This window comes from Pelecanus crispus, chromosome 15 (genome assembly GCF_030463565.1).
Source record: "Pelecanus crispus isolate bPelCri1 chromosome 15, bPelCri1.pri, whole genome shotgun sequence".
Classification (NCBI taxonomy): Eukaryota; Metazoa; Chordata; class Aves; order Pelecaniformes; family Pelecanidae; genus Pelecanus; species Pelecanus crispus.
This window is the reverse complement of record NC_134657.1, coordinates 7,560,532-7,631,496: the sequence shown is the minus strand read 5'-3', so window position 1 is coordinate 7,631,496 and position 70,965 is coordinate 7,560,532. Positions and strand designations below refer to the sequence as shown.

At 47.3% G+C, this 70,965-nt stretch overlaps 2 protein-coding genes across 3 annotated transcripts; both read right to left on the bottom strand.

The window, feature by feature from the left end:
• Positions 1-10,669: 10,669 nt before the first annotated feature.
• ATAD3A (ATPase family AAA domain containing 3A) lies at positions 10,670-40,564 on the bottom strand. The gene is made up of 16 exons (XM_075721498.1): positions 40,515-40,564; positions 39,845-39,921; positions 39,113-39,214; positions 37,492-37,551; positions 37,054-37,123; positions 35,397-35,562; positions 34,598-34,667; positions 30,529-30,684; positions 30,242-30,298; positions 29,206-29,331; positions 26,446-26,570; positions 24,221-24,272; positions 23,239-23,309; positions 19,552-19,719; positions 18,848-18,956; positions 10,670-10,969 (listed from the first exon to the last, which is right to left on the bottom strand). The coding sequence occupies exons 2-16, from the start codon at positions 39,887-39,889 to the stop codon at positions 10,790-10,792; spliced, it is 1,557 nt and encodes a 518-aa protein (XP_075577613.1). The 5' UTR covers positions 39,890-39,921; positions 40,515-40,564; the 3' UTR covers positions 10,670-10,789.
• Positions 40,565-45,248: 4,684 nt separating this feature from the next.
• On the bottom strand, positions 45,249-63,667 carry VWA1 (von Willebrand factor A domain containing 1). 2 transcript variants are annotated; one of them, XM_075721688.1, is made up of 7 exons: positions 63,548-63,667; positions 63,355-63,475; positions 54,506-55,069; positions 48,330-48,608; positions 47,010-47,282; positions 45,960-46,229; positions 45,249-45,289 (listed from the first exon to the last, which is right to left on the bottom strand). In XM_075721688.1, the coding sequence occupies exons 1-7, from the start codon at positions 63,665-63,667 to the stop codon at positions 45,249-45,251; spliced, it is 1,668 nt and encodes a 555-aa protein (XP_075577803.1). The 2 variants fall into 2 exon arrangements, with proteins under 2 accessions (XP_075577803.1, XP_009477856.1); XM_009479581.2 differs by having other exon boundaries at positions 63,565-63,582.
• Between the last annotated feature and the right edge of the window lie 7,298 nt (positions 63,668-70,965).

The window sequence follows — 70,965 nt, the reverse complement described above, 5'->3', positions numbered from 1 at the left end:
GTGGGGGGTGTTTTCTCCTTGTTTAATTGTCTGAGATGTACTAGTGTTGACTTGTTGTTCTCTTGCCTCTGATCCAGTCTTCACACACACAAAAAAAAAAGCAAACAAAAAAAAACCCCACAGATCAAAACAACAACAACAACAAACCCCAAACCTAGCAACAACCACAAGCAAAAAAAGGGTTCAGTTGGGAGAAAGCGACTTTGGCACCAGGGAGCTGACACAACAAGGTCAGGGCTAGGCAAGATGCTGGTCAGAACCTGTGGAAGAGAAGACATGGGGCTGGGGAGCTTGCAGCTGGCAGCTGTAACGGCAGCTCTGTAGGGACAAAGGAGTGGGAAGTGTGCACCATGCCTTAGCACTCATCCGCCAGATGCTTCGAGGGAGGCTTCTGCAGAATTAGATAGTGGGGGGGGATTTTGTGCCGCCTCAGGAGGGGCTATTTTTAGAGCAGAGACCGAGCTTAAAAGTGTGTGAGCCAATTCTCCAGAGCTGGGATTGGTACTGGAAACATTCTCCCACATTTTTGGTGTGAGGAGCCTAGGCCTGGCTGCCTGCACACCGAATGGGTGTGTGCTGGTGGTTGGGATCTCTTGCAAAGGAGAGGTGTGGAAGGACAGGTGGAGAAAAGCAGAGGCTTGTGAAATCCATTCTATCAACAAGTAGCTCCTTCTCAAATTCAGCAGCCACTTACCAGCGCTGCTGAATAAACCCCTTGCCCCTAAGCGAGACCCCCGAAGGTAGCATAAAGCTAAACCCGTTCTCTGCCAGCCTTTCTGTTCTTACCACCGTCTTTCTTCTCAAGAGAGCTACACAGTACAGAGCAGGCCTGTCAAGCTCGTTGTCTCCTCCACTTTGCTTCCCATCTGGCATCTGTCGTTCCGCCACATTCAGCGGCTCACAATAGGATGGGCGTGGGGAAGGAAGACGTGACAGGAGGCCAAATTCACCGTAGGTGTAAGAAGTGCTGTAGCAGGGCTGGCAGAGCTGCACATTGCTTCAGGAATGAGAGGAAAGGAAGAGCCCGAAGCCACCACACATGGGATGTCAGGTGTAGCCCAGAGTAGACCCAGGCACTGCGCATGCCTTCTTTGGCCTGCTGCTCTGACACAATGAGAAGGATCCTTCTCCTTTGAGGAATGCTTTGGGAAGGTGTCTCCTGTGATACCAGCCATCCACCCACCGTGCCCTCTTACTGCTCAGCTAGCCCTTGAGCCAGCCAGGGACACATCAACTTGCCCACCCTGGCTGAAGTACCTGTCAGCCCTATCAATAAACAGTAAAAGACCAGAAGAGAGCCCAGAATGCACATCCCAGGCATTCACGGCATGGTGGGGTGGTTTTAGTTACTCTCACTGCTACTCTCTACCTCATTTTCCAGTTGCACTCAGCTGGCAGAAGAGAATCCCTGATAAAAATGGATACTAAAAAGAGCCACTAAGATGACGAAGGGACTGGAGCATCTCTCCTGTGAGGAAAGGCTGAGAGAGCTGGGACTATTCAGCCTAGAGAAGAGAAAGCTCAGGGGGATCAATGTATATAAATACCTGAAGGGAGGGTGCAAAGAAGACAGAGCCAGGCTCTTTGCACTGGTGCCCAGTGACAGGACCAGAGGCAATGGGCACAAACTGAAACACAGGAGGTTCTGCTTGGCCATCAGGAAGCACTTTTTTTACTGTGAGGGTGACCAAGCACTGGGACAGGTTGCCAGAGAAGCTGTGGAGTCTCCATGTTCTTGGGCAGCCTGCTCTAGGTGGCCAGGCTTGAACAAGGAGGTTGGGCCGGATGAACTCCAGAGCCTCCTTCCAACATCAACCATTCTGTGGAGAAAAAAAAAAAAAAAAAAAAAAAGGCTATGCAAATGGTGTCAGGTGAGCTGAAGTCCACTGGCTTCGCAAGAGACCAAGAGCTGACACTTCAAGACCACAGCAGGCAGTGCAAACACAAACATCAGTAGCCTCTGCTTACCTTGGATAAGGTCTAGGCAAGGAGAAAGCCCTGGGGGAGCCAGGGAGGGAAGGCCTAATCCAAGGTCATTACCCAGCTCAGGAGAAAGCACGTTGTGAAGGAAACATTTCACGTCTACTGGCTCCCCTAGAAAAGGGAGGGCAGTGTTCACCCTTCACCTTCCCTTGTACGAAGGCTAGGGGCTTGCAGGCAATAAATGACACAGGGAGCCTGTCTCCTCTCAAACTCCACTTCGAGACAGCTTCACAGCAGCAGTTTAATGTTCAGCGTGGCATTGACGAAGCGTGTGTGGGTGAACATGGAGGTAATGAAGGCCTCTTCCGCATTCAGGGGGCTCTGAAGTTAGAAATAGCCAACAGAAACTCCCAGAGCACCTCTGGATGTAAAAGAATAGAAGTACATCTATTACCGGAGCATACAGCACAAAGAGAAGGACGTTCGGATCAAATGCTTTGCAACCTGCATACGCTGGCGAAACAGGTGTATGTTTTGGTGCCAGGCAATGGGATGTGGAGCAGGAGGCAGGCAGGGACGCAGGACTGCTGGTTCCGCCTTAGGATGGAGCGAAGATGAGATGTCCTCTTAGGCCAGCCCGGCTCACCGTGGTGCCTGGGAGAGCACGAAGAAGCAAGTGAGCTTACTGAAGCGGGGGGAAAAGTCCCAGGCCTGCAGCCTCCATGCATGTGGGCTGTTGGGGCAGAAGAGAAGGAAGCAGAGGAGTAGGCAGATGGTACAAGGAGGAGCTCTACAGCGAGTCTGGAAACCAGTTTGCTGCATCCTGGCTAGGCTCTCAGGACACCGGTCCAGTTTTGTGCGTGTGCGCGCGCCAGCGCGCATCTGTGTGTTTATACCTGTGCGCGTGTCATCATGTGTTCACTGCATGAAGCCTATTCCTCTTCTTCAGTACCTCCCGTTCATTTGCGCTCATTTCTTTTCCAACGGGGTTGCTCGTTTTAGTCCCCTCTTCAAGCCGAGCCCTCGGATCTCCACAGGAGGAGGGCTCGATCCCGCGAAGCACCCTCAGCTCACGATGACCCAGGCAGTGGAAACCCTTGCAGGACAGAAGATACAGTTTAGGAAGATTTTTGTTCAGTAGTGCTCTGCAGTGAGAATACAAGAACAAAACTCGGAGTGCTGTTTTCCCTGATCGTTAATCCCGCTTTTCTTTTTTTCTGCACTCAAACCAATTTTTTGCATGCATCAGACAGGAAGAGGTACGACACACATTGATACTAACAGAGAGAGAGATTATACTCCGCTCTGAGTCTAATCATAGAATAATCTCTACTGTGGTTGAAAAGCAATAATGGCTAATTTTTTTATTAAATACACTTGCACGGGCAAATGTCACCTACAGTTTGTGTTCTCCAGCGGCTGTGCTGGGAGCGGTGACAGTGCTGTGCTAATGGGAGCAGCTGAAGGCCGCAGAGAGCTTGGGGGTGGGGGAGGCAATAGAAAAAGCACACTGTGATTTTATTTGGGTCAACGAACGAGTGTATTTCAGCCATTCCTTCCCTTTCAATAATATGTTTGTATAATAGATAACCAGTTCAGCTCCTGAAACTAAGCCCATCCTTTGCTGTTTGTCAGTAAAATAGTTTTTTGCATGTTTTGCATCTGAGTGTTTTTTCCAAGCCTTTGAAGCGGATGATAGTCCCGGGGCCAGAGGCTGGAGGCCTGCTGGGGCACTGCAGACTAGCAGGTCGCCAGCTTACGGGCAGGGGCTCGAGAGAGAAGGAGGTACAAGCACGGCTTGAAGGGTGCGAGAAGCAGCTGTGCCAGCCTTGATCTACGAAGAAGGGCTGTGCGGTTTCCCCCAGGTTATGTGGTATCACAGGACACCGTCCCAGATTTTAGCCTGCTTGTCTCCCGCTCCCTGGGAACACAGGGAAGCTCTAAGGTCCAAAACCGATTTAAAAAGATTAAATATTTTACTGTTAAAACCAAATTTGGGGTGCAAGCTACCTCCAGAGAGGAGCGTGGGCCTCTCTTGCGTATTGCCTGCAAGGGCAAGCAAGGACGGCAGGGCACAGGAAACCTAGGGCTTTGGCATGGACAAGGAGAGGTGTGCTTATTTCCCGTTCTAGCAGTACCGAAATCTGCCACCATGAACCAGGCCTTTAACGTTCTTCATTCTGCTCTTTTCTCCCCTGGAGCAGGGCCACACGTAGACAAACAGAGCAAGTCTGACACTGAGAGGGACTTCAGTCCTTAAGCGCAAAGATGCTGATGCTCGAGTTGTTCTACAGGGCCGAGCAAATCTGGGTACTTAACTCAGGCTTGGTGGAGACACTATGTGAGCGCACAGCAATAAAAAAAACCCAACACCAAAGGAAGAAAAAAAAAAAACACCACAACAAGAATAAAAGCCACAGCAGCAGGAGAGAGAGGACAAAACCAGGCAGGCAACAGGGCAGGAAGCTGTTATCATGGAACTGACTGATATTTGCAGGTGCTGGCATCTCAAACTGTGTCTGGGGGTAACAAATGGCCAGCAACAGGGACAGATGATCTGACTTCTGTTGAGGTGAGGACAATGAGAGATAGGGCAAGAGCTGGAGGACTGCCTGGGGACTTCTCTGAGCTACCCATGCGCTGCTCCCCTTTGCACATCTTATAAAAATAATAAATACTGTCATGTAGCCTGGTAATGCTGCTAGAGCTCCAGTCCAGGAGACGCCATATACCAGAAGGTATCACCAAGATTTGGTAATGCTGTGCTACCCCAAGGAATCAGGGGAAAGAGAAGGAAAACCAGCCAGCAAGGATACACTGTCCCAGGTCAGTCAAAGCAAAATCTGCCCCATACCTGTCCTTCTCCAGGCACCCAATCTCTGCTGTCGGCACTTGGTAGGAAGAGATGATGAGTAAAGCAGCCTGGTGGCACTGAGTCTCCAGCTGACTGAGGTCCTTTAGTTCCTCTTCTGCTGCAGCCCAGATGGGCAAACTTTGCCTTATCCCAGTGCCTGAGCAGTGGACGTCTGTGGGAGAGATGCTGGCTGAATCACAAGGGCCAGCAGCGTACCAGGAGTCTGTGCAAGCACTCACTTAGGGATGCACATCATGAATGGCCTGGAGGTTGCAACAGAAGCAGGGCGGAGAGGGAACCATCGGAGAAAGGCTTTTCTATCGTCATTTTTGGCTTGTGAAATTCTTGTGGGACAGTTGGCCTACAATTAGCCCTCAAACTGGATCCTAGCTCCTTGCTCCCAAGTGATGCAGTTACACAGTTGTGCTGCTTCTCAAGATACCCCGGGACCGTATCTGCATTACCTGCCAAAAGCTGGCACACAGCAGCTGGACTGCCCACACCCACCCATTTGCTGCTACACCACCTCCTTTGGTCGTGCAGGGGTGACTAGTAATCCCTACTCTTGTTGCAGCCACGCTATCTTCCAGCTCTTCACCTGCAGACAGGTTTGCTATGTACCATCTCCTGTGTTTGCTTTGCTTTCTTTTGTGGTGCTTTTGTGTGTCTAGGCCTTAGAGCTGCACTGGCACCAAAGGGCTGTGCATGACTGTAAGAGAGAAGAACCCCTGGCAGGGGAAGTGCAGCTCTGGCAGGTTGCACAGCAGGTGAACACAGAGACAAGCACCCACAGGAAATAACACCGCTGGCGTGTTTTTGTCAGGATCCCTCCGATATATCCCCATTACTTATGTCCATGTGCCGAGAGCACTCGGTCACTGGCTGCAGAAGATGGGCTGCCTTCCATAGGCAAAGGACCTCCTGGAGCAGCAAGGCTTCCCAGGGCAGGCCAGTGACTTGCATTACAGGCTGGACAAATTAATCAGATTTGCCACTTTAAAAAAAAACAAACAAAAACCCACCAACATATAGGGAGAATAATAATGTTGCAATAAAATGGAAACAGCCGCCGACAATGGATTAAAAAAGAATCTGAGTGTTTCTTCTCCATTCAAAACACATACACAGGTTGGCAGGGAAATATAATAGAATACAATAGAATAGAAAATACTTCCTGGGGAGGCTCCTGTCTTCCGTAAGTCCCACAGCACGGGACATGCACTGGTGAGAAAGTGTGCGGCACTTGCATCCTCGTGCTTGCACAATGGAACTTTCCTCCAAGCGTATCACATTCAAAAGGAAATACTTTTAATGGATGGCAACTGAGAACAGATAGATGACCACATCATAAATCTGTCTCCCAGCTGCAATGTTGAAGCACAGGGAAGGCGTTTCAGCTGGCAGTGGCAAAGTTGGGGAGTGATGGATTGCTTGCTAATCCATCTGCTCTTGGATTTGCTCTCCAATACAAAATACTATTTTAATAAAGTGCTATTAGCTCATAACTCACTTGGCATCATGGAGAGGAGATAACCTCAGCCTGGGGTTGCCATCCTATATACCTGCATGGGCCATTAACAAATAGCTCACTGGGTGCCACCTCCACGGGGACATCATTCATCCTGTGAGCTGACAGCAAACCAAACGTACTGATGAGGCTGGCAGAGGTGACAGAGGCCCTGCATTTAAATCTTTGATGAGGCAGGAGTTGAACAGTGACAGGCGGCCTCTCTTCTCCTTTCCTGTTGCATTCCACCTAAGCAGCAGCAGTGACAGCAAATAGCACAGCTATTCGGCGGGCAGCAGGGCATGAAATCACCTAGCTGGTGGCTAGGAGCAACGTGCATAGCAAGAGGGGCAAGGAATCTCTTTTCAAAGACAGGATTTAGAGAGCTGCTAGCAATAGAACCTGGGATGCACTGAGAGAGCTGGCTTCATCACTCCAACAGCCCGCGGCACATGATGTGAAAGAAGGAATAGCAGTGTGCAAGCATGAGAGAATGGATGGAGAACTTTATTTCCTGTGGAAATAAAAAAATGAAGCGTCAACATTGAGAAAAGCAGCACTTTCAAGCCTGGCAGCTACAGTTTTTTCAGGCTGCACTAAGACTGACCAGGTGCAGAACCACAGAACCAGGTGCAGAGTGCATCAGCTACCCATGTTCCCAGCGTCTCCCACACCACTAACCGCAACACAAGGACGTTGAGCTCACACAGTGGGATTGTTTGGCTGGAACCTACCCCACCAGCTCCCAAAACCCTGTCAGGGAGGAACAAGTGGCATCGGTTTGTACGAGTGGAAGCCCACACCACTCTTTCAATGCAGTGGGAAGAGATGAAGACAAGTGGGTTGGAAGATCGGACCCAAGCAAAACATGTTGTCAGCACCACCTCTGCCACTCCTTACCTGACAGATGTAGCACCCCGAGCCTCCTCAACCCTATCTCAAATCAGGCTCATCTCTGGCTTTTCTGCTCCACCTCCTCAGTTTTTCCCAGCCTAGGTGCCACCTCCCTGTCCTTCACAGGTGGTGAGAAAGACACCCATCATTCAGCAAGAGGTTGATAAATGATGTGTCCACACTACTGGGCTGGGTGCAAACACTCCTCCTGCTGCCAAGGGCAGAGGTAGTTGTGGACTATCAGGTGTTGCATTAATAGGGATCCCTCGGAAGGGGACCGGGGGATGTGCCTGCTCTGCCCAGAGCCACAGGGTTCTCTAGAAAGGAGGATGAGAACTCACAGTGGATTTCAGACACAGATGCTGTCACAACCTACCAGGTAGGCGCTCCAGGGGGAAATTGTGAACAAAGAGAAGAAAACAAGTGAGCCCAGAAGCACTCCACTCCTGGGATTTCAACTAGCACCAGGGTTGCACAAGAGCCTGCAACACATTGCTAACAAAGCATGAAGAGCGCAGATGTGCAAAGCTCTGACCAGCTGATTGAGGATTTTTGAGGAAGGTGAAGGGAGGTTGAGACACACAGGACAAGATTAAAAAGCCCTGTTCTAGGAGTAAGTTCCTAGTATAAGTATAGAAATGTCTCCACTTACCTCTCCCCCACCTTTTAAAGGAAAATAAACTAAAGAAAACAGACTTCATTTAGTAGAGAGAGCATCTTCCAGGCTGCCGAAGAAGGGGAAAGAACTTTGCCCCGCGGGATACAAGCAGGACCAGCTAGTGAGTCACACCAGAGCAACGTCTCAACGCGCACCAGGAACGCTAAGGCATCCACACGTTCTCAAAAGCACCCACGTGTCTGTCTTCAAGACGGACGGTCCTTTCCATCAGATGGAGCCCATGCAGCAAAGCTCAGGGAACGACTAGTGGCATCCATCTTTAAGAGTGGTCATTAAAAGCTCACTGAAAAGCACTTCTGTACTCAGGCAAACCTGAGAACCCTTAGGTCAGCCTGTGCTGCCTGCTGTCTTCCCTGCCACAGCAAGAGGCTACTTCTAGCTAATTGTTCTCCCGAACCTGCAATTAATCACTGCTGCACAGCACAGGAGCATGGATCATAGCTGCATTACAAACACTGCGCTCCCTCTGCTTCCGTGTAGGGAACCTGATGCAATCTGCAGGAGGAATCGCATGAAACAGCTGAGCCAGCAACTGCTGTGCCTTTCACACAGCTTTACAGCAGGATTCTCTTCCCAGCTATCGGTATCAGCTAAAGCGCAGTCAGACAGCATAAGGACAAGACAGAGTACCTTTCCCCTCCCCCCAGCTCCTTTTGTGCTTCATGGAGATGATTATGGGAGAGAGGGGAGAAGTATTGAAGGTGTATGTCACAATTAGAGATTTTAATCACACAATATCAGACTGGTCCCTCACATAATTCATTAGGAAGGGTGTTTTTTTTAACAGAGTGGCTCTGCTTAGCTCCCTTCCATTTCTTGGGGCTGACAGAAATATAATTCTAGTAAAATCTAAACAGGAAGGGGACAGCCTAGAACAGCTGATCCTCTAGTAAATCAGTGGACTAAAGGACAGCTACACCTAGGCTGAAGGGGAGGAAAAAAAAATGGCATTCAAGTTTATTTTAGTCATTCAGAACATAAAGTGTGCGGTTTCAGTTTACACAGCGATTCCTCCCTTTCCTCTACAGCATGCTTCCCACAGCAATGGACCTTGCAACAAGTGTTAGTGGGGCATGCAAGTCTGGGCACACACTCCTGCTGTGGGACACCTACCCTTAACAAAGGAGCAGCTGCTAAAATGCATCTTCAAATTCTCCCTCAGCATCCAGGGGAAAATATAAGAGAGCCATTTTGAGAGAAGATGGCAGCCCAAGACAGCGAAGGTTGGCAGCCTCAAGAGCTATTTCTTTCCCAGTGTCCCGCAAGGCTGCCTGCTCCGAGGACCCTGGTGACCAGCCCTGTTCCGCTCCTGTGCTCACAAGCTCTTGTCAGCGCACATCTCTCAAAGCTCCGTAACAACCACCAGCGAAATGGGCAAAGTGGAGACTGCTGTCAGTTCCTGTCGGAGGAGAACGTCTCAGCAAAGTACTCAAGGGCACAGATTTAGGTCAGGCAAATGTGCTCCCCTAGTGTAGTTACAGAACAGGACTCGGAGCAGAGCACGGAGTTCAAATCCAGTTCAAGCTCAGAAAAAACCCAAGACATTTTCTGACCTGTCTCTTATATGCATACAGACAGAACAAGCGTCATCTGATCAAGACAGGCTCACGTTCATCACTTGACAATGGCACATTTCTCAATTGTTCCAGAAATGCAGCAGCAGACTCTTGTAGCAAGAGCAGCTTGATGGCAGCAGCCAGTAGCAAACAAGCCCCGCTCATCTCTCTCTCTTCAGACCATGCTGGACACCTGTGTGCCAGACAGACTTACTGAGCCTTGCCTCCTCTCCTCCTTAGAGAGAGATGATTCACTTGGGGGGAAAAAAAAAAAACCACCTTGGGCTGCTTTCGGACTAGCTGTAGCAGCAAGTACCTGGCTGGAGAAAGCAAACAAAGCATTGTGGGCTGTATAGTCAGAACAGGCACATCAGAACCTGGGAAGCAGCAGTTCCTGCTGCAGCTCAGCAGTGTCTGAAGGGCTACCTAGCATCCTGAGCAGTGCTTTCAAGACGGTGCTGCAGGAAGTGCCAGCTGCTCCCCTGCAGTTCAAATAACCTTTTGTGATCCAGGAAGTGTGTACAGTTATTCTACCATGCTACACTGGAGGGGCATAAAAGCTCTCGGGCTTGGAACACTTGGTGCTTCAGCACTGAGGAGTCACACTCCAGAGCTTTTAGTCCCTTGCAGTGTACCACAGCAGGCTGGCTCTACAGCCGTCCTCCAGGAGACTCAAGCCCAGATAAGACAAAAGGCAGCAGCCAGGCACCAGCAGGTGTAGCCACATCACAAAGTCCCAGTGCTCATCAGCCAACCCACTGCACAGTGTTTCTCCTAAGCATTGACTCCAAGTCAACCAGGTGCAGCTGTGAACCACACCAAATACACCTCTGTAACACAAAGTCTACCCTGAGTCTGTGAAGGGGTGACAACACGAGAGCAAGCGGTGATGCCATACAGAGATGCGAGCACGGCACTATGTCATGGGCAAGATCTGTGGAAAAAGAGATGAGAAATACCTCTGCCGGAGCATAAACCCTACAAAGTTAAATGTATGGAAGTAGCACACTTGGACAGGCCCTGGCTTCCCACAGGCCCATGTCACTGCGACACTCCAGAACAGTGTCAAATGGCTGAAAAGGATTTGGAGTTTGGGCCTCTCTAGCAGGACAGGCCATACAGACCAACACAGTCAATGGTATTTCAGCAAGGGGGTCCTTTAATACAGTTGCTTCTGCCTTATTTAAACCATTTTGTTTTCCGGTGCACTTTAAAAACATGAAATCAAAGGCAGACTGAGGCAGTACCCCCTCCTTTGCACCAATGAACACATTTCTCTCAACACATGATTCCACCAAACATTTGCCAAAAAGATTCTCCCAGCTTTCTCCCATGCCCGCTTCCCCACACATGCTGGTCTGAAGCCTGCAGACTTCTCACACCGGTGTTCCTTTGGGGAAAGGCAGGAGTGGGTTTCTGCCAGTCCCTTTGCTTGCTTCAGTACCCTCCGTTTTCAGCCACTCCATCTTCTGTTTGTGTTGCTGCACAGCATCAGCTACCCGGGCATCGATCATGGCCTCTGTAAGAACACCGTCCTCTGATGCATAAGCTGCAGCCTGGAGATGCAAATGCAGAAGAGACATAAGTTAGTCATCGCAATTCCTGGGATCAGTGAAGATCTGACACTGGTCCCTCTCTATTGTTTTCTTCTCCGTGCATGTTTTCCCCCACACTACCTAGCACAACATCCAGTCTTGTTCCAAGTCAGTGGTGGTACCCAGAGCAGTCTGGCATACCGCCATCAAAAAGGTTTTCCTGAAATACATCAACTGCCCAAGCACAGAGAAACATTCACAGCTACACTAGAGACTTTGTCTCTGAACTACTACCAAGCACCTGTGCCTACTTGCCTCTGGATTTCCTGGGAGGCAAGGTCTTTGCATTCGGAAGAGACAAGGCCACAGGTTCATAATGCTGAACACAGCCAGCATGGTTAGGCTGCAGTCACACTTGGCTTGTTTAAATTTCCTCTCCTGCTTTAAAAGCACTGCATGTATGAAGCCAGTAAGGTAAAAGAGTAATACGTGTATATGGTGATTGAATGACTGTGTCCAAGACAACAGAAAGTGTTTTAAACACTTACACAGGAGAACTAACATCAGCGCTAGGGTGAACAGGGGCAATGTGGCACCTGTAAAATGACGTGTAGTGTGCACTGATCTTGCTTTCCTCATCTGCTCTGCTAGGGATCTCCCCTGCATCACTTCTGTGCTGTGTCAGCTCCCGCCCCATACGCATCTGCCCATGGGACCTTCCCTTTTCTCCCACCTCCATTCATACCCCATCTCCTGTCTCTCCAATTCTACTTGGTGAATTAACACTTGGTCCTGTTGCTACTTCGATAGGCAGAACAAATTTGAGCATGGTTCCTTGCAGAAAGGGCTGAAAACTACTGACATCCTTGCCAAACAGCCCACAATATTTCCAGTGGCAGCTTAGGGGAAACAGGACTGCATCTATTTCTCTTCAGCTGCAGCAAAAGGGTTGTCACTTTTGTCCAAACACGCAGGACAGCCAGGACTCCACCGATGGACATTTTGCAGATGACAGCACAAGCAGCCATACCCTCCAAGGAAGGGAAGGAAGCTGTGCCCACCTCCAAGGTAACAAAGCAACTCCAGGCTACAGATTTAGAAATCTGGTTACTCCCTATGCAAGCGCTCGTGCAAGCGGCTCAGTACTGTGGTTCCTTGTACAGCTACGCCAGCAAGGGAGCTTGACACGAATCAGGGTGGGACCCGCTCCAGCTTCTCACATCCATGCTGCCTGCCCCAAATAGCCCCAAACTTCTGTCCACACCTCTCCTTCCACAGAGCTATCATACCATGGATTGTCACATGCCAACCCTTCTGTCTGCAGGGCATTCCCCAAGATGCCAGTTAGGAATGTAAACTTTGGCTTTCATGACAGGCTGAAGTGTGCTTCTAAGGTATTACACACAGGCTCCATAAATCATTAACAGTGCAAAACATCGATTATACCAAGCAATGATGCTTACGGCAAAAGCACCACAGAAAGAAATTACAGTGTGAACATTTTATGCACCCGCTGTCCAATGATGTAGAGGGAAGAGAAGAGAAACCCCAGAGGAAGCCGGTGCACCGGTCAGTACCATCACAGTACTGACCAGCCCAGCACAGGAAATCATGCCTGCCTATTACTGCTACCTCAGTGCAGGAGGAATAATTCTTTCAAGAAATGAGCAAGAGCTTACCCAAGTTGGTTTTGAGCCTCCTCTAGCCTACTTCCCAGCCCTTACTTGGTAGCCTTTTTGAGGAACTGGTTAGATCACAAGAGGCCTCGCTGCACAAACCACACGTAACCACAGAGCTGGCAGGCGCTGGTTTTCACTGCAAGAAGCATCAAAACAGATCCCTCCCTGTGCAAAACCTTTGTAATCCTTCCTTAAGGCAGAAGTGACAAGTTAGGCTAATGCTCATACTTCAAGTTAGGAGTAAACACTGGCCGCAGGCAAGGAGTGCGGAGAAATAGAAGGTCTGCAAATAGAGAATTCACTTTGCATCAAGGCACTTGTCCTCTGTATTCAACAACAGAGCAGAAGGCATCCTGAACGCAATGACACAGCTACTTCCCAAAAACACCAGAAGAGCACTGTTTCCATAACCTGCCTAAATAACAAATATTTATACAACATGTACTGCAACATGACCCGTCTTCTCTCGCCACCGTAAAAGGAGCACAGTGGAAAGGTTCTGTTCAGTTGAAGTATCCTCTCTGACTCACCCCCATAATCCCCCCGCTTTTTTATTTTTGCAGGACATGACTGGGGACTTAAAGCTAAAAGGAGCCAGCGCCCTTTCGTCAGCGCAGCCCTCCAGCCAGGAGGATGTGGTGTTCTAAAATGGAGGGAGTGCTTTCCTGGGATGTGCGTTATGTGCCTACAGAACAGAGAGGATGTCTTCCCTTCCTCCCTGCCACTGCATAGACCATAAATTCAACTGTGGAAACTCCTGCAAAGCTGTGCAGTTCACGCTCTGTTGATTTTCTCAATGACTTTCTATTTATAGAAAGCCTCAGGCCCTAGCTGTCAAGAAAGCAAATGGGAGAAGCAGCTGTCCCTTCTGGGAGTAGCTTGCACACACACAAAAATGGTACCGAGCTTCATTTATATTCATACCTATGCCTTCTGCATGGACAAATTTTAACCCATTTTCTCCAGTGCAACTATTCATGTTTTATAACTCAAATCCAATTATGAAATAATCTGAAAACAAAGTCTTTGTGGGGGGGAAGTAGAGGGATGGAGCACAGATGACAAGTCCAGCCTAGATGACCTAATGCTTCATTTCAGCCAAGAACCACGGTTTGTTTTAAGTTTGCCAAACTAATCTGCATCCTTTGAATCACATTTATAAAGAAAACAGCCTGCTCAAAAAAAAAAAAACCCAACACACGAGCACCCCCCACACCCCCGCTTATTTATAATGTCCTTCAGCTCAGACCCTATAGAAACATTAAATTCTTCCCGTAACTTGGTCAGGCAGATGACTTTTTAACTTTTTTTTTTAAATATAAAAAGGGTTCAGGGAGCAAAAAGGCATTTATGTCAGTGGCACAAAAGGCAAGGAAATGACAGGAAGCTCACCTCTGTCGTTAACACTGGGACATAAAACTCCTGGGAATTCTCTTGAAGTGTTGCCAAAACAATTTTCCAGAGGTTACGGCTTGGAATAGCGAAAGGTTGCTTTTTTGACATTTTCTCTAAAACGTATCGATGGGTTTAAGTACAGGGTGCAGAACTAGAAAGGTTGCACATTACTATAAACAGATCTGAAAGGAATTTTTAAGTGTGTAAATGCATCTAATTCATAAAGGATTAGATATGGGGAATGGAAAAGCACAAGGACAAAAGGGAATGCTCAGTCTTCTGCAGAAGAGATTAAAATGGATTTCTAGCATGCAGACTATTAGCTGTGCCAGACAGCAATATTTTTCCCAGTGCTAGAGGTTACACCCTCTGCTTTTCTGCGTCTTATTTTTTCTGTTTGTTAAATTCAGGACAAACCAAGCCAGACTGAAACAACAGTGAACTAGAACTTCATGTAAATGACAGCCAATCAATTCCAAGCCCAGCTAATAGTGGAATTAAGCCTATGGAAGCTGCAGCTATTGCTCAGGCTTCTAGTTTAACTGAGATGTTTTTGTTAAAAGCAATATTGGCAGAACACTCCAAAAACATCTTCATGGGAAATGACTGTGAGGCCACACGACAGCAGAGTGGCCATATGCTGCTGTTCTAGGTTACTCTCGGCAAGAGCCGACAGCTATGATGGCTTCTCCTCCAACTGCTTCAGAACTTCACTTTTTCCCAAACCATCTCTGAGGTTCAGTTCTGGCTATGAGAGAAGACCCCAGGCAGGCTAAGTAGAGCCGATGAGGATCCTAGCATGTCAAAACTCCATCAAGTCCATGATAAATGCCTTCTTGCGCTCCCTGTCCATTTCCTCCAGCACTTCTGCAGATTCAGGAATGGAAGCAGGAGTAGGATGCAGATTGCTTACTGTCTTTCCTAGGGCTACCTGTGCTTCATGGGTGATTTGATTAGGTTTCATCACATAAAGGTTCGGACTAGAATTGCAAGCAACAAGGCTTCAGTCAGCTTGAGGCAGTAGGGCAGACCCCGTGGAACAGAGCAACGCTTCACCATAGATGAAGCCTGACATTCTGCTCCCTCTGCATTTGCGTCTGTTGTCCAGGTGCCGACTGAAGTTTTGTTCCAAGACATGTCAACAGAGGTACAATGCATACAGACAGCAACACTCAAATGACTGCTGGAGGAATAAACTAATTAAGAAAATATATATACAAAGCTGAGGTGAATTAAGTGACAGGCATGTTGCAATTAAGCCTACACTTTGAGGATTAGCTCCAAGTCACATCAGGGCACTATGCAAAATAGCTGAAAACAAAAGGCAAACAAAATGCTCCCATCCAGCTGTGCTCCAGCATTCACAACCAGCAGTTTTCACTAGGGCTTTGTGCTGTTATCTTCCCCAGACTGGGTCAATTGAATTTATTTATTAAACAGAGACCTTAGGCATATTGCATGGCAGCAGCTGTTGTGATAGGCCTATCTAGAAAAGTGTTGGAAGCTTAAATGTCTTGAGGCATGGTTGCTTCAAGTCTGCTTTGAGGACTTCAGAAAAGAGGACTTTAGAAAGAGCACTAGCCTCACAACATCTGCTGCTAACCGGCTCTGTAAGGTGTTACTAAGATCAGGAACAGAACTGTTAAAGAGAGATACCTTGTTTCTCCTTTTTCTTGGCTCTTCCTGCCCTTCATCTTCTCAATTTGTACCTCATCTCAAACTCTTCCTGCCTGTGTTGTTAACTTGACATAATGCTTTGGGTGGAGAGTGGGGGGAAAAGAGCAACTGCAAGTAGGGAACCTTAGGAAGTCCAGACATTCACCTTGACTAGAGTCACAGAAGAGGCTCCCTAAATCCTCAGGTTAAGCCCTTTTGTAGCTTTCTTATAGCTCCGCACATCCAAGGCAGACAAAATTGTAGCTTGCAAACCGATTAAACGTGCGTTCATAAAGGTGCTGCTTACATCAGATTATTTCCCACATCAGCCATCTTTGGCATACATCTTGAATCAAAAGTTCAGTCATACAGGAGTTTAAAAGACCAACAGCTCAAGAGTTAACACTCCTACCTGTAGCATATAACCACCTTATAGCTGTTGCATCCAGCTGAAGAAAGTCTGATAAGCATTTTCTTGAGCCAGTTATGCTGGTTCATACAGCCCCTACCTACCCTGATCCACCCCCTCAGATGCGCCTGGACAACAGCGTAGCTATGCAGTTAACTTGCCTTGCCAAGCTATTTTTAATTCTGATCAGCTCCCTGACCCAGTTCATAGCACAGCCATACAAAGAGGTGTACCAGCACAATGGAAAGAACAGCAGAAAGGCAGGAATATGAGGCAGGACTAACACTGCCAGAAATGCTTGTCAAACCGCAGCCTTAATCCTTCCCTGATAGGGGAGAGCATTGTATCAGCTACAAAGCTGCCTGTAACAAGCCATCTGTTAGTGCTGACCCAGGCCCCAAAATACCGATACCGTTCAAGAGATCAACTTGGGTTAAGAGTACTTAAAACACCCGCTTACAGAGAGGCTTTTAGCCACAGCTACTCAAGTGCCATACCCTTAATATTTCACACAGGCAAAAACAAAGGCAGGTGTTAAATCTTGCCACAGTCAAAAGTCAGCGGGTCAAACCTGGCATAAATGCAGCCTTCTCTAAAGCTCTAGTCAAGCTCCAGCCAGTTACAGCTCCAAATTCCTTGACTCAATGACTCAAGAGCAACCCTACGGTAGCACTTAGGATCAACAGCTCTGGCAGGCAGCTCCCAGGGCAGCGTTCAATACAGAAATCTTACCCCCGTGTGAGGATGCCCTCACAAACCTGCTAGGGGACTGTACCCACCCAGTCACCTCCTGAGGAAAGAAGTCCGTGTGTCTAGCTGCTAGCTGCAAAACGCCCGTGCTATTTTAGCACTAACCCAGGACACATCACACTTCCTTTCCTGATCAAGAAGGGAGATGAAGTCCCTTGTTGCCGAACACCAACAACTTTTGATCAAGACACAGATGGAAGTTTCTTGCAGCTTCTACATCAAAACAATTCATATCTTCTTGCCCACCCTCTCCTGCATTTTTTTTTTTTTAAAGCCCCTCTTTAACTGTTTTATGACAGCAGAGGGGAACATAACCTCCTGCTGCAATTTTACATAGAACCTTGTTAATAGTTCTGGCACTATAAGGTACATTTTAAAAAGTGGTCAGGGCAAAAACACTAAGGAATTGGTCACCCCCACCTTTCCCTTCCTTCAAGATCAATTAAAGGATAAATGATAAAAGCTGAGGCCATTCCCAGGGAGTAATGACAAGCTTGGAGATAAGGGGTGATAAAAAGCAAAGCTGATGAAAAGCAAAAGATCATTTATCACAACTTTATTACAGGAAATGCCTGGCAGCAAAGACTTTCACATACATGGGTAAGGGGTTTCTCTTCTAAATAAAGAAATTCTACAACAATTAGTGGTCTGCTTTCTCTCCCACATCACTGTCACTCAGTTTAAGACAAACACCCCAGGTCTTTACCCTGGGTTTCAAAATCAGAAGCTCACAAAAAGCATAGCTGTACTTGGAAAAAGTGAAGCCATGATTTACTGGCTCTGTGAAAGGCACAACGGCCCAAGATTCTGCTCTTCCCTTCAACCTGTCAGCTCTCCAGAACGGTGTCTGAACACGTGCTAATTGGACACCACGGCAGTCCACCTAACACCCACCAATATGCACTACCTCTCTGAATCTCAAATACTTGTCAAGCATCTTGCTAAGCTTCTTGACTGAACTGGTAGCAATACCAATCTGGTATTTTTTCAGGCAGTTAGAGAACAGAAATAAATTAAAAATAAAGCTTTATATACATTTTCAGATGACAGCACACATTTTGAAATATGTTTCAATAATACAAAATTCACAAGGTAAAATTAAGCCGCTGCGTGCTAACGTACAAAGAATAAAATAACCTCAGCTCATGACTACTGCAGCTAAATGGATTACAAAGGACAAATGCTTTCTGTACCTTAAAAGGTAGAAAAACAGTAGTAGGAAGAATGAAATGCACAAACTTTGTAAAAATATTTGTAAACTGCTAAACTAAATTAAAAAAATCCAAACAACTTTGTTTTTACAATACCTGAAAGGCAGCTGACATTAGAAAGTGACATGACATACAATTTCAAGTATGTTCCTTAAATTGGTATTACTAGGTTAGTTTATAAAAATACACAATCCAGTAAGAAACTGGCAGCTGCAACAAAACAAGGTGAAAGCCTGATTAAAAAAAGTGCTTAAGGCTGTTGAGCACGTGAACAATTGCACTCAAAGTGATTACGTTTCTTATTTCTTCTATAGGTACCACGCATGTAGAAGTACCTAGTCTTTTCAGCTCCATTTTCCAGTTAGTTCCATTCCTTCAATTACTCAAGTTACACTAAAAATGCGTTTAGAACAAAGGAGGGCAGAAGGATGTTTTAGTATCCTAATGCTGTCACACCTACGGGCAACAACATTAGGCATCTCAGCCATTCTTCCGAGCTTCTTGAGCTGGAACATGAATAATGGCCAACATGATTTGCCCAAACCCATTCCTAACTCACTTTACTTAAATTCAGTAAGGGGTTTCCCATTAGTGATTATAAAAACCATTCCTATTTATGAGATGAGGAATGATGCTGATGCTCTGACACCCTCCCCAGAGCTAGCAGCATTCTAGTACTACTGTACAGGCATAATGAGACTTCCAAAGTAAGGCAAGATCTGAGACTCCAATATCAAACACTGAAACCTTCCAGAAAGGGAAAAGTACCAAGGAGCCCAGTGATAAAAGCCCTACTTACCTGCCATGCCACAGCAAGCTGAGAGATCTCTCGGCCAGACATGCCCTCTGTCAACTTGGCAATCTCCGAGCACTTTTTCCCATAGTCAAACTGGGCCAGCTTCAAACGTCTAAAAAGCAGAAGAACAAGGATTAGTTTACATGTAGCCACATGACAGGACAGGAGGGTGAGGGAGTCAGAGGTAGGCTTTGTAAAGAGCAACACTTACAATGAAATCAAAGATCAGATCGGATCAATCTCTGTAGAAAGATCCAGCCTGAGTACAGAAGTTGTTCTCCTGGGCCCAGAAAGCCCGATTTTGTGACACAAAGAAACGTGCGTACCTGGATTAAGACCAAAAAAGTGCAAGACTGCACAGCACACAAATAAACGAGTCACTTGGTCTGATTTGTGTCTGTTAAGCCAAGCAAGGACAAGTGCTTGGACATGAGGAGTTCCAACAGTGTTCCTACTTGCATTATTGCCTCCAGTGCAGTAACTGGTCTCCTAAATTTTAAGGGCACAACAAACCATGGCATGAACTTCTAGGATGGCATCTCATCCCATAACAGGATAGCAAGAGGCATCTCTCCAACTCTCATCTGTACTACTTGTTTAAAGTGGGTTTATAGATAGCAGGACAGAATACACAGAAAAGGAGATGAAGAAAAACAATAAAAGAAAGAGAATCCTGTAGGGTGGAAAAGTTCTGCATGGATACTCACTGTTTACCCTCTGTGGCTGGCTTCAAGACATGCCTATCAAAATACATTCTCACAAGCCGCTCCCGTTCTTCTAGCTGGGGCAGATCAAAGTTCACTATTTCATCTATTCGGTCATTGATAGCCCAATCAAATTGCTCAGGCTGGTTGCTTGCTAAAACAAGCATAAACCTGGAAGTATGAAACAAGAGAGGAAAGACTAAAAACCCATAAAAATAAAAAATCAGTGAACCAGTCTGAACATTGAGAACTGCCGTGGCCAGTATCAAAGACATTTCATCACCCAAAATGTCTGAAGATTCCTTCAAAACAGTTTTGTAACAGCATCTCAAGTTGTTACACTAAAATGCAGTCACTACTAAAATACAGTGCAGTTTAAGCTATTTAGAACTGAAATGCATTTAACTCAGTACCTAGCCTTCCGATATCAGACTTTCCCAGTCTGTCCTTGCCATAGAAGCCTAATTTATCACTTTACCCACAATCTGCCTCAATTTAGGACTATCACATTTAGCAAGAGCACAACCTCCCAGAGAGCTCCCAAGTCTGAAACCTTGGAACAAGGCTGGACAACGTAGAGAGGTGTTCTCTGGCACGTACATAGCTCCAGTTTAAATCCCAGTTTGGGAAACTGACTTCAAGCTGCTAACTGCATGGCTCCCCAGAATCACGAGGGGCTGTCTCAGTCCTGCTCTGTAGGTATGAATGGCTGCCAAACCGAGAGCCAACAGCAGTACTGAGACCTGAGCCAGCTCAACAAGCTGCAGAGCACTGAATGGACTCATCCTGGCCCAAGAATAAGGGGAGTGTACCACTGCTGGCTCCGTGTATGGGAAGGTCATTCTTCGGCAGCTGGTAAAAGTTGACTTGTTTCCTTCATGCAAGTCTGACAACACATTCCTGCCACCAAGTCGAGAAAGAGAGGCATTCACAATGGGTACCATAAACCAAAGGTGGTTTGTTTTACCAAGCTTTGCTCCATGGTACAGATGTGCCAGCTTCCAGATCCTGCTCTCTCCTGCTGCATTTTGAAGCCAGAAGCCCTTTCTTTTGCTTTTTAATGATGCTTCTTCCCCATGCCAATTCTACTTTAACACTTTAATTGATGTTACCAGCTTAATAGCACGTTATAATTTGAAATGGGCTTTTAACCACAGCTATTGGAATACTGACGTTCTTGCAGTCTATTTAAATCCTAGTCTACAGGGGGCTGTGTTCTTCGCTGTCATTTCTGAAGATAACTTCGCCAACCCAAGAGCCGCACAGGCAGGAAACTCTTCCTTTTCTACCAACAAGGACTTCCCCAAACCCCTGCAGAAACACAGCTTGGATAAAGGATTGATATGCAACCTGATATTCAGGCCTTGCTCATTTCTGTTGTGAAAATGATACAAACGAGCAAGAGCAAAAGATGCAGGCACAGTCAGCCATGCAGCAAGAAGATGCTGAAAGTTCTTTGGGAAGCTTAAGCCAGCAATTCACAATACTTAGTTACGTTGGTGACAATTCACTGGTAAATTAACAGCACTCCTCAGGGTCTCCCCAAAACAGCTGGATTTACATGCACTATTAAAGTGAACTCCCATTCACAGATACAGGACTCCTTATTGCCCAAAGCAGCAATAAGGCTGTTCAGAAGTAAAAAGCAGTGCATGAATCACAAGGACATGTTCAGTCTCCTAGAATGGCTCACGGTTTAAATTAGGGTTGAATTCAACGTCTGACAAAATGACAGCCCAACTGTTTTGAGTGGAGGCATAGCACCCACCAGCACCAAACAAGCATGCCCAGAGCTCTGCTAAGGCAATTTAACATCAGGAGAAAGAACCATCCCCTTACCACTCCCTGCCAGTCACTGGCTTGCAGCACAGTTATAAATCTGCTCAAGAAGATAATTTTGCTGGATCCACAGCAATTAGACATTACAAGTCTGAAAAGGACTATTTCCTAGAAAAAGGGGGAACTATCTCAAGCTAAAACACACATGCTATTATTCTTAAAAGTTCTGCAGTTCCATCTAAATATCATCTTTGCAGGTACAGGGCAAAAGACATTTCTAGAGATCACGTAGGAGATCAAGGGTATCTACAGTTTTCACCTTGGGAAACTGTATTTCTATCTTAAGCACCATCTGCTCTGGGCCCTGCAGAACATATATATTTTGCCAAATATATATATATAAATATACTATATTTATTCTTGCAAACAGCAAGCACAACATCTTTTAATAATAATTATACTCAACTCAGCACTTACAGAGCAATTCTATATATCCTTTCAGAAGAGACTCACTATCCTCCCAAAGAGAAAACCAAGGATCTTGCAAGTTACTTACAGGCTCAGCACCTTGCTTTCTAGCAATCTACTCATTTTGGAAAGGCTCACCTTCCAAGGCACCTCACCGTGACAGAGAAGGGTACAGAGAAGCTACATACAAACAACTATCAGTTAGAGCTGCATTGGTTTTAACAAGTTCAAGAGGGACCTCAAGGACAGAAAATGCCCTGCTGTTGTCCTGAAACAATGGCCTTCTGGAATATTCATTTCTACGTCATGAGGTTACTATAACAGGTGTTTCACTACAACCTCACTAAGAGAGCAGTTCATCACTGAGAAACTCACCTTCCCACATAGAGAGACAACTTTTCTTGTTGGATCTCGTTAAATTTTGTTAAAGAAGTTTAACAACCAAGTAAAGTTCACACACACACACACAAAATTTCAAATATTATTTGAAAAAGGTCATCTCTCTCTATTTTGATAGCCAGGAAATGGCTCTTGTTAAACTAAGCACTGCTCTGCAGGAAGTTCACATTAATGTGACAAAATGAGCATGGATGGATTGGCAATGAAGTTCACACACATGCCTACACCTGTCAAGTCAGCCCTGCAATCAGCTGTGTTTAGCAAATATACCAGCAGCCATGAAGGAAACAGCTCTGGGTGCAATGCTGCACACAGACATACCGAGCAGACAGCTCTTGCAAAAGAACTGGGGTCAGATTTAAACTCATTTGCCTCAGTTTCAAACCCACCCTCGCCACACACACATGCACAGCATGGAAAAAGGCCACCAAAGCACTGGAGAGGAATAGCAGCTCAAACAAGCACAAGCTGAAGCATTTTTTAGGAGATGATGAAACATCCAGCCAGTATCAACCCTGCATTCTCTTTTGTGATATTGATATTCACGGGCCCAATACTGTCCTTGTTTAAATAACAGTAACTGATTAAGAAAGAGAATGCACTCATGAAGATAACCAAGATGTTCAAATACCACCCCTGTTTCAGGAAAGAATTTCCCTACAGTGCTGGGAGCCACACGCAGTACGGATGCCATATGAAAGGGCACTGCTCACCACTACGTACCATAGGCAGGGGAAGTGTTGTCCTGAAAGGCAGCTGAAGATCCCTTTTGCACATCTGCTAACATGGGCCAAACAAACCCCCTTTTTACAAGCACTGATCTCTACCCTGTGTACAGCCCTTCCGAGTTCTAATTTCCAGGTCCCAGGAAAAGATAAAGGAGGTGCAAGCTATGCTCAGTATATAAGCTGATAAGGGGATATTCTCTGCAGATAGCACAGATCATACTTTTCCAACTTTCATTTGCACACCACAGACTCTTTACAGACTTTCCTCAATTCAGGGAAATATCAGCTGATGTAAGGGCTGAAACTGGATACTTACTTGTTGCTGTGCTGCCCTGTTCTGTGCAGGAATGCATTTAAAGTTGCCCTGAGGTCTTCGCTGATTTTCTCCTGCAAAGATGAAATCCAAAGAGAGATATACTGCTTGGGGACCTAAGACAGGTCACAGCTTCAAGCAGAATTATTGACAAAGTGAGTTCTGTTATTGTCAAGCATTTGCATTACAGTAGAATCCAAAGCACTGTAATACCCTGCAAAAAAGGATCAATTTATATACCTAGGAAGGTTAGGAATGAAAGCTTCCAGCAGAGAGATTAAATATTTACTCACAGTCATTCAGCGATTCTCTTGATTTCAAACCCAAGGCTCTGACCTGGGTTTGGTCAGAGGTGGCTTTCCCTGCTGAACACTACTTTAACTGGGACGTCCAGTAAGATACTTAGAGGAAAATAAGCCACAGCAAAGAATTCACTTATACAAAGTAATCTTCTAGGGACAGCTCTTAAATAGACTACTGGGGTTCAAGTAGCAGGTCCAGATTCAGTGTACAATATTGTGACTTACTTTGAAAACATAAATCATTTGTACAGGGGAAGATGCTAGTGTAGCTTTGTTAATGTAGTGAAAAGCAGTTCTGTTATGAAGATCTCCCAAGAAAAATATGTTAGGACAAAACCCGAACCCTGCAGGGTACCAGCTCTGCAGCACAAACAATCTTCTCCTGTTTTCAAGATATGCCTCTTTCTTTCCTACTGCCCAATCATCTGCAAAACCTCCCCCAAAAAATGGTGTCACCCACATTTTGCAGGGAGGAATTCTCAAGTCAGTCTTGAGATGCTCATTCCATTCAGCTGCAAGACACTAATTTCTTGCCTCTGCCTCACTTAATTAAGTGAGTAGTAAGGCACCTGCCAGTTTTAATCTTTTGCCTGTTGAAGCTAGCTAATCAGGTTAAACAAGGCAGCTGTTGGCTGACTAACTCTGCAGCATACACAGATAACAGACATAGAGAAAGTACTTACTATTGCCCTCTTCCGCAGGAACGCATCCGCTTCATCCACAAATAGCAAGAGGCTGTAAAAGCAAAGCACTACACAGTAATAGGAGACAGGTAAGTGAGGCTCAAATGGCTCAAGGATTCTCCTGTCCCACTACCAGGCCCCCATAACTATGACCAGCTGTAAGCCCGAAGATGACACACACAAATTCATTTCTTAGGGTAACATTTCTCAGCTAAGCTACAGCAACATTTCCATTGCATACACTTGGCCCATCCCAACAGTTAAGAAAGAGGCATTAGCTTAAGACACCTTAGGCCATAAATCTGACTCCAGGCCTCTGGAGTTTTGTTTCCTGCTGTTCAGAAGCAGACTGAAAAGCAGCAATTTGAGGGCACATGACCTTAACCTCCTCCAGATTTTTTAAATAGAGATGGGAGTTTTAATGGGCATGGTTTGGCAATGAGCTTGTATCTAGCCGTGCTGGTATGTTACTGCCAAGCTGGAGTGATCTTTGAAATTTAGACCTGGCTCCCCAAGTATTTGTGAGAGTGCTTATTTTAGCATTCCCTCCTATTTAGAGAAACGTGCGCAAGGGTACAAGCCAGGTACACAACCATACAAGAAATCTTGGTGACAATGGCATCTTCCTCCTTTTTCTTCCTTATACCATGCTGAAACCCTGAAACCAGAGTCCTCCCCTGCAACTTGCTTTGTTTTTTTGTTGGGTTTTCCTTTCCAAACCACACTAGCCACAGTATAATGGTTTTACCACCTGTGGAGAAGTGAATTAATAAAGTCAATGAATAATTCACAAAAATAAATTCACTTATAACCCAGGGATAGTGCTCTTCCCAAGAGACAAAGCTTATAAAGATGTTTATCAATAGCAGAACCAAGCTGCTCATAAAGCTGTCACAGCTTGTATTACCTTCTTGCCTAGCTTCAAAACCAGCTTTCTTTCAAGGGATTTGAAGGGCCTGCTAACATCTTTTACTCAACTCCAGTTTTTCTGAAAATATTCTCAGCTACAGTCTCCGCAGAGAAGTGTCTTCCGTTACAACAGCTTTCAGCTAATGAAGACAACACAGTACTAACAGCTAACATTGTTGGATATCCAGAATAAAACCTGCTGTGGTGGGTTGGCCCTGGCTGGATGCCAGGTACCCACCAAAGCTGCTCTATCACTCGCCCTCCTCAGCTGGACAGGGGAGAGAAAATGTAACGAAAAGCTTCTATAGTTCCTCAGGGTAGGAGAAGCTTAAAGAGTTTAAATCCTTAGGACATTCACTCTGCAAGTTTTGGGTTTTTTTTAAAGGGGAAATAGAAACATTTAGATGATGAATGCAGCAAGGATTAAAACAGACACTGCAAGATAACATCCATCTAAAGCAATCAGAGAACACACAAATCACCAGTTAGCCACATTTACGGAAGACCTGCAACCAAAACAGCACCAAAAACCCCCAAACTGACACCCACTGCAAGTTCCCTATTAAATTTTAATATCCTGGCTGGACAAGCAACTTCTTAGCTACCTCTGGACTGCAAAAATCCATTTACACTAGTATGAACAAATTAACTACATACTCTTACAAAAGCAGGGAGTCAAGATTTAGCCTCAACATGACTGCTTTTCTGCAGATAAAAGTTTGCTTTTAAAGGTGATTGAAAAAGCACAGTAGCTTGTGACTTTTACACCTATCTAACATCAGCGCCTTTAGCATCTGTCTCCCCCTTATCCTCTTTTATTTCTTACTTCTGCTGAGACTCAAACGTAAACAAGAAGCTGGATTCAAACACTGTAAGAGACTAAGATCTGAGCAATTGCAACAGGGAACATAATATCCAGATAGCATAAACACCTGGTTACACCTCCATTTGTGCTAAGCCTTCTAACTACTGTCAGAAAACTAATCACTCTGAAAGACTTCAAGTGGGCAGTATCTCTCCACCTGCTGGTGAGATCAGCAGAGAGCCAAGCTATGACTGATCTGGAAAATCTGAAGTAAACAAGAAGGGTTTGAGGGAGCAGAAGAACAAAAGCTTTCAGCCTTTTAAATATTACCAAGCAGCAAGAATTCACCCATTCTAGGAAAACTTTAGATGTTATGCCTGGTCAGTGTTACCTCATCTGTGCAAGAGTATCGTTCAATAACAAACAGATGTTGGGGGTCTGAACTACATCATTGCAGTGAGTTTCTTTGAGCAAGAAACCAAATTCAGGATTCGGAGGAACCTCTACTTACCCTCTCCTACTGGTGTTTGCCCAGTCGAAGAGTTTATGCATGGCAGTAACTCCTTCCCGCCCCATGGGGGCAACATCGCCACCGGTCATGATGGCATAATCCATGCCCGAGTGCACAGCTAATTTCTGCAAGGAAACAAAAACAGCGAGTTAAGCACTCTCTTCCACCGCAAGTCCACAGAAGGTGAGGAGGGAAATAAAAGTAGTTTAGTCCTATCAGCATGCTTATTTGCAGAGGGTAAGTATGCTCTTAGAGAAGAGAATACTACTTTAGTCACTCGGGCAAGCTTTTAGCATTGCTCTGAATAGGATTGAAAGATGGAAGATTGGTCTTATAGCAATGCACGCAATTTTAATGCTAGAAGGCACTGCTGAGAGTGCTTAGACCTTCATCTTCAACTTATGTATTGTTTATTTCTTCCACTGCTTTCTTCATAGTCTAGTTTATAACTTCCTCTGTGCAGCAGAGCAGGATTCGATTCTCTACTAGATGCTTAACTAATACAACTCAAATACAATTTTATCTGTTCAAAAAATGTTAAGGTCTGGAATTAAATGGTCAGTGAACCCAATGAGTATTCAGACAAAACAACAGAATTTTCCCTTTGTGTTTTAAAGCCTGCCACAACTTGTTGGTCTGGTGGCTACGAAGCGAAGGGTTTTGCTGAAGCTCCTGGGGCATACTTGAAATATCTCCCTTAAGCCTGCAGGTAAAAAAAAAAAATCCTCTGATTTTTTACTAGAACAGAAAATGCAAGTCTATCCATAAAGAAAGTTTGACAGGATGTAGCCAGCTTTAACCAAGCACATCAAAAGAGCCTATGGCTTGCACTGACCAAAGTTTGCTTAAGGCTGTCATGTCACTGCAGGGCAGAACTATAGCCTTGGCAAAGCCTCCGTCTACTTCAGTCCAAACAGGCCTACCAAGAGCTATGTAACACTGTAATTAAGCTCCTGGCTTAAGCCTGCTCTCCATCTCACTGCAACATCTCAGGGGTGAATTAGCCCACAAATGCCTGTATCTGCAAGAACAGACTTTGCTAGGATTTGAAGCCAGTAAATGGGAAGATCGATTGCTCGCTCTCCTCCATTTCAGAAAGCAGTTCACAAAGCAGCCACCAATGGAGCCCTGCCACGATGCCAGACAGCAGGCTGAGTTAACGTACCGTTAGCTGACCCAGACCTGGCTATCCAGTTCTGCTGAGTAAAGTCATCTGAAGGTTAAAATGAACAAGTGAACCCGTTGTGTTCAAAAAACGGGTAGATGCGGCACTTTGGGACATGGTTTAGTGGGCATGGTGGTGGTGGGTTGATGATTGGACTGATGATCTTAGAGATCCTTTCCAACCTTAACGATTCCTAGTTTTTACTTTCATTAAAAAATAATCCAGCCACCAAGCCAGGAAACATGAAATTACTCCTCTACCCTTAATTGTTTTAGTGGTGGAGTTGGTAGTGTAGGTTAATGGTTGGACTGGATGATCTTAAAGGTCTTTTCCAACCTAAACGATTCTATGATTCTAAGTAGATCAGCAACACCTCCAGCAAAACAGGCTTAGCTGAACCAATTACCCGCTGTGCAGCAGGAGGCTGGAAAAAAAATCTTTGCTCTGCCCATTAAAACCACCCAGTTCCTGCTACTAATATTGAGTGGTTTGTATCAGTCCAAAGCTGGAAGCTTTGGCAGTTGCATCCAAGTGTGTTTATATCTGCCTCAAGAATTGTGTCCTACAGCATTACTACTTACCACCACAGACCCATGTATGTCTTTGTGCTGCAGGAGTCAGATGGCCACCACGCTATGACACATTGCCTTTTTGGAACAGCAATAATAGCAATCTGTATCGTCACTGATGTTAACCGAAGTGCAAAAGGCACAGCTCAGAAAACGGTCAGCTTCCCAGCGTAGTATTCTCTTCTCTCTAGAGCATGCAGGTCTGGTGTGCTCAGCCCTTTCCTCACCCTTACATCCATCTTCCTTCTGATGTGCTCCAATCTTTTACAGCTACTGCCACATCAAGTGTTAAGAAGTAACTTCTGGAGTGTTTAATAAACTCCTTCCTCCACTGCCAACCACTTCTCTCAGCTCTTAGACTTCTCCCTTTTTCTCCTTATGCTGCTGTTGCCATTTCCTAGACCTGTCCCTCTCTAATGGCTTTAGAAATCCAAACTATGTGCCATACTGTGAGAGCAGGCAGCAAAAAACTATTGGGATAGGAGTTTAATGTATTGATAGAGGAAAAAAATTCAACTTGCATCAGCACATCGAGTCTTCCACTGTTAAACAAGTATATGAAACCTCAGATCTAGCGGACAAGCAGTGAAGTAAAAAATCAAACCTGACCCAAATCCATGCAAAACCCATCCTGGCAGCGCATATGCACAGTGAAGCCATACCTATCTCTTCTCTGGGATTAGTAGGCGACAGCAGGAAAGACCCTATTTAGACAAGCGCATAAAATTAACAGGAGTGGAAATGAGATACCAGGCTGGTGTTGCGATTTCACAAGTCAGAGTTGCCAAGTGCCTTTTCCAGATGGAAGGGCTCTTCTGCCTATGCTTAGCACTAGCATCCAAGTGACTGTACTAATATAGAGTTGAAGCAGGCTGGATGCCCTTTCCTCCCTTCCCAGAGACACAAGAAGACAATGTTTATGCAATACTACAGCAACAGATTTCAGACTAGGGAGGGTGCTTAGACCCTGAAGTTTTCAGAGCACCCTGCAACATGCAGGCTGTCAGAATCTTGGCAGGGTTTTACCTTGGCAAAGAGCGTCTTTCCAGTGCCAGGGGGACCGTACATGAGAATGTTCCTATATAGGCTTTTGTTCTTTTTTGTATTTCTTGTTGCTATGGCGATGTCTCTCACACGTGCCTCTAACTCCGGCTGCAAGAAAAGGGTTAAACTTAAGGAACAGAAAGTACCAAGAGACCTGCATCTATCAGCTCACAGATCAGTACCAGCAAGAAGTAGGCAGCACTTCTACAGTCTCAAATTTTTAAGCCTTAACTTCAGCTGCTTATTACTTCAGACCAGGGTCATTTTCCCCTTCTATGTCAGGATTTACTCAATTTAAAGCTCTGTCCACTTGGCTACACTTCTTTTATAAGAAAAAGCAGCAGTGGAGGAAGCAGTGCAGTAACTACCATAAGAACTGCTAACACCCAAATACTCACTTCCTATTGGATGCCCTGGGAGGGATATGTCAAAACATAAGCAAGTCTTTGCAGTACTAATTCTTTCATGTAAGTCACAAACATTCATGTTCATACTTATTACTGCATTTGTAGAGATACTGGGAGAAAGCTATTCCTGCAGGAGCATTTTCTCTCAGCAGCTTGAAGCAGCACTTAAATTTGCCTGATATCCAGGAATCAAATTCAGAAGCAAATATACAGAAGCAGCCCTAATAGCAAGTTAAGACCCATTTGCAAGATGGGCAAATGCATACACTTCTTTGGCTTTTTGGCCTACAAGCAGACATAGGTTCAGTAATCCTTAACAGATTAGATGAGACAAGCGGAACTCTGTATGTTAACAAGCTGACTACAGAGAAAAACTGCAGCAGGGCAAGGGCTGAACTAAGACTTCCAACTGCTTTGCACAGAGGAAAAAAAGGTTAACAGAGTGCTTAACGCATGTCGCACTGAACACAGGAAGTTATTTACGGTCTCAGTGCCTCAAGGGTGCTATGTCTCCAGAATTACTGGAATTACAGCTTTTGAAGTGAGTGTAAGGAAACAGCTGTTCTTATTTAGATCCTTCACAGACCAAGACAGCAAAACAGAGTACTCACACTGAGAACAACTCCTTCAAGAGCATCCTCAGCCTTGCTGGTCAGGCGCTTACCAACCTAGAGAGGGCAAATTCGATTACTGACACGTAGAAATCAGCCACAGTTTTGACAACTCACCTGGACAAAAAGGTCGTAAGAAACAACAATGAACTGAGCCCACCGTGCTCTCTCTAACAGTATGTTTATTCAGAGACCTGTCAACAGCTCCCTGCCTGACACAAAGAGCTGCAAAAGGAGTTTTGCATCCTCATGGCAGAGTGCAACACAAAAACAAAGCTGAACTTTACCTCGATGGGATGCTTCAGTGCCTCCAGCACAGTAATGCGTGACGTTTCTCTGACCAGAGAAGGTTTGCCCAAACGTGCTTCTATGTATCGCCCTGCTACTGCCGTGGCATTCTTGGCAGAGTAAACACCCACTGCCAGCAGGGTTAGGCCTGCCACCTGCAAGGAAAAGGGGGAAGGATTAGGAAAAACACTTGGCAAGGCAACGCTATTGTGTATAGCATGCCCTGTGGCGGGGAATTAAGATTCAGGACAAATGCTGACCAACAGGGGTTTATTTTTGGTAAGATGTTTTATCCCTGTTCAGACAGCCAAAGCGTCACATTCCCTATTCACAGGGCATTTAGTGCTCTTGCATCTTGCAATGTGAAAGGCAGAGGATGCACAAGTAACGCGCATAGTCATGTATCCAGAAGCATGCACTCCCTGCTCAAAACGTGCGTGGCTTTTCAGATTTTAAAATAAGTAGAGCATGTATTAAGACAAATAGCCATCAGGCTTTGCTACAAACCAGAGGTATAAGCCTCCTATGAGAAAACAGTGTTTCCCATAATGCTGAAGCTTTAGCTTCCAGTGTTACGAACAAAAGCACATTACGAAACTGGTGTGGCTTGGGTTGGGTTTTTTTTTTTTTTTCTCGGATGTTCTGTGCAGGCAGTTAAGAATAAGCCCACATCAACCAGGTGCTGTCTCTGCCAGACTACCCGCCACCATGTATGCCAAATTAAAGATGCCAAGACAAACATCTGAACTGTGGCTGCTACCAAGGCAGTACGCAGTAGGGAACAAAAAGGACTAGCCAGGGTACACCTGCTGAAGGTGAACAGTCATGCCAGACCCAACACAACACAAAAACATGTACTCGAGAGGAGCTTCAAAACCACCATGGGAATTACCATCACTGCATTAGAGACTGTTCTTTCAGAAACCCCAGAACATGAGACATTCCCATCAATTTGCCAGTGAAGCAGAAAGACTGCAGACTTCTCTATGGTTTACAGTTGCTGCTCAGTTCAGCACTACGCTGGCTCATATTAAACAAAGAGCCCCGCAGCTTTTTCCACCATAGCTAGCTGTCAGAATAGACAAGGAGTGTGCTGACAATGCTAAAGACACTCCAGGAGGTTGCTAAAAATAACAGGACAGGATTTGAAAGCAAGACTTTACAGAAATATTTGGCATGGATAGGATTGTTTCCTTAATTCTCAGAGACTGACACCACTGGTAACTTTTATAAAACTTTACTTCAGGTGCACAAACATAACCCTCCATTTCCATCTGTTTGTGCATATGCAAGCGAGTCAGTTGATTTACCTATAAGTCCTTTTCACCTGAAAATACAAGGGAACAAGGGCCATGACTTTTAAACTGAGAGATGTTTGGGAAGAGGCTAACTCTACCCCACAGTTCTGAGTGTAAGTAATCAGCTGTGTTCAGCTTACAGCTCGATGCCAATAACTGATATCAGAGCAAGCCCAGACAGACAAAAGAGAAGCCGCAGCAATTGCTTTTAAAGTGAGCAGACTTCTACTACAAGTAGAGAACAAGGTCAAAAGCCTCAAGGACAACAAGGATGGCATTGTTCAATAAACCATGAGACACCATCTGTTCCGTTTCACTCTGCTTACACGTGTGACATCACCTTTGCTTTGGATGGAAACATGAACGGCTCAGAACTGCAAGTTCCAAGATGCAAAGAACAAGAGAACCTCCACACTTGATTCATCTCAGTTTACAGGGACTTCAGAACACAAAAGAGACTCCACTTTTTTAGCAGCCTCCCTCTAAAGACAAGGTACCACAAATGATCTCATGCACTCTTAACCATCTGCTTTAGCAACATCCAGTACTAAAAGTCACAGGTTGATACATCAGATCCACCCAGGCAGAGGTAAGTATTTCAGACTTTTGGACTTCACCGACGTTCATGTTACAAGATACAGAGAAATACAGCTTTCAGACTGACAGCTATGTATCAAACCAGGAAAGTTAGGCGACTCTTACATTCACAGAACCACCCAATTACTATGCTAACTCCACAAATCAGTCTGATTACAGTGCCTATCTGTTTATCATGAAGTATCTAGAAAAGATATCTCTTGCCTGATAAGCAAAGTGAATTCCACTGAAAAAAAACCCCCAAAAAAACCAAAACTTTGAGCAGAACCTTTGGGGTTCTGCTTGGATGGGAAAAGGTAGGAAAAGAACAGCCCTTAACAGTAGGCAGGCAGAGCTGAAAATCCAGGGCTAATTTAGAGGAAACCTAACATAACTGGCTAATTCTTACCTTACAGTCATTTTTTCAAAGCAACAGAAAATAGGAGTTCCAGCTGTGTTATCCCCTTTCCAAAAATATACTTACTTTTTTTTTTTTTTAAAGCTAAATGTCCCAAATTCACAAGACAAGAGCTTGTCAGAAGCAAAAATGACCATAATGCAGGAAACTGGTATCTGGGTCAAGAGAATATGCAGCTAAAAACACCAAGCACTAATCTGCAAAAGGCTCTGAATACTGCAGGCATTCCAGGTACAGCCTACAGATTACAAAAGGATCCACTAAAAGCATGTCCTTTTCTCCCCAGTGCATTCAGGAAAAGCATCTTTTGTATCAGCCTGTGTGTATAAAACTGGAGAGTGGAGCAGATGGTGGCAAATGACTTAAAGCAAAATGTCCACTTTAACAAGCCGTGCTACTAGAAATGTATTTTCACTGTAAAGTTTCGTTGTAAGTCGTACACTGAGAAACAACTTTATGTCCATAAGAAGCCACTGCCATGCTCTTTTGTCCTGTGGAAAGATGTTGGTCCAGCTTTTAATCAACTTATTTAGCACACATAGCAGTTCTCTAAGTGCTCTCTATGCTACATCAAAATGAGATATAAAGTTGAGATAAGCAGCAAAGCAAGTTTTAGATCATGTCCTGCAAGATTTTGAAGTTCCAGAGACTAGGAGTGCTCCTTTAATGGTGCCCTCAGACTCCCCGATCACAGGGAGCTGACAGTCTGCTACCCACCTGGGATGAGAGTAGGATGCAACTTCTTGGCAGGTAACTTGGTGGGAAGAAATTGCAGCTTACAGACAGAATGCATGCAAAGGGGGAATACTGAAGAACTTGTCTCTGTGGCCTTCAAATCATGTACCTCAATATTATAATTTAAAAACAAAACAAACTTTCATGATGCATCTCTTACTATTTGCTGGGGGTGTTCTCAGGAATTGTTTTACTGTAAGGGGCACGCAACCAAAAAAATTTTTGAGACCACCAATTTAGAGTGAACAAACCCCCCTTGTGTCCACCAGATCAACTATTACACATCTCCAATATACCTTCCCTAACATTCCTAAAAAGACATTTCCAGTTCATAGTTTAACTGCAAACCACACAAAAGACATCAGGGGTGGGGGGATTAGATCCCCGTTCCCAAAAACCACCACTGGCAAAGAAGTCCTGTAACAGCAGCATTAAACATTTCATAATGCTTTGTTCACCTATAAACATTTATAGATGTTCACGCATCATGAATGTACAATGAACATCAATCATTAAAAAGCTGAATGAAAGCTTGTCAGCTCAGCCTAGTCAAACATGAAAATTACATTCAAGATCTCAAAGTAAAAAAATCTGCAGTTATCTCTAATTGGCTATTAGTAAAACCCCTACTCCCCTGCATACATAAGAGACAGCAAATTCTAGAACAATCTGTGAAAAAGACTCATCTACTTTTTCACAGAACCTGCATCTGTTACTTGTAATAGCTGGCAAACTTTCAGGAAACTTGTTTGTAAAGGTGATGGTGCCTCCAAAGACAAGTTAATGATATGCTGTTGATCAATCAAAGCCAGAACTTTTGTGACCAATGAGAAACAAATTATCTATATGGAGAAGACTAGAATTAATTTAAAAAAAAAAAAAATCAGTATCTCCTTAGATGAGGACTGCAGAGAGCACTAAGTGAGCAGCAAATTCCCGCCATGGTTTACAGTTTATAAACGTATCAGAACAAGGAGTTAGTTTAACACACATTTACAGACAGACTTCTCTGGAAATTATCGATAACTGTTACAAACTTACCGTGGCCGTAACTTTATCCCAGTCTGTTACAAAAGCACGGAATCCTTCCCCAAAGAGCATCCCAGCTGTCCTTTGGTAAGCAAACAGCAAGGCAAGCAGGAGAAGAGAAAGGGATTTCAAAGACTGAATTGAAACAAGTTACAAGACAATTTCATACTCTATAATGATCTTCTTCAGAACCAGTCAAAGCTAACTGAGGGCTCACGTGGGAACTGGAACATGAACAAGCATGGCAAATACATTTATAATCATCTGGTATCTACACCTGATCTGGGATTAAATCCAGAAAAGCACTTGCATTAAGATGATATCAATTTCTTTAATACATTATTGGTGCTGAACTGTAATAAAAGGTATTTAATTCTAACACTTTTTTTATTCAAAATCTCAAAGGACCTAAAATTAACAAACTACAAATCTAAATGCCCGCCCCTTTGGCGACAGACTGCTTTATACCTTTATGCATATGTTCAGAAACTGAAAGAACTCAGAGTTTTCAGAGTAATTGAGTCTCAATCTTAGTGAATAAGGCTTGAAGTAATCTGTTAGAAAAACTGTATAAAATTCACAACTCTCTAAATAGTCTCTTTGGTTCACATGCAGATGACAATGTGGCGAGACAAGTGAAAGAGAGGGTGCTCTTTAATATAATTTCTATTGTTCAGAGTACAAGAGTGTACAGTCTAACTCTTGATATTCCCCAGAGGCTAGAGGAATAAACAGCAAGGTTTCCTACATGATGGGAGAAATCTGCAAAAGCAACAAGGTGCCCCATGCCCGTCTCCTGGCTTGCACGTACTTGAGGGACTCCAACACTGTTTGGCGATGTTCAGCAGCTTTTAAGCGGATCTGCTCCCGAATGATGTCTGCGTTCTCCCGCTCAGCCTTGGCACGGGCTCTTGCTTCTGCCTCAACACGCAGCATTTCGTTCTTATGCCGCAGCTCCATCTCTCGCTCTACAGTAGCTTTAAAAAAAAAAAAAAAAAAAAGGAGAGAAGACAACAGTCTTTTGGGCTGGCTTAATCCCAGGTAGCTGGCAGGTGAAAGAGATGCATTGCTTCAGCCTGGCTTCACAACAGCTGTGTGTGGTCCCACAGTAGCTGACTTCAAGATCTTCACTCCCTCCCACCCTCCCCCAAAAGGCAGCCAACCAGTACAATATTACAGAAGACAGATGAAGAATTTTCCCTCTGTGCTCAGATGGATCACACACCAAATAGGTGGCCTTCTTCAGATGGCACACTGCAAGACAATAATCATGCTTCAGAGATGAGCTAGACAATAAGAGATAAAGCAACAGAGAGGGAAAACCCACAGCGCTAAGCACTGCTGCTGTTCATCAACACCATTTCAGAGAGGCAGGGTGACATGCTACAGACAATGAAGCACAACCCTGGGCAAGTAACTACACACAGTGTAACATACACTGCTCCTAAGGAAGAGAAGCAAAACAGAGTTGCCTGTAAGATGTTGTCCCAAACAGGAGTTTGGAAGCTCTGTTACTTCAGACATACAGAATCGTGACAGACACATTAAGATTGATGTGAACGGAGAATGAATGAGAAATCTAAGAACAACCCAGGAGATGAGATGAGGACTCCATGGCCAGCACCCTCTGTCTTCAGCATCTCTGCAAGAAGTCCTGACTGGACCACTCAGCTACTCCATACCTGATACCCATCCCGATGGGTATGAATGCTGGACAGGCTACCTTGACATTCACATCTTGGTGCCTATGAGCAGGTGGATACTACAAGAGTAAAATCACCCTCTCCTACAGGGTTTCACCACTGAGCTTTGTTATATGGTTGCTACAACGCTTCCCTCAAAGATACCGACAAACGCTGAGAGTACGCTAGACGGCAGCAAGGAGCGGACAACATAGCAGTCCATGTCTGAGCAAACCAGCCTTCTGATCCCATCTGGTCATACACAAATTGCCTTATATTTCTAACACTTGTGCCCTCGTGGAGTCCCACTGGAGTTCTGCAAACCCAGTGATTCTGGCAATTCCATAACAACAAAAAGAAACAAAGCAAGTTTCAGACTAAAACTTCATTACTCAGCTTTTATTTTCTACAGGAAACAGCGAACGGAGACTAGGTGATACAGATTCAACCGTTCCTCCCAGGAGCTATTTTATTTCTCTTCCCTCCTCAAAAATGGTTCCATCTGAGATTGTCCCAGTATAAAATCAGAATTGCAGCTGCATATCAGGAGACGCTGACAGTTCCTTGGGAAATCCAAGTACCACAGGGCAGACGTTTAGGAGTGCAGCCACTTCTAAAACTAATCTTGGAAGCAATTGGTAGTTCTAGTACTACTGGGATTTACCCGTTATTTGCCAATACGACTAACGGAGCACCAACCAATATATACAAGGAGTCAAAGATCAGCACAGAGAATTCATCTGCTCACCCACTCTGTCACTAGCTAAAGAAAAATGACTAGCTTACCACGCCTCATGGCTTCCTGCTTCTGTACAGATTCTTCTTGCTTCCTCAGATTGTCTTCGTTAGCAAGTTGCTACAGGCAGAGATGACAGCAGAAGACACATTAAAGTTGTAAAAACTTGGTCAAGTAGGCATTTGTGTAAGCTTAAGTACTATAACTGTTTTCAAGAAGCTAGCGCTCAGGTTGAAGTGCATTCTTCCTCTCCCCATCTCCCAGATCCATGCTCTTAATCCCATGCTCCTAGCCACTTTGTCCTAATTCCTGACCTTTGATTTGCCTGGCCAGCACTGTTGATGCCAAGCAAATAGTACAGATGAAAGCAACTGTGTCTAGCATCAGTCATCTGGCCAGCATGATAGGGCACAGTTCCAGATCACCGCTTTGACTTAAGAAAGCCACTGTATGGTTCCCAGCTGGGTTAGAGAAGGAAGCTATCATACCTGCTGTCGCATCTGTTCGTCATAGCGCTGCCTTGCCAATTTGTCCTGGTACTGGGCTCGCTTGAAAAAAAAAAGCAACAACCTCAAAAAGGAGCATTCAGAATATAGAGATTAGGCATTTAGGAGAGAACCTAGTCTTGAGGGCAATGAGGTTTGGAACATGCAGGGGGGAATAAAAGAAAACAAAAACCCCACATGTAAAACAAAAAATAATCCAGGATTTGAATGTGAACAGGGCAAAGTTTGGGGCAAAACATCCTCAGCCAGCACCAGAAACTCCTCTATGCTGAGAAATCAATATAGTTTGACTTCATTTTAAGGTATCACAGATACAAAACCAAAGAATAAGTGTTTGTGGCCCAGAAAAGGAGACTTACTTTACTGGGAAAAATATGCTTTTCATGTTCTAAAACACATTACTTGGACTGGCGATTGCAAGCAATAGAACTGTCAAGATATGCTGCCTGTCAGAGGAGCTCTGGTTTTGATTGATTTTCTTGTTCCTCATTAATTTCTCTCATCAATTTTCCACTGCAACTGGCAAATAAACCCGTGTCATCTACATTCAGCTGAAAGCGGTCTGAAGGCCCATATCCATCAGCAAGGAGGACTTGGGACAAGGGATGATCTTCCTCTCTATTCCAAATACACAGACAGCAGAACAGTTTGCAAGTTATCTCCTCAACAACTGTAAAGCATGGCACTTCAGAAGTAAATCATGATCACCTTTGCTTTGAGTTCAAATGATGCCCTGCGAACTGCAGGAGTTCAAGAGCTAACTCGTGAACAGAGCAGATGATGGCGAAGCCTGCCTCCTGAGCCAGCCCCGTTCAAAGTCCAAACTCTGACAGGATAAAAAGCAACATGTGCCAAATAAGCAGTTTTAGCTATCTTCCCGAGCTAGATAATCAATGAGAACTAATCAGTCCCCTCATTTCCTGTGGTCTCAAAGTAAAAAGTCACCATATGTGAGCTATTAGCATAAAAAGCTAGCTTACATTTTCCTGATTTCAGTATTACTGCCACTTCAGTAAGTCATACTAAAACATATCAGGAAGAAACACATTGCTCACAACACAGCCTCTGGCAACTCTCAGATTTGCATCACTTCTCCTCTTAAGGTAATTTTTCCTGTCTAGAAGATGAAACTTGGAAGAAACAGGGTTGCAGGCTACTTAAGACTGAAATCCAAGTAACTTAAGAGACATTTCGTTGTCCAGGCTAACACATATACTTGATAAGCCAGTAGTCTTCAACCTGTTAACACCATCAGCTGTTAGACACAAACAAGTGTATCTCAGCATGTTCAACAGCACTTCCCTGAAAGTTCCTTTAGCAACATTTCAAACAGCACACAGTAAGAGTAACTGCTACTACTGTTCCTTTGGACATTCAAGAATAAGTTCAAGAACAAAGCTGCATATAATTACAAATCAAGTTCAACATTACAAAGCCAGGGTAGAAGACGGGCTCGGTCTGTGAATCGCCTCACGTCTATAGCTGCTCGCGATCCCCTCCCCCCCCACCCCCCAAAAGGGGTAATTAATGCATTGTTGTCTTTTCTATAAAGGGGGACACAAACAGGGTCTCCCATCACATGGCCTCCCCCTCATTCCCTTACTGCTTGATGCTGTTTTGTTTCTTCACTGAGGGTTTTTCGTCTCTCTTCTGCTTGTACCCGTATCTGCTCATTCTTCAGTTGTTCTATGGCAGCTTCATACTCCTATTAAAATAAAGAGATAATAATAATCACAAGTGAGCTCAACACATCATCCTATAGAGAAATGCTAGCGACAATTACATTCCAAAAAATCCATCTGTAATCAGAGTGGTACCCTGCAAAGCTGACCAACGACCCAAGAAAGCTAAAATATAATTGTAAGAAGTCACATAATTAGCCGTTCCAGGATTAATTACAATTTATTTAAAAAAAAAAAAAACAAACCCAAACAAACCCACTCAAACAACGCCCAAATTCCTTTATAAAAGAAAAAGGAAGCCTGTCCTCCACCCAACTACTTTACAGTTCCCTGCAGAAACCCCCTTGTCATTCCCTAAAAGTGGTGGTGATCTTCTAGGAGCTACAAAACCACTCAGGATATGCAAGTTGTAAACAAAACCATAAAATACGTCTGAAAATAGGCCAAACCAGCTTGCACTTCTCCTTCCAGAATTGCTTTTTTTTTTTTTTAAGGCAATAACTATTATTTGCTGAAGCTGAACAGCAAGAAGAAAAATTTCACGCCCTCTGCAGATTGCTAGAAAATGAGACTTTGACTTATGCCCCCCGCCCCAAACCTGGAAGCTACCTGCAGCAGGCTGGCTATACAACAAACGATGGGTTCCAACATACCTTAAGTTTTGCTTGCTGTTCCAGCTGCAGGGTCTGCTCTTGCATCTGGGCAAGGCTAAGAGCATCTTTCGCGTGGCCTGAAATCGACAGCGGGAAGAGGTTACAGCACAAAGCCGGTACAAGGTCTTTTGCCTTTTCTCTCCTTACAAGGACAGTACAAGGGTCTTTTATCAAGTAAGAAAACACTCAGTCCATTCAATGCAACCTGGGCTAGCCGAGACTGTCTAGCCCACAGCTCTGAGGATGCACGTTCAACCCTCCCTGCCGACAGAGCCGAAAATCTTCTCGGCACGCCCGTGACCCGAAGTCAACAGGTTTACCCCGCTGAAAGGTGCTCCAGCGCCTTCCTCTCCCCTCACGGGCCCCGGAGGAGGCGCTCAGAGGGAGCCGGCGACCCGGAGGGCCGACCGCGGGGCCCTGCAGACCGCCGGGCCCCTGGCAAGGGGCAGCGGCGCCGGGCGAGCGCTGCAAGAGCCCGAGGCTGCCCCGGCCCTACCCGGGCCGGCGGGCGCACACGCTCCCAGAGGGCGGGACCTGACAGGAGGCGAGGTACCGGCTAACGGCCGCCGACCCCGCCGCCAGACCGCGGGCAGCGCGACCGGCGGGGCGACCCCGACCCCGGCCCCGACCCCGGCCCAGGCCTAGGCCCCCACCCCGGCCCCTCACGCACGTGACGCGTCCAGCTCCCGCGCCGCCTTGGCCGCCCGCTCCAGGCCCGTGGGGTCGAAGTTGCTCCATTTGTCCTTGGGCGGCTGGCGGTCCCCGGGGCCGCCACCCCCCACCGCGCCGCCGCCGCCGCCGGGGGCCGGCGGGAGGGAGAGGCCGGCTGTGCCCGGCGCCGCGTCCCCGCCGCCCGCAGGGCCCGCGCCGCGGTTGAGCCCGAAGAGCCAGGACATGACGCCGCCGGCAGCGCGAGCGCACGCGGAGGACGCGCCGCTCCCCGCGCGCGTGCACGACGCCGGCGGAGGGAGGAGGGGGCGCCGGGGCGGGGCGGCCTCCCATTGGGCCGGGCGCGGTCGCACGAATTGCGTCACCCGCAGAGGCGCCCCGGCCTCGGTCACGCCGCGCAGGCCGCGCCTTCTGATTGGCGGAACGACGCGGCGGGCTCGGCCAGCGAGGGGAACGCGATTGGCTGTGGGGTCGGTGAGGGGGCGGGACCGCCGGGGCGGGGGACGGAGAGCGGAGAGGGCCAAAATATGGCGGGGGGCGCTTCCCCCGTAGCAACGGGAGTGTGGGGGCGTTGCTAAGGGGCGAGGCGGAGAAAGTAAGTGCAGCCTTACGTGCGAAGCCGCCGCTCATCACCGCGCCTGCAGCGGGGGAGGCGACGGGAAAGCGCTTAGCGGGAAGAAAGGAGGTGCGAGGCAGAAACAGCTCCCAGCGCGCACTAAGTCCCGCAGCCTGGAATGGTGTAAAAGGCAGCCTGGAATGGTGTAAAAGGCAGCCTGGAATGGTGTAAAACACAGCCTGGAATGGCGTAAAACGCAGAACACAGCCTTGACCAGCTCCAGCATCCAGAAGCAGGCCAGCGGTAGTCGCGCCGGTGTCTTCTTTTCTTTAAATGTTCACGTTTCTTCCCAAATGCACTCTTAAATCTCAAAAATTCCCTGCAAAATCCTTGATTTTTCCTTTTTTTTTTTTTTTTTTTCTTTTAACATCAGCATTGGCTCTGCGGATAGTGCCAAATACAGTGGCCAAGTGCTTAATATCTGCTACAGGGTAATATCCCAAGCACTCCAGCCCTATTCCTCAAAATAACAAATCATATTTTACCTATAGTTTTCTAATATACATTTTTAATTTTCTATCTTGGGTCAAAGGTTATATATTGAATATTTAATAAAGATTTGATTGCAGTACCGCTTAGTACAAAAGGGAAAAGACGAGCACCGAACAAACACCTGTAATGGCACTTGCAGGCTATTTGCTGAGCACATTCCACTGACTAGAACAGGGACTCCCCCCCGGGCTCGTACAATCAGCACCGATTTTGCATCGGGCGGAATCTTTTCCTTCATCTTGGCAGTGGTAAAAACATTCCTTGAACCTTCATACCTTCGTATGCTGGCTCGTAGTTCTTCGTGAAGCTATCAAGCCTATTCGTACCAGTCATCTATTACAGTAAATTAAACGCTCTTCTGGCTGCCAGTAGCCAAGTGCAGGTATATTGCTTTATATATTATATATTGCTTTGAGAAATTAGCTAGTGCATCCTAATTATAGCTGTCCTTCGACATCTCGGTGAGGCTGGGATTGTACAGGGAAAGGCGGCAAGTAGTACACGCTTAAAAGCAAGTTTCTTCCAAGCGGACACAAACACTCTAGCAAAATTCTGGAGTTGGGGAAGTATGCTGTTTTCCTTCAGAAAACCATTAGGTGTTTATCTCGATAACAGATCAGCTAGGTGGGATAACCACTCCAATTCCGGACAGATCAGCACCTTCCTGGAAGGCTGCGTTCAGAAAACCCATGGTGCGTTGATACAGGAGTAGGCATCTTCGCATTACTGAGGAACATGGGAACTCTCTCAGCAGATCACATTAGCAACTCCAAGTTAAATCTTTAATAATAGCCAACACCACCTGCATCAGAAGGTGCAAGGACCCTAAAGAAAACCTGGGAACAGCTCATCTACAAGTGAAGCTCCTTATAGTTCCACCACGCCCCGCGCCCCCCGCCCAACTTAGCTCCTACTGGCAGCCCTGATTTTCTGCTCTCATCCTACCTAGGTGTTTGGGTGTCATACCCATTATAATGGCACAGATGAGATGCTTAAATAGCCCTAGAAATCATTAGGCTTCAGTTAAAAAAAAAAAAAAAAAAAAGCTTAACTTACCTGTCCAACTTAGAATTTTCATGTTCATGAGTACTACAAGTTCTGCCAAGATTTAAGGGACATTTACTTTTTGGCTCCTTGTAAAACAATTCTTACTGAAGCTGACACATTATTGAAATGGATACATTTCCACTTCTATATTTCTGACACATTGTTTTTGGTGGGTGGGGGTAGAGTTCCATGTAAACCAGTCTATGAAGTCATGGCTGGAATGCTTACTTTTGAGTCATTTAAAATTGAGATGAATACCAGCTTTTCAACCCATACCTCTCATTAGAACAAAAGCTGCCCTTCACAGATTTGCCCTTATTGCCATCAAGAATGACGTAATCGTTCAATAGCTCTTGTATTGTATATTTAATTGTCTTCAAAAGGATGCGTTACAATTGGAGGAGATGACACTTAAATGTATTAGTAAACTACACAGGGAGTTGTGCAAAATTAATTTCTGTCCTACAGCAAGAATGAACAAGATTATCTTATTGCATGAGAGATTCCAGAGGCTTTATCTTCCCCTCAGCACAGAGTCTCCATTAAGATTAGGCAGTCACAACTGCACATTCCAATGGAGAACACAAAGCATATAAAATCTTCTTATTGAGTTAATGACTCACCTCCCTCCTATCCCTTTCTCCTGTTCAAGAACACAACCCAAGGCACATGCTCCATAAACCTAGACATGACAAATTCAGCACTCGGGAGACCAGGTCAGTGACAAAATTCCTCTCAGCTCTGAAAGGAGCTGTTTTAAGAAGTCCATAAGCAGAGCTAATAGAGGGTTTGCAGGATGAAGTGACACTGCATGGGGACTTCTCCAACATACAGCACAGCGTTAAAAAAGTTCCACATGTAGGACAAATAAGCAATAAATTTAAAATAGAGCAAGTGTTACTGAGGGAAGGTGTTCCCACTGATGCTGGTTTTTGTTACCAGAAAAGTACATACATTTCTTTACAGCCCTAAGCCCTGAATTTTGGAACCATGCTGCTCCAATGGCTTTGTCACCAGGTACTAAAATTGTCATCTTTTTTTTTTTTCCTTTCCAGTTCCCCTTTCCAAAGAGTAGCTTGGTGACAGCAAATTCAAGCCTGGGGCCAAAGGGAAAGAATCAGCTTTGCTCTTCTCCCCTAAAAACTTGCTTTTTAAGCGTAGCTCAAGCTTACCACTGGGTGGAAGCCCAGGACAAGACACTAAAGATGTCCTAGGTGTTTTCAGAGTGCAGAGGATAGAGCCTGGAATGATAGTGCTGGAGACTTACTGTCCAGAATTAGTCACAGAACAAGCTAATTCATCTCCATATAGCTGCTCTGATAGCAGGACTCGCATCCAATTTGGTGAAACTGATTGCAGGTATGCCACGGTAATTCAGTGGTCGTGATCCAGGCTGTACTGCACTGGTGTTTGGAGGTGTGTATTTGAATGAGAAACAAAAATAATTGCTTTAGATGGTCTTGCTGTCTGACTTCTCTTGACTCACTGCTGCTCCTTGAGCTCAGCGGAGGGCTGAGAGCTCTAGAGTAACCTGCTGGGGAAGCAAATTCCCAAGTTTTTGAGTATCCTGCGCTCTCAGACTGATACCAAATCCCAAGGCAAATGATTTGTGGGAACAGAACCCTTCAAAGTCCATCTGAGATCTGTATGTTGTTGCAGCAGATGAATTTAATACCAGTGCCAGAGGGAGAGTGGAACGGTGTTGATGAGACTCAAGAATTCAGCAGGCAGATAGTGAGCAAACTTTTCTGCTAGAGCACTCTGACAGTGCTCATCAGCCCTGGCCTGGCATGGCCCTATCCTTCCGTTTCTCAAGAGTTCACGGACCAAGCTCTGCCATAAACCAAAGACCATCTGGGAACACTAAACTGTCCTTGCGCTTTATAAGAGGCAGGATGTCTTTTATAAAGTGTCTCTATGTCCTGGCCAAAGGCCAAGTGGGCTAACAACCTCTCTTCTTCCTCTTCTCAGAAATCCTGGTGGCTTTGACCCGATCTCCTCTGCATACTGTACATTTTTGCATTACGTAGAATTTGAGCTACCTGCGGAATACACTGGATGAGTTGGAGGAAAGCTGCTTTTTGTCAAGTGTGCCAGTTTCGGTGACCGTCGACAGCAGGAATGGATTTGGCCACGTGCAATCTTTCTCTGAGCGTAGGTGCCCAGGATGAAAGGCCAGGGCAGTAAACAGCCGAGTCTCGAACATGCTCATAAACTGCAAAAATAAAACTGTATCGACATTTAATAAATAGAGAACAGCCAGTAAGCAAGCGATAGTGAGGATTCATCACTTTGCCTTTTGTTTGTTATTTGTCAGGCATATTTCTATAAAAGAGGGTACAGATTTGGGATCTATTAGTCTGATTGCTTGTTCCATCCAGCCAAGCCAAACCTTTAAGCTTTGGGAGAACTCGGCTGAGGACAGCCTTTAGGCTTGACAACCAGGACACCTCAACAGGCAGTGCAGGCTGGGAGGTGATCTGTGAACTTTCCGGTTTCTTCCCCGACCCCTCCTTTTTGTCCAAGTCTTTGTCCAAGCAAGATTCCTTGCTCTGCCGGGAATCAGTTCACTCCAGTCTGTCATGCTCGCTCTCTGTGCTTATATCCTTGGGCCTCTGTAGCTGGGAAGAACACAAAAAGTATAATGTCATCTTTATCCACCCATTCTCCAAGTTTGTCTGAGTCAGAGATCTTATCCCTGTGGTCATCTTCCCTCTCACTCCAGCCTCTTGCTGGGAAAAAGGCTGTGCCTCTGCACTGCCACGCAGCTTCTTTTTAGCTCTTACTTCACTCCAGCCTATCAAGAATCCCTTTGTGTTTCATGACAGCGGCTCTGGGTAGCGGAAGGAGGAAAGCAGACGTGCTGCGCCTTAGTAGCTGTGTTTAATAGTCAGCTCGTCCCTGCCACGTTGAAAAGCAAAGAGTAGCCAAGAGTTCAAACGACTTTTAAACAGCACTTCCAATGCCCATGCCAGCTTTTAGCAGTCTTCCCGCCCTTGTTATCCCAAAGTAGTTGCAGGACTGTCTCCACTGTATGCTTTTTCTCCCGCCTGCAAACAGGATGCCACTAGGAGGAGTGCTGCTCTTAAAAGTGGGGGAAAGAGCCCATTTTTGGGCCGTACCTTTTGGGCTGGTAGCTGTGATGAAGCCCTACTGGCAAGCTAGCTGATGAGCACAGAGTATTTCAGCCATGAGGGCTCCTCTGTGCTGGATCTCCAGCACCTCAGTGCCCTTCAGGACATGTTCCCCTGGCTAAAGCGCCCCGGGATTCTGCCTCGCACCCTAGCTCACCTGGCTGCATGCGCACCATGCGGCACAGCCCTTTGCCTGCCTGGTTCTTGTACATGGGCTTCACGCACACTTTGTTAGTGGTGCCTGAAGCCAGGTCTGTGAGGAGCACGCTGTGGATCTGTGGCGAAACGCTGATGACAGATGAAGGGCCAGTTTGCCGCCGGCATCTGACTCTGTAACCAAGGACTTTCCCATCGGCAGAGTCCCAGGAGGCTTTCAGGGTGTTGGGGCCCATGTCTTCAAAGCGGAGGTGCTTCACTTTGTAGCCCTCTAGAGAAAGAAGATGCATGTTACTGTAGGCCATTTGTATGGAGTGGTCCTTACCGCCTAGCTCCTTGTTCCTCCTGAGGGATTGCTGATTGCCAGCCAGCCCGGTCTTTCTCTGTTGTAGACACAACAGCCCATCACTCCACATCTCCACACTGGAGGAGCTCAGCCTAATTAGTCCTTAACTTCGTCCTGCTACCAGCACAAAATACTTTTGTTGGCACTGTTAGGCACCGGCTGGCCACCTCCCATACCCTCAGCTGCTGTCATTCTCTGAGCTCCTCACTCTTGAGTCCTAGTAAGAGCTAGATTTTGCCTCCTACATATCTTTATAGGTACCTCTTCAGAGCTGAAGCTTCTGCTGATGAAATTTCCACCCCTCTTATGCCAGATCACACCAAAGAACAGACACTGAGGAGATAGGAGGGAAAGGCAGTTTTCTTTCTTCTTTAGGGAGATTCAGGGATCTCCAAGAGGGACCTTCAAGTCCATTCTGCTTGTGACTGCACCAGAAGCTTGGCAGTACGCACCCTGTAATAGCAGTCACATTGTGCATGTCTGGTTTTCTTTCAGTCCTATGCCTTATACATCTGCTACATCCTAACAGCATATCAGGTGCTGTTCATCAGAAGCTGCAGCTTTCCCCTTCTCTCATCCCTCCCCCATAACTGGGCTGAGTTTTCTGGCTTCACCTAGAGGCAGATGATCTGTTTAAAGGAACAGGCACACCTCAGAGACTCCTTCTGCCCATATAGTTTCCTATCAGCAGTGCTGCTCACTCACCTTCCTGAGTGCACGCTTTAGCGGACAGGGATCTCTCCTTTCCCGATTTGTAGATTGCAGTCACTGTCACTAGATAGGTTGTATTGGGTGCCAGATTCTCCACCACAGTGCTGTTGTGGTTGCCATCCACCTCCAGCAGCTTCACCGAGTTCCCGGGGAGTGGTCCATACAGGATCTGATAGCTGATCACACTGTCCGGCGTAGGAGCCCAACTAACATGGAAGCTGCGTGGCCCAGACTCTGAGATGACAACTTGAGCTGGGCTTATTTCCTCTGAAAGCAATGTAAAAAGATGTGAATGAGTACGTAATTCAAGGCATAAGAATGCTGTTGGAGGAGCATAATTGACCTGCACCATATTGGGCTTCCAGGAGGTGGAAAAAAATAATCCATCCAGCAAGAGGATGTTGATGGTCATCCAAGTCAGCACAACCCAGCTCAGCCCTAAGAAAATGGTTTCTCTACCTGTGCAGCATAGACTGGGCAAAACTACTCAGACAAAACGACTCTTGCATGCAGAAAAATTAATATCGGATGCAAGTTCATCTTGAACTTTGTCACCCCTGCTCAGATTTTCAGTGTGCCACTTTTTCGCATGTTGCTATCCAGCGTAAATGTGAGTTATTCTTCTGGCCCAGATGACCAGTCTGCACAGAGGGACCGGCTTCTGCTCCCAGTACTCGCCCCTCCTTCCCACTTACACAGGGATTCCCCATCAGTGGACACGCCTGCCTGGAGAAGCAGCATCCACCCGCTTCAAGAGCATTACTCGCCCCATCTGCACCCGCAGCCTCAGGTAGGACAGAGAGATCTCTTTGTTCCCATAGCAGCTGCTCAAGCTGTGAAGGTCAAAATTCCCCTTGGGCAGTAACCCACACAAGGCAGCAGTGCTTCTGCCCGCCTATCATACTGGGATAGCGAGTAAGTACGTGCAGCAGCCCGGGCTTTGTCCCCCGTGGGCCCTACACCTCAGCCCTGTTAAATACTTGCAAGCTTCAGCTCCTGCCGCTGCCTCTCAGGGCAGCAGGCTCTGCTTTCCTCCAGATTCATAGATTTTCAAGGTTGGAAGGTCATCTTATGACCATCAGACCTGATCCCCTGTTTGGGGCAGTCCAGAACATCTTCCCTAAGGAAAGAGCTACCAGCTGAGTGCCAGCATAAAGCAGCTCATTATGTTCTGTCCTGAGCACAACCATCTGCCTCCTCCAATGAGACCACAAGGCCATAGGATGCAGACTAAGGGCTGTCCTGTTTGCTTTATATATGTGAGGCTCAGCACAGCGGAGACTTCCCCCTTGGGCACGATTGTGCACATTTTACCTGCCAGTGTAGTAACCCTTGTTGTCAGGGGAGGGAAGTAGTGGACGTTGGATTCAGGAATGAGTGCCACCTCGTAAGTAGTTTCTGGCGCAAGGTTGCTTAGCACGAGGCTAGTGTGAGCCCCAGACACTTGCTTTGTCCTCTTCCTTGCTAGATCATCTGTTGGAGCATACTCTAGGGTGTAGTAGCCAGTTTCTTGGGAGAGGAGCTTGGGCCACATCAGATGGAAGCTGCTTGAGGTGATATCTACTGCATGGAGCCGATTCGCTTGGATAACATCTGGAAGAGAAACAGCGGCAAGAAATCACGACTGTCATTAATACACAGAATGTGGCACATTTAAAATACAGGCCCTTCTGGATGGGAAATGGAGCCTACAGCAACACTGGATGACAGCTGAAGTCACCTAGGCATAGCCAAGCCCCTTCATAGCAATGCAGTGAACCAGACCCTCTTTGAAAGGTTCAGGAACACAAAACTAAATCCAAAACTAAATCCTTGAAGCCAAGCATAAAGCTAAAAAAATGTAAACCACGTGTCAACTGAAGCAGCAATATTTGGGTTTTTACACCACTCTTACCTCTTGGACAAGACCCTTTCACTGAACAGAGCTTGCAAAGGAAATGCATGTGTCCCAGCTGCCATGAGGTGGCATTTTGGCTAAAGCAATTGCTAAGGTGTGTCTGTGCAACAGGCTTCAGCTCAAGAATACTACTGCGCCTTGCATCTCCAGCCTCAAAACAGTTTGCCACAAGCCTCCAAGTTGCTCTGTAAAGCCCAAGCTTTCCCTTTCCATTCTCTCTGCCTTGTCCTCTGCACTAAGGCCAAACGGTGCTGTGACAGAGAAGCCTGGCACAGCAGGAACCATGCCCCTGCCCATCCAAGCCTGTCTTGCACCACCAAGAATGAATTTGGAGCAGTCCAGCAAGTTCTGGGCAGCTGTTACACCCTGGCAGATGTGTGGGAGTTGCTGTGCCTGGCCGAACAGGCAGCTTCCCACACTCAGCAAGACATTACCACGTAGCCAACATGGCAAGCAGCACTGGCACTGCCCATGACAAAGCTGGAGACAGAATTTGGGCACCCAGGTTTCGAAGCTCCTGTGGTCGGTTCCTCCCAAGCTCCCTGTGGAAATCACCTGCTAGTGAAACCAAACCACTAAATTTTGTCACGCGTTGAAGCAAGCCAGGGTGTGAAGGAACAGATCTCTCCCTGCTCTCTGCCTGTACCCAGTGGCCAGGAAGAAGGGGCAGCAACTGGGGACCGTCCAGCATTTGCTGAGCCGGCTGCATTCATCCCAGCTGAAGTCACTCCCTGCCGTGTTTCACAGAGCTCCGTTGTTTTGTGACATTCAACATTCAGAGCCGCTCTTGTGCTATCTCGCCTCTCTCTCCCCCTGCACAGAGCCTTCTCTTCACGGCTTGCGCTACCTTTGGGTTCTAGACGCACAAATACCTCTTCTGATGCTCTGCAGTTCCCCAGCATTCTCTGCCGTTTGACCCTTCTGACACACACAGCCTCCTGAGCCCATCTTGGGCAGAATTCCACTGTTCTCTGGTCTTCCAGAGGGGTGGAAACACACAGGACTTTGTTTCTAGCTCCAGGGAAGTGGCATACAAAGATAAAGATGCGCTGCTTTTTTTTTTTTTTTTTAAAAAAAAAAGGATTTTTAAAAGCACCCTGAGCCTTGAAGAGGTGTATTTGTTCTGCACAGTGCCACTCCCAAAACCTTACGATAGCACCCTGAAACCTTACAATAGCTCCTGCTCGAGCTTTAATACTTGACAGAGTACTGGAAGTAGCTCTCACTGGCTGCCCATTACACAAAGGTAGAGGGAGGCACAACAGTCTGCCCAGACCTGTAAGAGAATAGGGGGTAGCCTTGCACTCTCGGACTTGTCCTTTAACTGGGAGAAGACCAGCTCTCCTCCTCCAAGCTGCTCCGAGTCCCTGCCAACTTCCCTGTACCAAATAAAGCAGCCTCAGTTTTTCCTCTGAGCTGTTCTTTGGCTCTCCCAGGCAGGCAGGAACATTTCCCTTCTCCATACCCTGCCCACTCCCATCCGCACGCTGCCAGCCAGCAGCATTCCACCCAGTCGGAGCTTGGAGGAGGCAGAGGGTGGGAGGCAGCACCGTGGGGCACGGGGCACTGCACCCTTCTGTGAGCCCCACCACTACCAGTGGCCAAGCCACAAAGGAACAGAGGAAAGGCCTCAGCGCCAAAAGTCCTGCCAAAAGCTCAGGGAATGGAAAGAAGTGAGCACGGAGGCAGGGCCCAGGGACACTGTAATAAATTGAGCAGATTAAAGTGACATGGTGCAACACCTGGGGGACATGCTGCAGGAAGCCCACAGCAAATAGCTCTGCCCCTTGTTCCCAGATTACAGATGCCTTGAGTGCATAAAGAGGGCAATAAGCCCCAGAAAATAGATGCCCATGGTATGCCTCACAGCACCTGTGAAGCAGAGTGTTCCTAGAGGTTCCCCACCTATGTTCCCAGAGGGAAGCAGCAAGTTAATCTCTCGCATTAGACCCAGGCAGCGCCCTCCTAGCAACACTCAGAGACAGCTTGTGACACCCTTGCCTTCCACCTCCTGCCTCTTGGTGACTTGAAACACCGTTTTGCAGTCACAAGTTTGCTGGCATCCCGTGAATGCTGGTGAGGTCAAGGTTAGACTCGCAGGAATGCTGCTACTTTCATGATGTGTGTAAGAAATGCAGCCAGGCAGCGGATGAACCTGTTCTAGCCCTGGGTACACGATCCCCTCTCTGCAGAAGCTTCAGCTAGGACTTGGGACAAATCACTTCTGCTCAGAGCCACTATTTCCCTACTTTGGTATGGATGGGGCAAGTGTTCCGATTCTGGGAGGGGGAAAAACACACTTCTCCATTGCCAGGGTGGACATTCAAGGTCTGAGATCACTCCCTCTGGCCACCTGCTTGTATTCAATGCTAAGTGAGAACGTCAGAGGACTCTAGGCTCAAAGCCTTCACTGCAGCAGAAGTTATCCAGGACCTTGTTTCAGATCAGAAATGTGTTTCCCTGAATCTGCATGAGTGGTGGCTGATGTTTTGTGATGGCTGGGCAGGTGGGCTCCTGCAGAACTTGGCTCAGAATATGGTGCCAGAGGATGAAACAAGTCAGCAGTTGTCTGTTCAACTGGCTGAGTGGAGAGCAAGTGGATGCTAGCACAAAACCTGATGTCATCTCAAAGGAATGCCTTGGTTTCACAGTATGTGAAGGTCCTTCCCCAGAAGGAGAGCACCAAATGCCATATATTGGGTACATGATATATAAGATGCAATGGCAGAAGCCTGAGCTAGAGTCCCCTTTCCTTTGCCCTAGGAAAGGCAGAGGTATTTGCCAGGAGCCAGCTGTGGCCATAGCCAGGCTGTCCGAGAACTGCAGTCTCCTGCATTCTGCAGACTGATTGTGTAGGGACCATGTGCCAAGGAAAAATAGGGGGAGTGAGCACACAGATCTATCCACAGGCCCTGTCTTGCACCCTTCTGCACAGTAGCATTACTGGAACCATTTCAGGTCCACCATGTCTAAGCAGCAGCCCATCTTCTCTGCCCTGTGAGACAGCCAGGTTTTTCAAGAAGGGAACTGAGGCAGAGACATCACATCCCTTGGCCTCAGCAGAGCCTGTAGCAGGACAGAAATATAGTTCTGAAGAGTAAGGCACCTCCCTTTTGTCTCCCTGTCCAGGTAGTGGCTGTCTTGCTGTCTAGGACTGAAAACCCTTGCTGTGAACTCCAGACTCAGCCCTGACAGTTCGTTACAGTCTTTGTCTGCTCAGATCTCTGATCAAATTTCTGAAGGCAAAGAAAATGCTTCTTAACTGAGCAACCCCTACATAAAGGTGTCTACCTTCGTATAGCGAGGTACAGCTGCGGAGATTGAAGTGTTCCATGGAGGGTTCCCAGCCTACCTGAGTCAAGAGCAACTTGCTAGCCAGGGACCATTGTGTTGGAGTATCTATGGAGCAGGCACGGAACACCCCCCTCCTGGATAGGAGGTGGAGGGAGGAGAGCAACTCTTGACAAAGCTTGTTTGTGCATCTACAGAAGGCTTTTAAAAGACAGTAGCAAGAGATGAAGATAAGGTAGCGGTGATAATAAAACCAGCCTGGGCCATTCTGGAGTTGGAAAGGCCTAATTTCTGCCTGCCAAGGATCCTGCCTGTCCCTGCTATCCCAGGGCCCAAAAGCAGGAAGGCTGGTGATAAGGGCTGCCTCCTCCAGGCAGGGAGGAAGGGACTTATGTGGCCTTATTAAGACTAACTCGGGTGATGTTACTGCTGTCTGGTATTTTGCTTAAAGCACCAGCCCCTGGATTCATGCAGGAATCTCACCTTCCATTAAAACCTCAGACTAGTAACTTTTAGACATGGTGGATGCACAGAATACTGCCCTTAGGCACAGCAGAGTATTTATTACCTTGGCAGATCTTACGATCTTCAAGGAAATCTTGTGCTGCAAGGATATGCAGGTCATTTCTCATTTTGGGATGCTATTTTATAGCATCTGGATTCAGGATGCACTAAAAGCTGAAACAGCCACTTGAAATACCTGGGGGTCTGGGTGGCATCTGGTACAGTACAAGGACTGCTGGTACTGCCCCATATTCACACAGGAGAACATAGTCCCTGTGTGTGATTTGTTAAACGAGCACGGCTGGAGATAGAAAGAAATTGCTACACACAGAGGATTCTGTAGAAAGGGTTACTTGGACACTCCAAAGCCAGCTCTAACCAACTCACGTAGCAGAACCCAAATGAGGAATTAAAACAGGATTTCCAGGGGAGAGAGAACCTCCAGAAAATGAATGGAAAGTCTGCAAAGTCATAGTAACTCACTCAGCTTTCCAAACAAATCCAGAGGCACCTGGGAGGCTGAGGCAAAGCCCCTGCTTTGCAATCACGGGCACTCCCACCGTGATGGCGTTCAAGAGCTGCAAATTGTGCAGTGCAGCATGCAGATTAGCATGAGCTATTCCTCTTGGCTCCCAAATGCCTGTCTTCTGGCCCAGACCTTATGGCTTTGGGTCTCCTCAGACACTTTCCTGGATACTTTAAAAAACAGGACTGCTGAAGAACCAAACCTGCTGTCTGTTCCTGCTCTCTGCACAGCAACCGCCACAACCATGCTAGCAACAAAGAGGTAGCAGTTGGCCTGCTAAGCCTAACAAGTTAGGGCTGGGATTTTCTTCCAAGGGCTGTGCTAGCCAAGTCAGGCTATAGATCTGGCGGATTTGGAACACGTTACAACAGGGGATTTATGGAACAAAAACATTCCTCTCCTACAGTCTTAATGCTGGTAGCAAGCACCATCCTTAATTGCTCTTCATAAAAGAAGAACAGCCAGCCACTTGTAGGGAGGAGTTAGGTATCCCAGTGCGTGCCAGCTGCTGTGACTGCACCTGATAGTATATGTCGGAAGTCAGATCTACCCTGGACAAAAGTTTGAGGGAGCTGACAGGACCAAATCCTTCCCAGGTGTACACATCCCATTTTGTGTACGCAATGTGTTCAGCACATCTGTGTCCTCCGCCTCCATCAGATGGCACACAGCCAGACAGCGTTTTAGGAAAAAAAAAAAAAAAAATTCACCCTGAATGTGAAAATCAAGTTCAAGAGGCTTAGGCACCTCCTTGCTCCCACAGTCAGCAGCCTCTTACTGTAGTTAAATCATTGCCTGTTCAGGAAGTCTTTGGTTAACAATTAACTTGTGGGGGTGAGTGCATTTTCATGCTATGCTTGAATTGTACAGATGTCTGTGACCTGCATGATTCATTTCGGAGTCTTATGGGGTTTTAAGGAATACAGATAATATGCTGCCTGAGCCTCCTTCCTTCATTAACAACTGAACAACTCATTACAAACACAAGTTCATCTCACTAACAGGACTGCAGAAGGGAATTTGTCCCAGTCCATCACGGGACCTTCTAAGGGGAATAGAGATATTTGTCCCAAGCCTCCTAAAAGCCTTGGTTTATACTTGGACCTATAGCATGGTGGACAAAGCACCTCAGTTTGCAAGGGCAGCAGCTGTGGGTCAGGAGGACCATTGGGTCTGGGCGACGCTCACACTGCCTGCCCTGCAGAGCCAGGCACTAACTCATATTCAGCCCCGTTGCAAACTCCCAGCGACCACAACCCAACCCCACTGTACCTAGGATAGCATCTCGAAGCTCCTTTGTGATGATGGGTAGGTCATCAACATCCACAAAGTGCAGGTGCTTCTCAGGAGGCTGGCTGGCAGCAGCAGAGAGTTCCAGGTAACTCCCCCGTCCAGTGCTGACAATGAAGACTGTTACTCCCATGTCCTTCAGGAGCTGCATGGGTTCAGAGATGTCATCAGTGGAGAAACCATCTGTCACCCAAACCAGTACCTTGGGCACATCCGGCCGGGCACCAGCTTCATCACTGAAGAACTTCTCCTTCGCATAGGAGAGCGCTTTGCCTGTGTTAGTGTCGCCCATGAGCTGCCGAGTGTCCCGGATGGCTTGTTGCAGAGTCCCACTAGACAGGTACCGGTCAAAGGGGAACTCCATGGTGGGCATAGTGCTAATGTGGATGATGCTGGCCTGGACATCTTTGGGGCCAAAGGTGAAAGGTTGCACAAGGTCCCACATGAATTCCTTGACCCTGGAAAACTCATAGTAGGAGACGCTGCCAGAGCTGTCCAGCAAGAAGAGGAGGTCCCCCTCTGAATTGGAAATAGATGGCTGGGTACCTAGAAGAGAGGGGGAGGTGCGTTAGTGGAATGATGTGAACCCATGCCTTCACAGGCATCTGCTAGGAAAGCTTGGTTATCTTGTGCCAAATCTCAGAATTCAGTAGGAATTTCGCTGGGTAGAGACCTCAGAATTTGTTCCTTTTTGTTATTATTATTTGCATCTAGTGTGAGGGCTCCTGGGCTTTATTCTCAGTCCTCCTGTCAACTGTCCAGGAACTTCTCACCCCATCTCCCCTCACTGGACAGCTTTGCTTAGACTCATCTGTTTGATTAGAACTGTTCTTTGCAAACACTTTGAGATGCTAACACTCAAGTGTTAGCCAGAGGTCTGCCTGTGATTGTTCACAAAGTAAGTTCTCTCAGCACCTTCTGTTTTAGAGTACATTGCCAAAAAAGCTGTTCCTGTTGTGAACAGAAAACTGGTTCCTAAGTCCTCTGAGGTCCAAGAACCTGAATTAGTTACAGGATCACAAAGAGCAAGAGGAAAAAAGTTCACGAGACCCCACCACCACTCCACTGAATAGCAGGATTGTGACCTGTGTTGGGCTATTTGTCTCCCACTGCTTTCTTTGGCTTCAGTCTCACTTTGGGATGTCACAGCTGCTCAGCCTGACCCAGGCCCTGCCCAAGAGGGTCCCTGCTAGGAGAGAAGCCAAAGCACTGCAGCGGAGCTGGAAAGAGCTCTTGGAGGCACTGCAGGACAGCAGCCTAGTGCTGATCTGCCTGGCCATGGGACCCTCTCAGCAGCACACTTCAAACACACCACCTACCCCACAGGGTTTCAAGCTGGCCAAGGGGGTAAGAGGCATGCAAAGGAACAGTTGGAGCATCTCAGCAATACAGCAGCAGCAGCCCCAAGCACTGGTGGTGTGCTTGGTCCATCGCTGCGAACAACGGCACAATATCCAAGCACGCAAGCGTTGCCGCTGCCACATTCCATGTACGTCGGTCAGCAAAGACTCACAGTGAACAGTCAGCACATCCCAGCCCTGCTGTGTGCAGCTTGCCCTCTGGCTCTTGGCAAAGGCCAACGCTGCGGACAAGTTTGGCCTTTTGGAGCTCGCTCCTTTTACGTGTTCTGCACCTCATCTAGGTCAGTCACCATTCAGCAGAGGTGAGGCTGAAGATGCATCTCACCTAGGTGCTGTGGTGAGCTCTCCAGGAGCAGGGAGAGGACCTCCCCCTGCCTGCACTGGCTCCCTGCTCTCCAGGCTTTGTTGCCTCGTTTGTTTTAAAGTCATGTTTTACACATTTGCAAAGATAAAGACAGCAAGGAGGAGCAATAATTACATTTTTTTCCCCCCCTCCTTTCCATTCACATGCATGATCCCTACTGTTCAAGGAGCTACTTGGACGGCCAGAAACAGACCCCATGTCCCAGAGGCAAAAGGCCAGTCATGGGAGGGGAGAGGCAGGCCAAAAGACTGAAAAACTGGGATGAAATATGCCTGAATTCAGCCTAGTGCCTGACAGCTGAGAAGATACAGGTCCTCATAGAATGAGGGCAGGATGAATGCCTGATATCCTTCGGTCCAAATTCCATCAAGATGCATAACAGGTGGGAGCAGAAAATGCCATTGCAGCAGTGAAGGGAAGTAATTTCCCAGGACACCAACCTCACCTCCTCATTCTTAGGTCCTGCACAAGGACAGGGGGCTGGAACAGGGCAGGGAGCCAACACAGGCAGGGTAGAAGAGATGCCCTGGACCTGACGCTGCAGGAGCAACGGGAGCTCCGGCTCCTGAGCACACCTAGCACTTCCACACTACACCCATGCAGGGTCTGCAAGCACTGCACAGACTTATGAAACCTCATGACAGTCTTTCCAGGCACGTTATAAACCCATTACAGAGAAACTGTAAGGCCAGGGCAGTCGAAAGAGGCAGGAACTCAGGCACAGGAATCAGGGCAGAGTTAAAAGCACGACCCGCAAGTCCTGGATCCTGCTCTCACTGCTGCAGAGAAAAATGCCTCTGAGCTACCTCAGCTTGCACTGACACCTCTTGTTACACAACACCAGGCTGATCCTGAGTACTTTCTGCTCCAAGCTGGAGGTGGACATGTTCCAGGAGCTGGGAACATTCCTCACCAGCCTGAGCCAATGGGTCAGTCATGCCCCGTGCCAGGGAGTAGCCTCTGCCATCCAGAGCTGCTGCTCTGGGCTAATCCGCAGCAGTCCCAAAGAAAGAAGCAAACTGCTGATCGCAAGACCAAGTGCAATGGCCAAGGTCAAGAGCAACTTTTGGGCCTAAAACAACTTACAGGTTTATCCCATCTTATGCTAATGGCAGTGCCTAGAAGAAAAATGAGCTGTATTTGGAAAAGAATGAAATGATAAAGAAACTTAATGAGAAAAACTGCTGGCTCTTCTCTCCCAGGAGAGCTGGCCGATTCTCAGAACTGGCTGCCTCTCAGTTCAAAGGCTACGGTCCACGCAAGACTGGCAGAAAGCTCCCTGATTTATACCACTGTTGGCAGGAAAGTCTGGAGCAGAGGGACTCCTCCCTAGATCGCTTTTAAAAGGCTGGGCTAATTTGTTTTTTTCTTGCTCTTCTGAATACATATTGACCTCCTTTCCCAGACAGTCTTAAGAGCAGCACCTCAAAGGGGCTCCGGGACAAGATGTCTGGGAAAGGGCTGCACAGACCCATTTGTGCAGAAGAATGCACTAAGTCAGGAGGAACATGCTTCTGAGGGCGTGGCCTGGAGTCCCACTCCATTTGACTCATTTTCTTACCATTTCAATTAAACTGCTGTGTGGGAAGCACAAACACATAGAGGACTCCTCCTTCCACCACTCTTAGAGCTTGGGAGATTTACAATAGCCGGAATACCAATGATGAATTTGGAATTCTTTTCACCACCACCCCGCTTTCTGACAGCTTTTGAGGTGCAAGAAGGGAGAAAAAGCCTTGGACCAGAGATTCCTGCCTACCCATGTGGGCTCCTCTATCAGTGAAGGGATCAGGAACGTGGGGTGGCCAAGCAATGTGGTCTCTGGAGCACATTTGGACTTGGTGCAGCACACCATGGTTGAGTGCTGGAGCCACGTGTGGGAGCCAAAACCACAAGGCAGTAGACAGCAGAATGGAAAGGCTCCCGTAAAATTAATTGCTCCAAGGAGACAGCTCATGCGAACGGTTCTGCCCCTGCAGAAAGCCATGTCAAGGCAGGCCCAGAGACAGCAACGAGCCTGGCAGAGATGAGCGGGGGGTTGCTAAGCCCCCACTGGGGCACTAGTCCAAGAGGCAGATATGAGATGGCAAAATCAAGAGGAGGGAAAGGACCAGGGCAGGGGAACAGTGAGTGGGTACAAGGGGTCTATTACATGTCCTGACAGTGAAACCTAATGACCTGAGCACAGCAAAGACCATGAACCAGCAAGAGCACAGCCATTCAGGGTACAACACAACCAACCTAAACGATTCTACGATTCTGTGATTCAGGGTACAACACAAGGGGCAAAACAGAAGGCAGAGAAGTGGTTCAGGCTTGAGCCGCGGGGGACGTGATCCTCTTTGCCCAGTCTTCATTTGGACAGTCTTTACCCTGCTATTTATTTCCCTCACTGGGTATCGTTCACGCGCCTGCCGGTGCAGCTAGGGCATGAGTGCCTGGGTCTGTCCCACGGCAGGAGTGTTCGTGTCTGCGTGCTCAGGAGTATCAGGGGGAGGTACATTGGAGAGAGGGCCAGGTGTGCTGCGAACACCCACAAGACGGGACAGAAGTGACATGTGTGAGTCGGGACCACACTTACTGCGTGTGTTACAGCACAGCTGTGCACTGGAAGAAAACCAGAGCACTTGCACACATGGTCTGTAAACGTGCAAATACACGTGCTGCCTACAAGTCACTGCGCTGCTACAGAGACCAAGGCAGCACTGGAACCACTCTCCTGCGGTAGCTGCTGGCTGAGGTGGCAGAGGCATACCAGATCTCCTGAAACAACAGAAGAAATCAGGTGGAGCCTTCAGAAATAGAGAACATGAAAGGCACTTGGAGGTGACTAAGCAAGAGAGGCTAGGAGGAGGCAGGAGTGAGACCTGCAATCTACATGGATTACAGCCAATTCTGCGTGACCCAGCACAGCTCAGGCCTGCGCTGCAGACATACACCCACCCAGCAACTTGGCATTCAGAACTGAGCAGAAAATAAAAGTGAAGACCAGCAAGCTTTCCTGCTTGCCCGTAGCAACGTGCAATTTCATCACCACATCACACAGCAGAGCTGAACCTGAGACCTGCAGGTCCCTGCCACTGGTTCCGAGAGCTCCCTGCCTCCTAACAGCATTCCAGCAGGGCAGAGCAACAAGGGCTTTGTTTAGAGCTTCTGGCTGCATGAAGCAAGTCAAACACAGGTAGCCACAGCTCTGTGCTTTCCTCTCCGCTGGAAGAAGCACAAGCCGCTTACTTGGCTGGCAAGCTGTAGCGAGAGATCTTGGCAACGTGATTGCTGCCTCCCAGGAGGAAATCATCATTTCTCCCCTCCGCTCCTCACCAGTCTGAGGAGCGTCACTCGCTTCCCGAATGTTGCAACAAACAGGCGTGAAAGCTTCTGACCCTGGCAGGGCAGGGATCAATGGCCAAAGGGCATTGCTCCCAAGTGGTAAACAAGGTCACATGCGCTAGCACCCTGGGAGGAGAATTTGGAATTCACCATGAGGGAACCAATGCAAGCAAAATCCCGCTACTGCCAGAACTACCTGCATGGGGGAACACATGGGTGAAAACCAGCACAGAACACCTGCTCAAAAGAGAAGAACATCAAAGGAGAGTCAAGAGCCATGCCCCTGTCAAACTGCACTCTTGACTGTACCCTGCAGCTCTGGGGCACCAAGAGAGCTGGGCATAACGTTAACATCCTTTAAACGCCGGGTTGACCCATCATACATTCCCTGGAAATAGCTGTGTTAATTAGGAGGCTCTGCAGGAAGAGCTGCGGCTTGGCACCAGAATGTTCTGCCTGGAGGGTAGAAAGCATTGGTTGGCAAGAACTGGTTAACAAAAGCACCACTTACGCTGGTGGGCAGGTATGTATTTTGGAGCTAAAGGGATTGTCTGTGGGTGGAGCAGGCGGCTAATCCTTCACACAGGCAAATACCATCACAGTTACCTCTACTTAACACTCAGCCTTGCATAAGGTGGAAACAAATTCCTCCCATTCAGATTTTGTCAGCAGAAAGAATCCATTAAAAAAAAATCTAGACAAAGGATCCCACTACATCAGGAGTGGGGCAATGCTTATAAAGTCACTGGACACTCCATCGTCCTTCCCTTCAGGGTTAGGTTTTCAATTCCCTCATCTTTCTTCCTTCATTCCGTATAAACATGCCATCCATGCCAGAGGTGGGGCTGCGGAGATTTGTTACCAGCAAATCCCCGCGTTACGCAAGCAAGCAGCCGCTGTTTTCAAGCGGGTTCCTTGCTTTACAGCAAAAGAAGATCGGCTGTTTGGCAAGATGCCAAGTGAAGGTTTCTCGCTTTCGGAGGCATTCGGAGAGAAGGGGCATCCATTAGCACCTCCCTGCCTTCTGAACTGTCAGGCCTTTGCTTCTGAAGAGCTGAGGAGTAACTCTGCAGACCTCATATAATCGCTGCTCCTGCGCTCTACTTGAGTCTAGGCAACAAGAGAGGACACATGGCAGTATCCTGTTGTCACCTTCTAGCCGACATGTGGTCAGCAGACACGGATCAGTCATGCAAAAAAAAGTGTTTTGAAGGTATCGATATGGGAGCAAAATGTCACCATGGAGTCCCAGCGCTGCCTATTTAAATGCTTGGCTTTTCCAGGAGAAAAACAGCTGGTCAGACTTCCCTGTCTTACACTGAGATGCTGACAGGAGACATCCGCTTCAAGAGTTCCCTGCACGCTCAGCTGGGACCTGAACACATGCCACATGCCTGATATACACGGGACTTGGAACTTGTAGAGCATAAAGGATTTTAATGGCCAAAAAAGATCATGTCCTGTCTTGGTTAGCTATGTTTGAAATTCCGTGTTTGTCTTCCCTTCTCACTGTTTGGCCACGCAAGGAAAAAAAGTTCTACTACGAGTGGAGCCAGGTTTGGGGGCTGAAGAACGCAGCCTGCGCTTCCCTGTGGCCCCTTGGGATCACAGTGAGAGGCAGGAGAAAGGCACCACCTCTCCCAGAGAGAGGTATCCACCGCCCCAGCCAGATGTTTTATGCTTAAAAACGGGTCAGAGACGCCTGTGCCATGGGCGGCAGCCAGATCCCCTGCCTATTTAAGGAGCTGAGCCCCACCAAGCAAAATATACCTGCGTGACTAAAAGCCCAAACTGCCTATGCAGGTTCCAGCTCGTCCATGCCACAGATTACAGGCTGTAGGTTGAGAAATGGCCCTTCAGACAAATTCCTCTGGCAGGAAGGAAGCTGGGTTGCCATCTCTTACGATCTTTTCAGGAGTTTCACCAGCTCTGCTGTTTTATTTAGAGCCTCAAGGGTCCTGGAGCCATGGAATTATGGCAGGTACCGAGCTGTGCTTCAGAGATCAGTAAGCGCAGGGGCCTCTACAAAGTGCGTATGGATGGGCCCCATCTTTATTTTTCACTTGCTGCACCCACAGGGACGGCAACATCCCCATCATTTTCTGCCGATACTTGTCCAGAGTAACTAGGTAACGACAACGTAAGATTAATTTATGAAAGCCCAAACTATCAAATGGTCGCACTTTACACTGACCCAACAGAGATCTGAATCTGGACCCAAAGAGGAAAGTGGTGGAACCGGACATGCAATACCCTGCCTTGACCCTGTGCCTTAGTGCACTAAGTCATTAGCCATTGCCCTGAAAAAGCTAATCATTCCTGAGCATGCAGAAGCACCGCTGGCCACCCAGTAGCTTCCTCGCTTTGTCCACTGCAGCTGAGAATAAAGTCACAATCGTTCACGTTCAGTCAAGTCCCTAGGAAACAGAGTTACGAACGCGCATCCCTACCTCTCAAACACTTCCTCTCATTGCGTGACCACGGCGCACCGCCACAGCACCTCCGGACAAGAGCTAGCCCATGCCCAGGAGTCCTGCCAGGCTGGCAGTTTGCTCAAGGTTGCTTTAGGGAGCACCTGGGAGGAGCCGAGGAGGCCCCCACATCAAAGCTGCTGGGGAACGGGCACCTTGCCACCCGCGGGTTCATTTCCTCCAAGGGTGCTCAGCAGCGCGCAAGCCAAAGTCAGCACCCCAACAACACAACACACACGACTTTGCCCCCAGAGCAAGACAAAATCCTTCTGGAAAGCCACGGGTTGCTTTTTCACATACTCTGAAGGTCTCAGCATTGTTTTTAGCTGGGCTGGGGAACCGCCACATGCACTTCCCATGGCAGCAGAAATGCATGACAATAGGAATAACCGCTGCCTGTGCGGACATCGAGCGCTGTGACAATGCCAGAGGCAGCGGTACCGGTCCTGAACCGCCCTGCGTGACTGAGGGACAGGATCAGTACCCTGTAAGGGGACCCGAGCAGTAGCCACAGTCTGCTCTGCACAGCAGCAGCAGAATCAGACCCCAGCAGGCTGGGCTGATGTCTGAGTCTGAGGACCTCCTGTCCAGACAGACAAGAGGTTCGCTTCTCCTTTCACACCGGTTTACATTTCCCAGGTGCAGTGAAAACCAGATGCAGCCAGCAGTAGCCCTGCAGCCAAAGAACAGAACCCTTTTCTACTTGTGAACACAAGGCAAAACAAAAGTAATTGCACCAGCTTAGCCATCAGCATGCGGGCTGCCTTCTGCCCAGCACCACAGCGCAGGAACCAGAAACGAGACGTTCATCTCCTCCGCGTCCCCTTCCCGGCGGTCAGTTCCGCGAGACTGATCCATAAGCATTTTCCCTGAACAGCACCCAGAGCATTTTCAAGAGGAAATATAATGATTGAATTACAGAGATTAGCAAGAGAACAAGACAGGGATAGCACCAATCACTGCTTTTACTTCTCTTAACCGATGTGCCTCAGTGCATAGGTTAACAGAGAGGAGTCAGGACTTTTTCCATACGATTGCACTAAACTCCGCAAGTTTCTGAAACAGTTTGCTTTCCGCCATTGGAAACAAGCGAGACAAAATTTCTTTTTAATACGGTAACTTTAGGAAGGTTTGTTTGTTTTGCCCTTGTGCCAGCAAAGTAACATACAAGAATAACTATAAACCTAAAGCAGCAATATAACCGCAGCTTTTGTTCTGAAAAGGTTTTATGAGAAGCTCGAAGGACCAGGAGGTATTAAATGGGGGAAAGCAGTAAGGGAATGCCTTGCCTTTTCAGGCACTCACCTCTCTCAGGTGTGTTCTGTCCCACAGCAAACTGCAGCCACAGACCAAGAGAAAGCACTGTCTTGGCCAACATAGCAAAGTCTGGTCCTGGGCAAGCTACCTTAGATCCAACAGCTCGGCTCTGTGAAGGCAGATGAAAGGCTTAAGATCAGTCATATTACGTGCAAGGATCCACCAGATCCCAGGGTGCCACTTTTACGCTGCTCATGCCTTGAGATCCGACTGCTTCTTTATGGGTGTTTTGCTGGGCTGTGGTGGAAGCTCTGGCTTCTGTAGGCAATTTTCCTTCCCTCCCCCCCCCCTTTAAAGTCATAAATCCATCTTGACAGAAATAGCTGGAGGAGAGGCACAAACAGCACCCCTGCTGCTGTTCCTCTCCCGAGCTAAACTTGCCCCAGGAGCGTGGATTCAATTGCAGGCGGTCTGCGTGCAGCTGGGCTGGTTTGAAAAATATATCCCTATAGATAAAACTTTGGCCCTGCAAGACAGTGGCAGCAGTCCAAGTACCGGGAGGGGGGGGAAAGAGGCTCAGAGAAATCCAAAGCTGCTCTGCTCTGGAATGAGCTAGAAGAAGGAAAACCACGTATATAGAGGAAAGAAAAAGTAGAAAGGCTGGGGAGCGTGCCCTGCCCTGGGAATATTGGCTAATCTTCTGGGAGGAGGCAGCGGAGCATTCCCCCAGGTCCTAGCGCTACCCAGCCTCTGCGCCCTCCCCTGCGCTGCCCGGGGGCCAAAGCCCGGGGGTGGGAACAGCCCCCGCGCCTCGCTGCTCTACCCCCGAGCAGAGCTGGTGCAAAGTCACCGAGAAACGCAGAGCCTGCGGGAAGCCACCGCCGCCGAGGCGGGGAGCGTCCGCCACCCAGAAAAGGGCACGAGGGGATGCTCGCTGCGCGCGACGGCCTGCTGCGCGCCCGCCGATCGTCTCCCGTCGGCGGGGCGTTAAATACATCCTCCAGCCTGCGACTTCTGAGTCAAAGGAGACTCACATGCCCATATATAAACCTGTGACAAATATCTTACCGGATGGCAGGGCGGAAGAGTTTGGCAGAGAGCGTACAGCAAAGACCCCAGGTTCAACGGCCGCTGGCATGCCGCCTATTTCCCCGGCGTGCAGGAGAGCTTTGCCAGACCAAAACGCAGAGCAAACCTAGTTTCCCTTCTCATGGTTGTCCATGCATCTGCTTTTGGCTCCTACTCGTCAGGCAGAGGCGACAAGAGTCCCTTTCTCTTTTTTCACTTTAGGTTTTAACATGTGCTACTTCTGGACAGGTCCAAGAGGTCACTACTAGAGAAAAGCTGGAAAGTTACACCTAATTATGAAGAGACCAATCAATCATCCCCTCCCTTAACGTGGGGAGTGGCCAACAAGACAGGCTACAAAGTAGCAAAGGAGGAATGTTTAGAAGCCTGTGGGATATCTGAAACTGGCGAGTAATATTTCCTCCAATTCAGTTTTCTCTCCCCTGGGAACTGTAAAAAAAAAAAAAAAAAAAAGTGAACAGGAGTTAGGAGCCAAGGAGCTGTGCAGGGTGGGAAAAAAGTTGTATCCAAACTCATCAACCAAATGGAAAGTCAGAATATGCCCAAGAAATCAGATCCAAATGAGAAACCATGGATTCAATCGGGTAGTTAAACTTCCCGGGCAGGTGTTTGTGTCTCCCCTCCCAGTTTGGTACCCAGCTGCATCACGAAGGAGCTCTGCGGTGTCAGGTTGTAGGATACCTCAGCCCCACGTAGCATAACCCCATACGAGCCACAGCCTCACCCACTGATTCATGCAGGCTGGAATACGCATTTTCCCAGGTACTCAAGAGAGAACTCGATACCACCGCTCTCATACCAAGAGCATGTGACTTGTGAGAGCCCCGCAGAGATGGCATTTGGATCCTTTGGTGAGCACATGCTGTTGCTGTCTGGTTTCCCTGACACACAGGGCAGGGTTTCTTAACGTTACAGCCCGCTGCGGCAAGTCTGGATATTAGCTGCCGAGTTACGTCTGACCATAGGCACCGCGGGCTCGATCGTTGCCTCTTGAAATCGAGAGCAGACTTTTTCCTCTGACTCAGCGTGGTTCAGGCCTGCCCCTGTCAGAGCTGTGCTTATTTAACAGCACTCATGGCGAAGTCAGTAGGAAGCGCAGGTGCTCTAGCAGCGAAGGTGCCAGTCTGCAGTCTCATTTGGCAAGCAAGCTCCCAGGGAAAAATTACACTGGGGTCTAATTCACCAATCTGAGCAAATTCATCGATTCTCATTGCACAGATTCAGTCGGTTCCATCGCTGATGTATTGACCGTGATGGCAGCCAAGAAGGCAGGCAGCTTTCCAAACCACTGTTGAGTGAAGTACTTGCTCAGTCGCGTCCTTGTTCTCTGCTGGCGAATGCGTCCTCTTGCTGGTCTCACACTGGTTGTATTCTGGGCCTGGCACATGGACGGGATGGGCTGGAAGAAGCAAGCGTTGCCCCACTGCAAACCATCTGCTTCTCATCAGCTAACCCAGACATCCGTCTGCTCCTGTCCTGTCCTCCTCCTGCCCCGTTACCCAATGACCTGTCCAGGGAAAATACTGCAAAGACGGCGGGCGAGAATCGCTGCGGGTCTGGCTCCCAGATGCGTGTTCGGAGCCACTTGACTAGGGCTGCTGGGTGTACAGAGATTATTTCCTCCCATTACTCCCCAAGGAATTCTTTCCATGGAAGCGTTGTTCATCTTAGAATAATTCCCTTTTTTGTCAGTTTGTCAATGTAAATGCCATTCTGTCTCACACCCTGCAGCCTGGGGAGATTTCAGCCTTTATCTGCCTGGAAGTCCTGCTTAGATGGAAGCAGGAAAACACAGCCTGGAAAATAATTAGATCTTACAAAACTTTGTTTTATTTTTAAACTTTACTGTAATTGACAGATCCTGTTTCCAGTAAGACTGGTGCATGCACATGCCGATTCTTTCCTAGTTGCATCCTGCACTCTGAAGCCAGCAGTATCACTCCAGATTTGCTTCTGTTGAAATGTGGTCAGAATCTGGCTCAGAATCTGGCTGCAGATCTCAGCTTCGGCGCAGCTCCCTATCACTTGCTAAGCTCGTGTTCTCCACCTGTCATCAACTTGACTGAAATTCACTCAGGATGATCGTCTTCTTACCATGCCAAGTTACAGAATAGCTCAGGAACAATGAACAATTGTAAAAAGAAAAACAAAACCAGATGAAAATCACCACCAACCAATCTACCGTGTTTTGGTTGTGATATGCCACTCAGACATGTACGCACATATATCGTACAGCACAGACCTCCAGCGCTACACTTCAGCGTTCTGCACACGGGGAGGCTGCGGTGGTGCGCTGCAGCTGCTGTGACATTCTGTCGATGTAAACAACATGCAATTTCTGCAGAGATGCAACATCCTCTCCGAGAAAAATTACCCCACAGCTGGAACAAGCAGGCTTTTGGGAACACAGGCTTTTTTCAGCTCTACGTAAAAGTTTTTGTTTGGAGGGGCTATCTATATATGGCAGTTTGGAAATTCCCCGTTTGGAAAAGCAGCAAAGCGGCTCTGCAGCACGGGAAGAACGCTGCGGGTAAAAGCTCCCCCTCGAACTCCAGGGAAGGCTTGTGCAGCCCAGCACGGGTGGGCAGTCGCTCAAGGTGCCAGCAATCCGACTCGACTGCACGCAGCGGGGTCTTGGGCTGCGAGGCGAGACCTCTGCCAGCTCGTTCATGCCGAGACATCAGCTCGGTTCCGACACAGAGGATGCAGAGAGCAGCCGAATCGCCAGCATTCACAGCTGGCTCCAGGTTTTCCCCCAAACACTGACCACACATGGCTCAACCCGACTGCCCTGCTATGTCACGCTTAACTTTTAAAGAGCCACAGGCTGCATGGCTGGAGGGCATGAACTTGAACTCCACTGACTCCAGAAATGCCATTCTGACTTACAGCAGAGAGGATCAGGCCCCGTGCTGCCAGTTCTCACTTAACAGTGTGTCATGCAGTCTTCAGCCTCAAGTCAGCTCTTATTTTTGTTTGACTTGGAAGACAAACTACAAAAATAGATGTGTTTACTCCCTGCATTCACCAGTTTTGTTTTTCTCAAAAGTTCCCCAGTGACTAGGAATGACTCCACAGTGAGGTAAGGTCTAGCTTATAGATGATCCCTTTCATCCCAAAGCACCCTAAAAAGTCACCCAGCACAAAAATACAGCCACTTCTGGGGTGAAGTGCACTAGCTTTTCAACTGCTTGCAGCAGTATTACACTAAAGTTTAGGATACGTGAAAAAATTAGCAGTACAGATCTACTCGGGAAGAATGCAACCACCCAAATTAGAGTAGTGTCAATATCCTGGAAAGGCCACTTCCCATCCTAATATTGAAGAACTGGCTGCAGAGTTATCAGGACCCTCTTTAACATAGTCTGGTAACAACCAGCAATAAGAAAATACTTCTTCAGAAACAGTGCCATGGGTCGGCACTCCCGCTGTTTCCCCTCCAGCATAGTGTCATGCCAGGACACAGTGTCCTAGTTTTCTCTCCTGTATACAGCAGCCTATTTCAAAATGAAGGATTTTATGGAAATAACACATAGGTAGACACAAGCATGTCAGATGTCTAACGCACTGTCGTGGTTCAGCCCCAGGCAGCAGCTCAGCACCACGCAGCCGCTCGCTCACTGCCCCTGCCCCGGTGGGATGGGGGAGAGAGTCGGAGGAGTAAGAGTGAGAAACACTCCTGGGGTGAGATAAGAACAGTTTAATAATGGAAATAAAGTAAAATAGTAATGATAATAATAACAATAATAATATCCAAAGCAAGTGATGCACAATGCAATTGCTCACCACCCACTGACTGATACCCAGCCAGCTCCCGAGCAGCGATCGCTGCTCCCCAGCCAACCCCCCCAGTTTCTATACTGCCCATGACGCCGTATGGTATGGAATAGCCCTTGGGCAGTTTGGATCAGCTATTCTTGCTGTGCCTCCTCCCAGTTTCTTGGGCACCTGGCAGAGCATGGGAAGCTGAAAAGTCCTTGACTGCCATAAGCAGTACTTAGCAACAACTAAAAACATCAGCGTGTTATCAACATTCTTCTCCTACTAAATCCAAAACAGAGCACTGTGCCTGCTACTAGGAAGAAAATTAACTCTATCCCAGCCGAAACCAGGACATGCACAGAGAGCAATGTGGTTCTCGAAGCAATTGCCTGCTCGTGCTAGGGGCTTCAGTTCCCTCTGGCTCCCCGGCAGCATAAAATTCGCTCCTCTGGTTTTATGAAATCTGGACAATGTGTGCTTGGGTGAGCTCTGAAGAAGTCAGCTTGTCACAAAGCATCAGCTCTCGGACACCAAAGTGAGTTACAGCCCCCAGCATCCTTCTGAGCCGGGATGGGATGGACCAACAGCCTCAGTCCCTCTCCAACTCCGCATCCTGGGCATCTCCTGGTCTCCCCACACAAGTCTGCCTTGAGGAATTCCTGACAGTATCAGCCCTAGAGAAGGGGCAGTGGAAGCTGGACATCTGCCCTGAAAGGAAGAGAACCTAGTCCTTCTGATAGGCCACAAGACAGACTTCAGCTCCTTTGAACTCCAGCTTCCCAAAGGAGTTCCTAGAGCAAACCAGCCCCAGCACACAACGCCTCCATACCTGCCGTCTCCTCCCATTTCAAACCCGCATTGAATCTGTGGATAATTTTATTGCAGAGAAATAATATCAGGGAAAAAGGAAATGGTAATTAATGCTGTTGCCAATTTATCCTGAGAATTAGCATCAGTTCGATAACCTGAGTGGGGAGGGAGCAGTTTGCTGAGCAGGATGCCAGCGACAAAGTCAGAGTCCTGGGGACAGGTCCGAGGTCAATAGTGTGTCCTCGCTGCAGCTTATTAGTGCCAGGTTGCGCTAGCTGTGCGCTTGGCATCTCTCTTGGGAATGACTCCAGTCTGTCTGGTCCTTTTCTACTTTTCTTGTGCTCATTTTCCTCTATGGCTTGGTTCTGCTGATACTCTAGATAATTGTGGCAGCCCACTACTTCTTTGCAATGGCATTTAGAAAGAGCACCACAGAGTGACTGAAAAGGCACACATTCATCTGAGTCATGCCACAGCATTTTGGGAGGGGAGAGGCATTTATAAGTGAAATGCCTTTTCATTTATAAAGGGCTGTTTTTTCCACTTCTCAGCGAGATGTAGCAGTTATCAGTGCTGGAACACATGAGCAAGCTGAAGAACATCTTGTTGAAAAGAGCATCTTGGCTGCAAGCAAGTTTTATAGCTGGTGGGGGGGCTGGGGTGTTGACCCCAGCCAGCAGCTAAGCATCCACCAGCAGCAAGAAACTCATGAGTCAAAGTAAGGACAGTTTAATAAGTGAAGCAAAGCCACATGCACAAGCAAAGCAAAATAAGAAACTTATTCACTACTTCCTATCGAACAGATGTTTAGCAACTTTCTGGAAAGCAGGGCCTCAACACATGTAAAAGTTACTCCGGAAGACAAATGCTGTAACTCCAGAAGTCCCCACTCCCCCATTTTCCCTGAGCTTTTACTGCTGAGTACATCATATGTTACGGAATATCCCTGTTGTCAATTCAGGCCAGCTGTCCCAGCTGCATCCCTCCCAACTTCTTGAACACTGCCAGCCTACTCAGTGGAGGCGGCAGTGGGCATAGATGGAAGAAGAAAGCCTCAACACTGTGCAAGCACAGCTCAGCAATAGCCAAAACACTGGTGCATTATCAACGCTGTTTAAGTGACAAATCCAAAACACAGCACCATACAGGCTGCTGTGAAGAAAATTAACTCCATTCCAGCCAGACCCAGTAGACTAGGGCAAATCATGAGACTGCCAAGTGCAATAAAGAGCCTACACAGGATGCTGAAGCAGTGGAAGGCGATGCCTCTGCACCCTTTTCCTCACAGGATTCAGGAGCTGAGGTTGGATTCTGAGGCATCAGGCAAGAAGAGCAGGACTTCAGATCCTATAACAGAGAAATAGTTCAGTAAGACTGTCTTCAAGGCAAGTCTAGCATCCAGAGGGACTGGGAAAGTGCTGGACTTGAGCCTCCTCTGTCCATCCAGTCACCTGTCCAGGACCAGAGTGCCCCAAAAACGGGCTCGTGACAGCATTGGCAAGCAGTCCCAGAAGGCAGGTCATGAATGCTACATGTATAGCAAGCACTGTTCCCTTATCACTGCTTTTGTTTGATCACATTTAGTGGATATGAGCAAGAGCCAGAGGGAACAAAGTAGGACTGGGAGTAAGAGACAGGGCCAGCTTCAGCTAGTAGGTCTTGGTGCTGCTGCATTGCTTCAGAGCTGATGCAAAGCTGTAACTTTGCAAACTCTACCTCCTGTTGAAATTGTCCCAGCACGGCTTGTGGAGCAAAGCTGCTGCTACCAAGCCAGCTTATCTGCAAGCCAGCGCCCATCACCAGCCAGTAAAATTGTCCCAGGCCTGAGAAAGTATGCCATAAATGAGTCGACCACTCCAAAATTTAGCTGCATCCAATGCAATCCATACATCAGGGCAAGAGATCACATAATTATACTGTAGGGCATACGGGAACCATGTTTTAATGCTATAATGCTCCTATTGTCTTCAGGACAACTGGCCCAGGACTAACAGCAGC

Bases quoted from the DNA above. Each gene is read 5' to 3' on its own strand.
- ATAD3A (XM_075721498.1), bottom strand. From the start codon at position 39,889: ATGCAAGAGCAGACCCTGCAGCTGGAACAGCAAGCAAAACTTAAG. The intron at 35,563-37,053 runs GTAAGCTAGTCA...TTTTTTTTAAAG, and splicing joins GCAGGAAGCCATGAGGCGTG to CTACTGTAGAGCGAGAGATG. The intron at 26,571-29,205 runs GTAAAACCCTGC...GTTTCCTTGCAG, and splicing joins GAAAGACGCTCTTTGCCAAG to AAATTAGCTGTGCACTCGGG.
- VWA1 (XM_075721688.1), bottom strand. From the start codon at position 63,667: ATGACTTTAAAGGGGGGGGGGAGGGAAGGAAAATTGCCTACAGAAGCC. The intron at 48,609-54,505 runs GTACAGTGGGGT...TTTCTCTTCCAG, and splicing joins GCTTCGAGATGCTATCCTAG to ATGTTATCCAAGCGAATCGG. The intron at 47,283-48,329 runs GTAAAATGTGCA...CATTGCTTTCAG, and splicing joins AAGGGTTACTACACTGGCAG to AGGAAATAAGCCCAGCTCAA.